This window comes from Bufo bufo, chromosome 3 (genome assembly GCF_905171765.1).
Source record: "Bufo bufo chromosome 3, aBufBuf1.1, whole genome shotgun sequence".
Lineage (NCBI taxonomy): Eukaryota > Metazoa > Chordata > Amphibia > Anura > Bufonidae > Bufo > Bufo bufo.
The window spans coordinates 232519096-232584494 of record NC_053391.1 but is presented as its reverse complement, the minus strand read 5'-3'; the positions used below and the strand labels follow the sequence as shown (position 1 = coordinate 232584494).

Here is a 65399-nt window from a genome sequence, read left to right as displayed (position 1 = left end):
GGGCCCCACCAAATATCGCTGTAAATTCTGGCTGCTACTGGGACCTGAGGTAGTTGGTTCACTAGGACGTGTGGCTGTGGCAGAACGGCCACGTCCTCTCCCAGCACCAGAGGGTCCACTAACCCCACTACGACCATGTCCGCGTCCCTTACTAGATGTTTTCCTCATTGTTACCGTTCACCACAATAAGAAAAAAATTATTTGGCCCAATGTATTGAATTCAAATTCAGGCCTCTTTTTACAGGCACCTAACACTATCTGGCTATCTATTTAGGTACCGTATTACACTAATACAGGCACAGCAATAACGACATTTAATTTAGCTGAATATAAATTATAGGCCTAGTATTTAGGCCCTGGATGACAGGTATCCCTTTTACAAACAGAATTCGACTTGGAAATGCACGGTAGCGTGTGAAGTTATTTTTATGATTTTCCTATTAATGTTAATGGGAAAATTGATTTGGTTCTGATCCAGACTTCTCAGAGGTCAAAAAGAACCCAGAAGAACCATTTACACAGCATAAAGGTCCTACCTTGCTCTTTAATATCTGCAAGTTTTAGATTTTTAGGACCTTTGGCTAGGGAGATATGAGTGCTTAAGTGGGGCATAATTTTTATTATTTTTCTATTATTGTCAATGGGAAAAGTGCTCCGGTTCTGATCCAAATATCTCACAACTTAAAGGCAACTTAGTAAAACCCTTTACAATGCTTGAAGGTTATACCTAGCCCTCTAAGACCTGCAAGTTATAGATTTTTTCAACTTTTTGTTTGTGAGATATATGTGTTTTAGTGGGGCCTATGCTTTAACATGGGAAATCAGTAAGAAATTGCTTTTATCAGAGGTGCATTTCAAAATGTGCATTTCAAAATGCTTTATAGATAGAAGTCTGAATTTTTTCATGCTAGTACTTTACAATATGTTGAACAACTGTGATTAATTTCAAGCCTCTACGCCGCAGCGTTTTTGAGAAAAAAAATAGCCATTATCCTCAAAATTGCCTATAAGGCGAAAAAGCAAGATTCAATAGGGGGCTGCGTAAAAACTATAGAGCGTAGGATGACAAAACTTGGCATAAATGTACTTCAGGGTGTCCTAAATCTGTGGGAAAAGATCTCACATGTCTGTGGTTTATAGTTTTTGAAAAATACTAAACATAAAGCGGATAAAATCATATGTAGTTAAAAATGAGGCTTCATGTAAAAATTCCTGCGCGGTCCCCTTTTGTCCACATTTCACGGAAATTGGAATGGAAGTTTGAGCTTGTGTCTTCTGTGTCTGTGTGAAATTTCATGTGTCTAAGAAGCATAGTTTTTTAGTTATTGGCCCTAAAACACAAGTAGGTTTTGGAAAACGCGGCTTTGAGTCGGCTAAATTTGCATATTGCGCAGGGGCCCTTTAAGGCAACGGAGTGAGTCAAGTGTCAAAACGCTCGACTTCGAAGGCCCTCGAAACTTCACCTTCAGATTAAAAAAAAAAAAAATTCTCAACTGGTTGCCAAATTTGGCAAAATGTGAAAAACGGTCACCGTCTGTGCGATTGTTTGCAAAACGGAAACTTAAGCTAAGGGTTGCGCGAAGTTTCCACTCCACATCGACTCACAAAAATCTGAGCAATTTTGGCCGAGTTAGTCTTTGGGGGTTTGCGCCATATATGGCACAGATTACCGACTTCAGGTCACCCCGAAATCCCATACAAAACTTTATAGTCCAGAATGATCAGGGGGTCCCAAAACATGCTCCCCTGCGAAAAAACCATTTTTGAGAAATCACGCGATAACCCTGTAAGTTAGCCTGTTGAGGATGACCCTATCTGCACCTTCAATGTAATATACTCTTTTATGGATAGATTTAAACTTGGCCTGATACAGCAGAAACCACTGATTTAGGGAATTGCTAAGTTGGGAATTGTATTTCAACCCAGAACAAAAACTGTGCTTCGGCAGACAGCAGACAGTATTACAATTGGCTAGCCACAGCTGAAACACCAGATTTAGGGTACTGCTATTTTGGCAATTGTATTTTACCCCTCAATAAAATAGCAAGCACAGCCAAGCCCCTGATGTAGGATATAGCAAAAAAAAACAACACACTATTGATGGTTAAAAATGGACTTGGTGGCAGCTTGTGCTGGCGCATCACAAGACACAAAATGGCCGCCGATCACCCCAGAAAAAAGTGACTGAAAAGTGACTGGGCAGCCTAAAAACAGTGAGCAATTGAATAGCTGAGGTTGTATGATACACAGCTGTATATCGATCACTTCAGTAAATAAATCCCTGCCTAATCTCGCCCTAACAGCAGCAGCTGCATCCTATCCCTACCCTGATCAGAGCAGAGTGACGTGCGGCGCTACGTGACTCCAGCTTAAATAGAGGCTGGGTCACATGCTGCACTGGCCAATCACAGCCATGCCAATAGTAGTCATGGCTGTGATGGCCTCTTGGGGCAAGTAGTATGACGCTTGTTGATTGGCTGCTTTGCAGCCTTTCAAAAAGCGCCAAGAAAGCACCGAACCCGAACTTTTACGAAAATGTACAGTTCGGGTTCGCTCATCCCTACTCATAACATCTAGCAGTAATAATAAAGGAATGGTATATCAAAGAGTAATAAGAATAGATGCTCCAGAATTGTTATCCATGGGGAATGCCCATTTATGAGCATCTGAGCAATCCTACTTTACTGAAAAATGCACTTAGAAAATACAATTGTGCAAAATTGTGTATAATTACAAAAAAAGTTTCAATTTAGCTACTGTTTCTAATTAAGCATTTTAGTGCATTTCAGTGCATCAATATACCAGTTTCATTCAATGCATTATATTGTGTCAATATACCATGCAGTTTTACTAAATGCATTATACTGCCATAACTGCATTAATATAACAGTTTAATTCCATGTATTGTACTGTGCAGTTTTACTGAATGCATTATACTGCCATAACTGCATTAACCCTTTCAACCAATGGTGGTTGAGGGAATGTATGGATCCGGCAGGCGGAGAGACCGCTCCATATGCATCGGGTTCCGGCTGCATCATAAAGCAGACGTCCGGCTGCAATGACAGGGAACGGTGATTGTGCCGAACCCTGTCATTTAACCCCCCAGATGCTGTGACGAGACCAATCTCGCCACATTGCATTGGAGAAGCCTGGTTGCCCGCCTGCTCTCTTTAGACTATGACTCCATGTTGATACGCTTGATTTTCCCCTGCAAAGACATCAAAGCCGGGTCATTTGGTACTTGCCCTATTTGAACAGTAATACCCCAGATAGCTATGCCATGGAGCCCATTCGGATAACGAAAGACTATGTGAAAGAAATTGGCTCCATGGCGATTCTACTGTATTTGTGTAGTCTGAGTGCCATTCACCTAATAAAATGCACTCAGACCTGAGCTATCTGGAGATATGTTAAATGTCTGTGTTTACTGTAAGGGTTGTGACATTGTATATTTGAATAGTGATTTCTGTCCTGTTGTCCCCATGTGTACAATGGTGATGTCCCTTTGTCCTGAGAGATAATTGAATTACTCCTCGGGTGTCTCCAGGGCAGAGAGGAGGAAACCAGGATGCATTGTGGGGATGTATTGTCTCTGTGTATCCTGAATTGCTGATTATCTGTCTTGTGTCACAGTCTTCCATCTGGTCCCCCTAGGGGAGTGTCCAACAGATGGGGACCTGCATAAATACGGGCGGGTAGCCCTCAGTAAAGGGAGATTCTGATTTACCCTCAACACAGAGCTTGGTCTCGTTCTTGTGGGGATTTATTGTATGTTGTTCCAGTTCGACTGCTAGGAGTGTAAACCTTTCATATGGTTTTTCCTATTCGGCTGTATGCAGCATTCATATGGTTTCTAGTTCGGGAGATTGGCTTCTTTAGTAGCTGCCTTTGCATCTGGAAAGGGAATATCTCTTAAACAGCTTTTACCCCCTTTTATGCCCAGGGTGCCGTTACAGATACCATGATCAACACTGATCATGGTATCTGTGGAGTTAGGCAGAGGGATGCGGCTCCCTTTGCCTTCCATTGAGCCCACACAGTGAAATCGTGGAGCTCTGATCGGTTACTATCGTAACCTGAACACTTCTGAAGCTTCCCATGCCTGCCATAGTGAGTTCCCTGCCAAGCACAGCTTAGCAGGAAGGCCGTCTGAATCCCATTTACCCCAATAGATCTCTATTAGTGTGAATAGGACAAGGGATCAAAATATCCCGGGTTCTAGCCCCCTAAGGGGGTTAAAAGTTATTACTAAAAAAATAATACAATATACATATAAAAATATATTAATAAAAAAGGAAACATATCAGGTATCGTCCAAAAATGTCTGAACTTTTAAAATATTTTTCAAAATTTCCGTGTGGTGAATCCCGTAGTGGAAAAAAAATGAAAACCACATGATTGGCCATTTTTATGTTACCTTTTCCTCCCCCAAAAATTGAATAACAGTGATTGTGACGGTCTGAATATGAGTTACCATCTGTCATTCCCTTATTGCCATGAAATAATATCGCCAAGAATCCACAGAGTAAAATATCGCTGGTGTCGCATAATAATCCACACAGGAGCCAAAGCTTACTGCTGGAACAAAACACGTTTAATGGAAAGCAAGGGGATTCAATTTAAACAGCATCAAACTCCTCCTCTGAGCCAGCGAGACAATGGAGTTTTGGAAACTCAATTTACAAAACAGGGGCTTGGTCACATGGCTTACAAGCAATCACTAAGTCTTTTCCAAGAGAATGGCCAAAAGTTTTATCTTGTGAATTTTAATTAAAGGGAACCTGTCATGTGGATATTTGATTATAATCTAACTAATTATATACAATCATTAACTACTAAAAAGTACCTTAGATGTATTCACTTACTGGTGTGACAGATGGTTATCTCATAATATACACACAAAGATGCCGCATGCTAATGAGCTGATTGGAGTCCGGCGTGATGTCATTGAGTCCAGCGTATATTTAATTCAGAGCTATAGCCACTCCCCTGCCCACCTGCTGCTGATTCCTATGGAAACAAACTGTCACTCAGCAGCAGGTGGGCGGGGAGAGTCAGGAGCTCATGAATATTCATGACTCATCATTATCAGCTGGAGCTTTTCAATACAAGATGTTGGCAGATTGACTGGGTCAATTAAAGAAAGTGACCCAGCATTGTGCTAAGAGAATCAATCACTTATTTATGTTGCCCTTAGTTAGGACACCATAAAATTGGTGACAGGTTCCCTTTAAGTAGATCAGTCTTGTGGTTAGAAACAGACTGAATGTCTCGGAAGTGTGTGTACACATGTCCTTGATACACATAGATGTCTACGTCCATTGTTAGGAGTAGGTATCCACGGGGATTAAGTAGCAGGAAGGTAAATTAAAGGAACGGTTACTGGGGAGTTCTTCACAGTGATCAAAAAGTCATACCTTGCACAAAAAGGATACCAATAAAAACTACAGTTCATTCCACAAAATGATAAGCCCTCATACAGCTCTGTGGATGGAAATATAAAAAATGTATGACTGTCAGAAAATAGCGATTCAAAGAAAAACATTTCTTAAAAGGTTTTTATTTTTTTAAAGTAGTAAAACAAAAAAAAGACTAAAAGTATACAAGTTTGGTATTGCCATATTCATATTGAGCCACAGAATAATGATGTCACCTCATTTTTAGCTTGCAGTGAAAGCCGTGATGTCAAAACCCCAAAAACCTTGGCAGAATTGATTAATAGAGTTGAGCGAACCCGAACTGTAAAGTTTGGGTTCGTACCGAACTTTAGGTTTTTCGGCACCCCGACCCGAACATTTACGTAAAAGTTCGGGTTCGGGGTTCGGCGCTTTCTTGGCGCTTTTTGAAAGGCTGCACAGCAGCCAATCAACAAGTGTCATACTACTTGCCCCAAATGGCCATCACAGCCATGCCTACTATTGGCATGGCTGTGATTGGCCAACTGCAGCATGTGACCCAACCTTTATTTAAGCTGGAGTCACGTAGCGCCGCCCGTCACTCTGCTCGGATTAGTGTAGGGAGAGGATGCAGCTGCTGTGAGGGAGAGATCAGGGAGAAATCTTATCAAGAACTGCCTTTTTACTTAGCGATCTACATCAAATGTGTTTTGTGGGTGCAGTGCACAATTTTTTTAAGCCTGTACTGAGCCAACTACTATTGAAAACGATTTTTTTTTTTTATTCAGTTTGTCAATATCAATACATAATCGGCAGTCATTTTATGCAACGATAGTGCACCAGCACAGGCTATCTGCATGTCTGCTAGTCCAGAAATACAGCGTTTTGCTTACTGTGCTTAAAAAAACTTTTTTTTTCATATAGTGCATAAGTGACTGTCACATTTAGGCCACAAATAAGGCTTTTAGGATACTGTGGTGAAAAATCCCTCTGATATACTGCACATTTGGGATTACACTTGCATAGGTGACTGTCACAGGGACCGAGCACACCAAAGGCAGCTTCAAGGAGTTCCCTGGCATGGCACTTCTTCACACAATGTGCTGACGACAAGACCAGAGTGGTTTGCACGCTGTGCCATCAGAGCCTGAAGCGAGGCATTAACGTTCTGAACCTTAGCACAACCTGCATGACCAGGCATCTACATGCGAGGCACGGGCTGCAGTGGAGTAAGCACCTTCAAAACCAAGAAAGCGTAAATTCCCACCTAGCCACCCTCGATCCCTGGCCCTGAATGCCAGCATTTCTAAACTACTGGCCTTTGAAATGCTGTCATTCATGCTGGTGGAGACGGACAGCTTCAAACAGCTCATGTCGCTTGCTGTCCCACAGTATGTTGTTCCCAGCCGGCACTACTTCTCCAAGAGAGCTGTGCCTTCCTGCACAACAAAGTATCGGATAAAATCAAGTGTGCACTGCACAACGCCATCTGTGGCAAGGTCCATCTAACCACAGATACGTGGACCAGTAAGCTTGGCCAGGGACGCTATATCTCCCTAACTGCACACTGGGTAAATTAAGTGGCGGCTGGGCCCCAGACGGAGAGCTATTTGGCGCACGTCCTTCCGCCGCCAAGGATCACAGGGCTTCATTCTTTGCCTCCTGTTGCCTCCTCTTCCTACTCTGCTTCCTCCTCCTCTTCTACCACCTCCTCATCCGGTCAGCGACAGACCTTCACCATCAACTTCAGCACAGCCAGGAGTAAACGTCAGCAGGCTGTTCTGAAACTGATGTGTTTGGGGGACAGGCCCCACACCACGCAGGAGTTGTGGCGGGGTATAGAACAACAGACCAATGAGTGGTTGCTGCCAGTGAGCCTCAAGCCCGGCCTGGTGGTGTGCGATAATGGGCGAAATCTCGTTGCAGCTCTGGGACTAGCCGGTTTGACGCACATCCCTTGCCTGGCGCATGTGCTGAATTTAGTGGTGCAGAAACTCATTCACAACTACCCCGACATGTCAGAGCTGCTGCGTAAAGTGCGGGCCGTCTGTACGTGCTTCCGGCGTTCTCATCCTGCCGCCGCTCGGCTGTCTGCTCTACAGCGTAACTTCGGCCTTCCCGCTCACCGCCTCATATGTGACGTGCCCACCAGGTGGAACTCCACCTTCTACATGCTGGAGAGACTGTGCGAGCAGCAGCAGCAGGCCATAGTGGAGTTTCAGCTGCAGCACGCACTGGTCAGTCGCACTGCGGAACAGCACCACTTCACCACCAATGACTGGGCCTCCATGCAAGACCTGTGTGCCCTGTTGCGCTGTTTCGAGTACTCCACCAACATGTCCAGTGGCGATGACGCCGTTATCAGCGTTACAATACCACTTCTATGTCTCCTTGAGAAAACACTTAGGGCGATGATGGAAGAGGATGTGGCCCAGAACGAGGATCAGGAAGAGGGGTCATCTCTAACACTTTCAGGCCAGTCTTTTAGAAGTGGCTTAGAGGGAGGTTTGTTGCAACACCAGAGGCCAGGTACAAATTTGGCCAGCCAGGGCCCACTACTGGAGGAGGAGGAGGATGAGGAGTAGGAGGAGGTGGAGGAGGATGAGGATGAAGCATGTTCACAGCGGGGTGGCACCCAACGCAGCTCGGGCCCAATACTGGTGCGTGGCTGGGGGGATATGGAGGACGCAGATGATACGCCTCCCACAGAGGACAGCTTGTCCTTACCTCTGGGCAGCCTGGCACACATGAGCGACTACATGCTGCAGTGCCTGTGCAACGACAACAGAGTTGCCCACATTTTAACATGTGCTGACTACTGGGTGCCACCCTGCTGGATCCCCGTTACAAAGACAATGTGCCGTCCTTAATTCCCTCACTGGAGCGTGATCGGAAGATGCGCGACTACAGGCGCACGCTGGTAGACGCGATCCTGAGAGCATTCCCGACTGACGCCGGGGGACAAGTGAAAGCACAAGGCGAAGGCAGGGGAGGAGGAAGAGGTTGCCAACACAGCTGTGTCAGCGCCAGCACCTCAGAAGGCAGGGTTAGCAAGGCCGACATGTGGAAAAGCTTTGTCACCTCGCCACAACAACCGGCCCCAACTGCTGATAGAGCATGTTAGCAGGAGGCAGCATTTGAACAACATGGTGGAACAGTACCTGTGCACACAACTACACGTCATGACTGATGGTTCTGCCCCATTCAACTTCTGGGTCTCCAAATTGTCCACATGGCCAGAGCTTGCCCTGTATGCATTGGAGGTGCTGGCCCGCCCTGCAGCCAGTGTACTCTCTGAACGTGTATTTAGCACGGCAGGAGGCGTCATTACAGACAGATGCAGCCGCCTGTCCACAGCCAACGTGGACAAGATCACGTTCATTAAAATGAACCAGGCTTGGATCCCACAAGACTTGTCTGTACCTTTTGCAGAATAGACATTTATACCACCATCAAACATACATTCTTGTACTCAAGTCAAGTGCAATGAGTCTTTGTTTTCTTTTTTTTTTTATTTGTCCCAATATTTTGGGGGCTACCTACCCCAATAATAAATAAAAAAACATTGTTGGCTATCTCCTCCTCCTCCATTGCTGCCTCCACCTACAACACCACATTCACCGCCTCCTCAACCTCCGACTCCATATCCACCTCCTTCTCTGAGTTGCAGGTTAATAATTTGTAATTTTTAGTTATTTTATTTTAAGTTATTTCCCTATCCACATTTGTTTGCAGAGCAGTTGCCATGCTCTTAAGCACTTTTTTCTGCCTTTTACATCCCTCTAGCCTTTTCAAGGACTATTTTAGAGCCATTTTAATGCAAAAAAGTGCCAATTTTAGTGCCCTAAATTGAAAAAAATCTTATTTTCAATTGTCGGGTGACATTTTAGGCTGTTAGTAGGAGCTCCCAGAAACAGGGATCCCAAGACAGGATCAAGTCTCGGTTGAGGCCAAGATCACTCTTCCCAGCCTGAGCCATCAGCCTCAGCTGGTTGACAAGAAAAGCAGCCATCTCCAGCCTCCAGGAAGAAGCATTCCCTGTGAGCCAAGCTGTGAGTACAGATCCAGAGACCAGGAGAAGCCAAATTCCTCCTCAGCTAGTCAGGCCCACACCAAGCAGAAGACAGACAGAGCAGAAGATAAATACCTGCCAGATTCTCCAGGCATATAGTATAGGAGCAGAAGAGGCATTAACCCCTGCCATACATTGCCAATACCTGCTGGGACCTAAAGACTATTGCTGTACTCATATGGATTTATGCTGCACCCATTAAGTAAAGACAAGTTGGATTATATCACCAGTCTGGATCTCATTTACTATTACCCAAGTTCCTCAGTTGCTCCTACTGACAACGCAAATTTTATTGCATGTGAGCCAAGATCCAGGAGTCCAGCCGTACCAAGGTAGGAGACACCGTTGACATTACATAGAGACATTATCCCCCTCTGGCATTCCTCACCTGGTACGTGAGCTATTACATCTTAAAGGGCCCTGTTACAGTACCTGCGCAAGCTGCAATTGGCGTCACGAACTAAAAACGATTAATATTGCGCCAGTGTGCATCTGTCCCAATCCGGCTTACTGCACAAGCACCCGAGAAGGCAGGGTTAGCATGGCCAAAATGTGGAAAAGCTTTGTCAGCCTTGGAGGTGCTGACCTGCCCTGCAGCCAGTGTATAGTGTGAACATGTGTTTAGCACGGCAGAGAGCATTATCACAGGCCACAGCCAATGTGGACAAGCTTACGTTTATTAAAATGAACCAGGCATGGATCCCACAGGACTTGCCCGTACCTTGTGCAGAATAGACATTTATACCAGCCTCAACCATCCATTCTTGTACTCAAGTGCACTTATTCTTTGTTTTATTTTGTTATATGTCCCAATATTTTGGGGGATACCCCAATTTAAAAATAAAATAACACAAATCAGTGTTGGCTACCTATTCCTCCTTCACCGCCGCTTCCACCTACACAGCCACGTCAACCTACACCGCCACATCCACCCATCCACCGCCTCCTCAACCTCCTACTCCTAGATCCAGATTTATTTATTTATTTTTTCTGTATTTTATGTTATTTTAAGTCATTTCCCTATCCACATATTTGCAGCCCTCTAGCCCTTTCCAGGACTATTTTAGAGCCTTTTTAGTGGCCAAAAGTTCGAGTCCCCATTGACTTCAATGGGGTTTGGGTTCGGGGTCAGGTTCGGGTCAAGTTTGGGTCAAGTTCGAGTCCCGAACCCGAACTTTTTTTTCAAGTTCGGCCGCTCAACTCTATTGTTTAACCCTACAAATATTTTTTTTCCCCATTTTCCATTGATTGACACGGTAAATTAAATGGTACCTTTAAAATACAACTTATCCCAAAAAATAAGCTCTCATATGGCTATATGGACCGAAAATTTGAAAAGTTATGACTATTGGTAAAAATGAAAATGCTAAACTAAAAATGGGCCTCGTACTTAAGGGGTTAATATAGCAGTTTCATTCCATTGTATTGTATTGTGTCAAGCATTGTATTGTGTCAAGATGCTATGCAGTTTTAGTGAATGCATTGTACTACTATAACTGCATTCATATACCAGTTTTAGTAAACACATTGAATGAGATTTATCAAACTGGTGTAAAGTAGAACTGGCTTAGTTGCAATCAACTAATCAATCTTTTTCAGTTCCTTTGAAAAATGAAAGGTGGAACAAAGAGTGCGGCTCTCCATCAGCACACTGTCCAGAGAGCACCTGTGCGTGGACTGCCACTATAAGTTCTACTTCCACCTTCAGTGCCACTACCACCACTCCTGTCCTCTACCCTACTCCTTTCCTGGGCTCACTGCACGTTAAAACTGTAGCCGCCATCTTTTCTGGGCCAAAACTCATTTAAAATCGACAGTGGCAAAATCTAAAAATGTTCTGTGGTCAGATGAATCAAAATGTAAAATTATTTTTGGAAACAAAGGACGGTTCAGTAGACACAAGAGGAGAGTACCCACCCAGCTTGTTATCGGCACACAGTTCAAAAGCCAGCATCTCTGATGGTATGCGGTGGCATTAGTGCCTATGGCAGTGATGGCGAACCTATGGCACGGGTGCCAGAGGCGGCACTCAGAGCCCTCTCTGTGGGCACCCGCACTGTGAAAAAAGTCTATGGTGTACCAATATGCCTTAGACTTTTCCTGCCATTCATCAGCGCAGGGCGCACTATGAACAGCACAGGCAGGGCACTGAATGTAGGCAGGCTTTAATAGCTAAATGATAAAGTACATGGTACTATATTGAACTATAGTATTCAGGTTAAATTGCCGTGTTGGCACTTTGCGATAAATAAGTGGGTTTTGGGTTGCAGTTTGGGCACTCTGCCTCTAAAAGGTTCGACATCACTGGCCTATGGTGTGGGCAGCTTACACATGTGGGAAGGCACTATCAATGCTGAACAATATATAGAGGTTTTAGAACAACTTATGCTCCGATGGAAGGACTTTTACATTTCAGGAAGACAATGCTAAATCAGCATGGCTACACAGAAGAAGAGTCCAGGCGCTGAATTGGCCTACCTGATTAAATAAAAAATCTGGCAAAGTATACCCAGGAATGCTGAACAGTTAAAATTCTACATCAGACAAGAATGGGACAACACTTCAGCAATTGGTCTCCTCATTTTACAGACTATTTAATAGTCTATGTTCTGTTGCACCTTAACGGCCATCACTGTAACGCAGAGAACAGCGTGCCGGATCTTTCTGGATCTGACATTGCCAGAAGCTACATGAATGCCATCCGGCCCTATGAACTATAATAGGGACAGGTGGACATCCATTAGCAACCCGCAAAATATTATGAAAATTGGCTGGATAAATACTTCTGTGTGCAGCGGTATTTGTCCGGCCAATTTGCGTCATATTTGATGGGTTGCAGCCAGATCTCTGCCGATCCCCATTTTAGTTTATGGGGCCGGACGGCATTCATGTAGCTTCTGGCAATGTAAGATCCAGAGAGATCCGGCAGGCTGTTCCCTGCTAGAACAGCCTGCCGGATCTCCCCAACGCTAGTGTGAAACTAGCGTTAGGACCATATAAAAGGGCTTTACTATGTTTCAGGATTATGGGAGCTTGAGCATTAATACCAGCTTTAGAGATAAACAACATCTCCTAAACTTCTCATTGGATCAATAATGATAATGAGATAAGGAGGATCGAGGAATTGACCTCTTATTATATATGAAGAACTACTTAAGATATGGTCCCAGTGGAAAAAAAATCCAAAATACTACTAGTTATAAACACATTTTTGTGATGTAATGGAGTAGTGGAGCATCTTCTTGAGGGTTTTTATTATTATTATTTTTTTACTATTCTTTCACAATTGTTATTTTGAGGTAAGGATTGGTATTGTTCTACCTTCTTTAAAAGTAAAAAAAAAAAAAAAAAAGCAGAAGCACTTTATCTATAGTCTTCTAGCTGACACATCCCCAGAATGCCATGTCATCATCTTGTCAAGGAAGCTTATCTTACACCACTGTAGCTGTGAACGTTTTCTCAGCTATCATAAGGTTTTTGGTTTTCTAAACAACACAGAATATTCTACCCAAGGAGTAATTATAATTATTGTATAAACTATACATGTTGCAGTAGATGGTAATTTATAATGTGCATCTGAAGTGGATGGCCGACCGCACCAGCATAGCAAGCTGACAACATGAACTGGTAAGATCACTTTTCTCTAAAGCTCTTATTCCTTTATTTGTTCATCATCTTGTAAATTATTTTGATATTATATGTGAATGACTGTACATTGTTTTATAGTTTTCTATCAAGTGATTCTGCTGGCTAATATACTCAAAATATCACGCACAGATGATCTTGAGAACTACAGTTATGTGCAAAATAATAGCAGTGTGGTTAAGACAACTGAGAAAAAGCTCATTCATCATAATAGCATTTATTTCCGTATACACAAAGGCACTGGGAGCACGGCACATTCAATTCCAAATGAAGTCATGATCAAAATATCAATTTTTAAACTGAAAATGAAGAAAAAGGAATAATAGGCTGTTCAAACAAATAGCAGTGTTTGCATTTTCAGTTACAAACTGGAATATTTCCACTATAATCAAAAATGTGCTTATAGGTTTAGCTTTTCTGTTAATCACTGAACTGATATTTAGTTGTATACCCTTTTTATTTTTAACTGCTTTACATCTGTGTGGCATGGAGTCAGGGGCGGATTATGTGGCCCAAAGGCCAGGGGCTGTTCCTCAAGCTTGGGCCCCATGAGAAAAAAAAAAATTGTATGCTACCCAGTATACCCCCCTTCCCAAGCCATAGTGCTAAAGACATATTTAGATGGGCATTAAATTACACATGGTCACCCATAGAGGATAACACAGCACCAAATACATATTACATTCAGTGATGTCTCCTCTCATGTAGATGTTCATTTTCCTCATCTTCTCCACTGGAAGCAGACCACCATGTTATTTTAGCCTCGTCTGGTCTCTGCAGAGTTTACCACACAGACATCTTACTTTCCTCAGTTTTCCATCATCCACCCCTAAAGTACCCTCAGCAGTTATAATGCCCCCCTATAGAAACCCCAGTAGTTACACTGCTCCCGATGACGCCTCCAATAGTGCTCCCAGTAGTTTTATGTCCCCCAATAGTGCTTATTGTCCCATATGTCCCCCAATAGTGCTTATTGTCCCATATGTCCCCCAATAGTGCTTCTTGCCCTACATAGACATATGAAGGCTTGTTTGTTGTGGGGCGTGTTGCACTTTCTAATGGCACCATTTAATGTGGCATACAATGTAGGGGAAAACTGGAAAACAAATTTAAATGGGATGAAGATATAAAAAAAAAATAATAATTGATTGCGCCATAGTTGTATGGGTTTCGTTTCTAAAGCGTTCCCTATGCAGTAAAACTGACCTGTTACCATCATTCTCCAGGTCAGTCTCCAGGTCAGCCTTTTTTGTTTAATTTTAATACTGGAAAAAAATAAAAGCTTTGGAAAAAAAATAATTTTCTTTGTACCACCATATTGTGACCCCCATAACTTTTTTTTTTATAGTTGTGTGTGAGGGCTCATTTTTGTGGGGTGATCTGTAACTTTTATTGATATAATTTAATATCAATTTGGTGTGTATGGCATTTTTATTCATTTTTTTGTAGAAGAAATACTCCAGCAATGTGTTTGCAAAGTCATGAAAGGTTTAGTGAGAGTGGGGGAGCCGAGGAGAAGGCAGGCGCAGTTTATCAGCGCTTCTGCCTTCTCCTCAAGTAGCACTCTGCAGCAGTGACGTACTAAGGAGGGGGGGGGGGGTCTGTCCCGGGTGCAGGGTCCTGTCACTCACCGCTCAGTTCCCTGCGCTCCTCCCCTCCTTCAGGCCAGCGGCGCTCTGAATGATAGAGCAGGAAGACTTCTCCCCGCTCCACCATTCAGCCTGCAGGCACAGATCGCGCTGCCAACATGTGTGGGTCTAGACTGCAGCCTGGGAATATTCATTAGCTCCGCCCACACAGTGCTGCAAAGAGATCTGTGCCTGCATGAGAGAGAGGACTGTGAGCTTCAGGAATGGGACAAGGGGAGTAGTTACTGTGTTTTTTTTGCTTTTTGTTTAACACAGAGAGAGCACAATGGTCATTGCTAATGTGAAGGGGGCACAATGGGCATTTCTACTCTGGAGGGGGCACAAAGGGCATTGCTAATGTGAAGGGGGCACAATGTGCATTTCTACTCTGGAGGGGCACAATGCGCATTTCTACTCTGGAGGGGGCACAATGCGCATTTCTACTCTGGAGGGGGCACAATGGGCATTTCTTCTCTGGAGGGGGCACAATGGACATTGCTAATGTGAAGGGGGCACAATGGGCATATCTACTATGGAGGGGGCACAATAGGCATTTCTACTCTGGAGGGGCACAGAGGGCATTGCTAATGTGAAGGGGACACAATGGGCATTTCTACTATGGAGGGGGCACAGTGCACAGAGGGCATAACTACTCTGAAGGGGGCACAGAGGGCATTATTACTGTGAAGGGGGCACAATGGGCATTACTAGCATAGAGGGCATTACTACTATTAAGGGGGCACGATGGGGATTTCTACTATGGAGGGGACACAGAGGGCATTATTACTGTGAAGGGGGCACAATGGGCATTATTACTGTGAAGGGAGAACAATGGGCATTATTACTATTAAGGGGGCACAATGGGAAATTGCGGACAAGAATAGGACATGTTCTATTTTTTTCCAGAGCTACGGACCGGAAGATTGTAAGCGCACTCTGGAAATGCGGATGCAAACAGCACACTGTGTGCTGTCAGCATCCATTCCTGCCCCATAGAGAATTAATGGGTCCGCACCCGTAGATGTGGACACATTCTACGGACGTGTGAATGGACCCTTACACAAAGAATCTGTTTCAATAGGAGCGCTCTGGCTCACACTCGTTTCTGGAACGAGGTTTGACAAGCTCCGGCTCCTGCTTCTCTCAGAACGAGGCTTGACACGCTCACCCTGCTAGCGCGCACGCGCAGCCTCCTCCCACGTCCCGCGCGCACATTCAAGAGTGCGCTGTACCATAACAGGTGGCGCATCTCCTATAGTGCTGTTGCACATCTCTATACTGCGCACGCTTTCTGTGATCCCTATCTACTGCGGCACAAGGTAATTAAAAGCAGGGACTCTTTGCTAAGTATGGTATTTGCTGATATTACTGCATGTAATTTTGTTACCTACTTTCATTGTGGGGCTCACTCTCTCTCTCCCCCTTTTTTTTTTACCATGAGCAAAATACAGGTGAAACTCGAAAAATTTGAATATCGTCCAAAGTTCATTTATTTCAATAATGCGTGAAACTAATATATGAGATAGACTCTTTACACGCAAAGCGAGATATTTTAAGCCGTTATTTGTTATAATTTGGATGATTATGGCTTATAGCTTATGAAACCCCAAAGTCACAATTTTGAGGTACCCTTTGCTCAGGGGGTATGGATTAATTAGCTGACTAGAGTGTGACACTTTGAGCCTAGAATATTGAGCCTTTTCACAAAATTCTAAATTTAAGCTGCATTAATGCAATTCCTTTTCATTTACATTACTGAAATAGACTTTTGCACAATATTCTTATTATTCGAGTTTCACCTGTATGTAGAAAATTAACATGTATGTAAAATCCCAATATGTAGAACATCAACATCCTAAGCTTAGACTATTTTCCTGATTATTCTCTCCACTCATGGATTCATCCTATGGATTCTGCAATTGAACACAGCTTTACCTGACTTGAAGTATCCATGGGGGATCAGACTTTAAAACACCAAGATAAAATTGACTATTACTATTTTCTCTATTATTTTTTTCCATAATTTTTTTTAAACATTTGTGCATGCATGTAACCATTTCACCTGTTGTATCCTTATTCACTTACTGTATGTGTGATATATTCAATTTTTTGCTGTAGTTTGATAAAGGCCAAGTGAGGCCGAAACATCACGTTGTATACAGCTGCTCCTTCAATACATTTTCACGACTTTGGCAACACATTGCTAGAGTATTTGTCACGATCAATGTGGGGGAAAAACTCCACACTAAACACAGGAGGGAAGGGGAACAGTAACTGGGCCTGGAAACTAGGGAAGGAACAGGTCACCTCCTAAACAACCCAAATCTAGGCTCTAACTACCTATCAATATGAATAGACCTTGAAGGTAGGAATATTCATATGCAGGATACCTAGGCCCTTATTTCCCTATACGCCCTGGAATAAGGTTAGGACCAGAGACAACCCATTCCTCCCAGATGGATGAATAGAAGTCTCTGTCTCAGGCCCAGATACAACAGCAGGGAATATAACAAACACAAAACAATAAGAAAAGACAAGACTTATCTGAAAGTAGAAAATTGGCAACTCCAGAAGCACCACACAGTACAACCGACCAGCTAGTTAGAAGGCAGGAAGAAAATCTATAAACCGCACCTCCAATAGTGAAAAGCGTCTACTTATGGGAAAGGTAAATTACCAACAAGCAACACCTGAAGCAAGGGGTGTAGCATTCACCAAAACACAAACAATAAGATCCACAGTGAACTTGTCAATTTAACCCACAAGTTGCCAGTCTCTCCGATCTCCTGGTACCTGCCATGGGAACGTCCGTGACAGTATTTCTTCTACTCTAAATGGGCTGGGAACCCGACTCCTAGCATTACCAAGCAAAGTGCCATGAAGAAATTTTGGAAGACTTACATTTTTTTTAGGCAGATGAAGAGATGAAAAAACAGCAAATTGGCCAGGTGTCTGCTGTTTTTAAAGACAATGTCGCCGCCATATAGAGTAGTACAGTGGTAGGGTAGTGGATAATTAGTCTATTTAAGGGTTACTATTAGGATGATTAAACATCACTTCAAATAAGCGACATTGTCATTATCATTTTGTAGAAAATTTTGCATGACAATCCACAATTACATAAAAAGTAAATTTTGTGGCCATTTTGCATTGCCACTTATCTGCCTCCCAAGAAACTGCATAGCCAACAGGAAAGAAGACCAGAAGTGCCTTTAAAGGGGTTTTCTCATCTCAGACAATGGGGCATATTGCTGGGATATGCCCCCATTGTCTTATAGGTGCGGGTCCCACCACTGGTACCCACACCTTTATCGAAAACGGAGCCCTGAAAGTGAAGGAGAGCTCACTGCGCATGCGCAGCCGCCCTCCATTAATTTCTATGGGGGATGCTGAAAATAGCCAATCGCTGGCTCGTTATTGCCGTCTGCCCCATAGAAATGAATGGGAGCATGGGCCGCTCCCATTCACTTCTATGGGAGAGGCGGGAAATAGCGCTTGGTGTTGGACGGACCCTGGGAAATCTGGGGTCCTCCAGACACATCGCTCCCCGCTCCGTTCTCGATATAGGTGTGGGTCCCAGTCCCACCTATCAGACAATGGGGGCATATCCTAGCGATATGCCCCATTGTCTAAGATGGGAATACCCCTTTAATCCCTTTGGTCATGCGGTTTCTTGAAAAGTCACTAAATTCAGTGGTTATGTAACTGCAGAAATACACATACAGTATGGCTGTATGGCTGACTGGCATTCAAAATGTCCCCTCAGCCACAGGGTTAACTCCCAACCCCACATTGCTCACACTTCAAGCTGCAGCCTCCAGGGAGCACTCATGATCTGCAAGCTAGAAGCTGCACTTGTGTCAGGACAGTGCCTGCCTGCTGAAGTTGCCCAGGGAGCGATCCACGTTCCGTGCCGCGCTCCGAACACTGTGCTCACCCTCAAAAAAGCCGTCACCCATCACCTCCATCTTCTCTTCTTGCCGTGAGGCTCCTGTGCTTTCAGCCTATAAGGAGGTGGTGCTGACAAAGTCCTGTGCAGAACATCCTGACTCAAGCGTCAGGACGTTATCACTCTGGGCCTCTCTGCGAACAGATATGCCAGGCCAAGCTGACTACATTCCACAGTACTTCTGCATTCTTGGGTTTGGCATCACAAACAGCATTTTTGATGTCACTTCACAGATTCTCAACCGGATTGAGATCTGGGGATTGGGCTGGGCCACTTCCTCAGAGCAATCTTGTTGGTCTGGAACCAGGATGTTTCCCACTTGCTGGTGTGTTTGGGGTTGTTGTCCTGCTGAAACACAAATTTCAAGGGCATTTATTCTTCAGGATAAGGCAACATGACGTCTTCCAGTATTTTGATATATTCAAACTGGTCAATGGTGCCTGGTATGCAATAAATGGGCTCGACTCCACAGTATGACACACATCTTCAAACCATTATGATTGCACCTCCATGTTTTACAGTCTTCTTAGTGTACTGTGGCTTGAATTCAGTGTTCATGGGTCATCTCACAAACTGTCTGCAGCCTTTAGACCCAATAAAAACAATCTTGCTCTCATCTGTCCATAAACAGTCAGTGTGTTCTTTGACAAACCAACCTTTTCAACACATCTTTTTCTCAGCAATGGTACTTTACAAAAGGGCAGGTGAGGCGATCCCCAGCACCAGGTAGGGGCAAAAGAGGGGCAGCCAAAGGGCCATGGGCAGAAGGGAAGTTTCAGTTTTTGCCTCAGGCAGCAGAAAGGCTAGGTGCACCCCTGCTTTTCTGCCAAAAACAGTAATTAAACACATTGGTGATGTTAGACTGCTATTATTTTGCACATAACTGTAAGTCTGCTCCATAACACAAATATTTATATTTGCTCTCTATCAGACTTTCCTTAGCTGGGATTAAAGGATACCAAATGCTTTGGGGGAGATTTAACAAAATTGGTGCAAAGGAAAACAGGCTTAGTTGCCCATAGCAACCAATCAGATTCCATCTTTCATGTTCCATAGGAACTCTGAAAAATGAAAGGTGAAGCCAGTTTTCCTTTGCACCAGTTTTTATAAATCTCCCCCTTGGTGTCTGTATTCACATCCAAGTCGATTGCGGAATCTACACAAAGTACATTATAATGTCAGTGAATGAGGTTTTAACAAACCCTATTAAAACTAAGCGTGAAAATTTGCACAAGATTTAGCATGGTGTGGATTTGTGCAGATTTTATCCATTGCAATTTTTGAATTTTATTTTTAAACTTATATAGCGCTAACATATTTCACAGCGCTTTACAGACAGTAGCATCACTCACCGTCCCTATAGGGCTCACAATCTAAGTTCCTTATAAGTATGTTTTTGGAGTGTGGGAGAAAACCAGAGAATGGGAAGAACCCATGTGAGCACGGGGAGAACATACAAACTCCATGCAGATGCTGTCCTTGGTCTGTTTCGAACCTAAGACCCCAGTCAGGGCTGTCTTTAATATTGATTGGACCCTGGGCAAGAATTTACCTGGGCCCCCTGGATCCCACCTTCCCACACCCTAGCATGCAATCACACCTTCCACCACAACACACACACAAAAAAATAAAATCCACACACCTCGTGGAGTAGTAAACTGTAATAATGTAATGAGGTGTTGCTTGGCAGTAATGTAAATACTGCTTTTTTTCTGGAAAAGGCAGTATTTACATTAAAAAGCTTGCAGAGACATGCTATAGACACCAGAACTACTACGTTTAGCTGTTGTGGTTCTGGTGACTATAGTGTCCCTTAATATAGAGGGGGGAAAAAGAATCAGCACAAAAGTATCAAATAAAATGGCTGTATCATTATTCTAAAAAAAAAAAAAAGCACAACTTCTGACACATATATATAGTATTTTGCAGATTACTTTTTTTTACAATGTGCAGATAGTACTACTAACCCCTACATCCACCCCTACATACAGGGTACTACAGCGCCACATACCTCTTACATCCAGTGACGTCTCTGTGATGTAGATGTTCTCTTTCCTAATCTTCTCCTTTCAGACCTTCAGACCAGACCACCATTTTTCAGCCATTTCTCGTCTCTGCAATTTGCCAAACAAAATCTTAGTTTACTACTTTTCCATCATCCTCCCATCTTCTGGACAAATCATCCTACCACCCCCAATACTATGCCGCTGTGCTCCCCAATACTATACTGCAGAAACAGATAAACCCCCTGATAGTAGTACCATGCAGATAATGCCCTTCAATAATTATTGGCACCCAGTGCCCTAAAATAACTGTGCTCAGCAAATAGTGCCCCTGACACTAATAGAGCAAACATAACGTCCCCCAAAAATAATTGTGGTACCTGATACTGTGCCAAGGTGCCCCCCCCCCCACAGTAATAGTGCTCCCAAAAGTCCCACCAAAAGGAATAATTCTCTGCTAGAGCACACATGGTAGTAATAGTGCTCCTACAGTGCCCCCAACATGTCCCCACTGTGCCCCAGAAGTAATAATGCTCCCATAGTGCCCATACTAGTAATCATGTTCCCCTTAGACCCCCAGTAGTAATAAAGCCCATCATAATGCCCCCCAGTAGTAATAATTCTCCTTATAATGTGCCAGTGCAAAAACTACCCCCTTTTAATGCCCCATAGTGGCCCCTTAATGTGCCAGTATAAAATACCCCTATATAGTGCCCCCAGTAAATGCCCCATAGTGCTCCTCTCCCCCTTCTTCCTAGTGCCGCTATAATGTACCAGTATAAAATGCCCTATATAGTGCCCCAGTAGATGCCCTCAGTGTCCCCCATAATTTGCAAGTATAAAATACCCCTTCTTAGTGCCCCCATAGATGAGCCCATAGTACTCCTCTCTCCCCTTCCCCATAGTACCCACCATAATGTGCCCCAGTATAAAATTCCCCTATACAGAGCCCCCCACATAAAATACCCCTTCTTTGTGGCCTCAGTAGAAGCCCCCATAGTGTTCCTCTCCCCCTACCCCCATATAAAATACCCCTACTTTGTTGCCTCAGTAGATACCCCCATAGTGCCCCCAATAATGTGCCAGTAAGAAGTGCCCCCATAGAGCCACTCAATAACGTGCCAGTAAAAAGTGCCACATATGTGCCAGTAAGAAGTGCCCCCATAGATGCCCCCAGTGTCCCCCAATAATGTTCAAGATGTGCCCCCATAGATGCCCCCAATAATTTACCAGTAACAAGTGCCCCCATAGATGCCCCCCAATCATATGCCAGTAACAAGTACCCCCATAGATGCCTCCGCAATCATGTGCCCATAACAAGTACCCCCATAGATGCCCCCAATCATGTGCCAATAACAAGTGCCCCCATAGATGCCCCCCAATTATGTGCCAGTAACAAGTGCCCCCATAGATGCCCCCCAATCATGTGCCGGTAACAAGTGCCCCCAGAGATGACCCCCAATCATGTGCCAGTAACAGGTGCCCCCATAGATTCCCCCAATCATGTGCCAGTAACAAGTACCCACATAGATGCCCCCAATCATGTGCCAGTACCAAGTTCCCACATAGATGCCCCCTAATCATTTGCCAGTTACAGGTGCCCCCATAGATGCCCCCCAATCATGTGCCAGTAACAAGTGCCACCATAGATGCCCCCCAATCATGTGCCAGTAAGTAGTACCATATAAAAAAAATAAACACTTATACTTACCTCCATCAGGCTGCCAGAGATGCGATGCAGGCCTCTTCTAGCCTGTGTCCTGCGCTATACGGCGCTATGCCACTGGCCAGCGGGGCTGAAGAGGAAGGTGCCTTGGGCCCCCCCAGGAGCAACTGGGCCCGGGGCACTGGCGCTTTTGCCCCGCGTTAAAGACGGCCCTGACCCCAGTGCTGCAAGGTACCAGTGCTAACCACTGAGCCACCGTGCTTCATGCACTCCACTAAACAACCAATTTATGTCCAATATATTGTAGACATAACCTATAATCAGCTCAGTGCATGCCACAAGATGTCCTTTTTTTTTAAGAATCCAACTACGAATGGATCACATACGCAAAAAAAAAAAATTATATTAATTGGAGCCAGTTGCATGTTAGGGCTATATGTTTCTGTACTTGTCAGAAGACTATATGCAGAACCGTGTGTGAACCATAACAGTATTAATGTAGAACTTAAATAAGGGGATCGGTCATTACGCAGTCTAAACGAAAAAACTAGTTGCTAAGAATAAATTGTGATGTTTCTGCAAATATTACTCTCTCTTCTACAAATTGCAGTCAGCAAGGATTTTTCCACTTTATGGCACATTAATGTATGCCATTCAAGGGTAATTTTGCTTTCCTCTGGATCATCAGGGGTTTTGTAAGTATAATTGGTTGAATGTGATAGCTTTATGTCTCTTATCAGCCCATTACTATATGACATTTTCCACATTGGTGAACTTAGTGTTCACATTCAGGACTGAAAATTAATTTCAATTCATTATTCATCAGAATAATATGGTCTGAGATACTGATATCATAGTTTGGATATGAAGTTATGCATTGTGACATAGTTTCTAGTATTTGCTCTCTTCCTGGAATTAGTGCTTGTGGTCAGAAAGGCTAAATGCTTGAGGGAGGATACAGGCAGTCACCATGCTACTCATAGCCTCACTTCAAGTAGATAAGGTGACTTACAAGAAAATAGATTATCCTGTAGTAACTCGTTATATAGCCTTTTCCCTACATCAGATGTCTTGTAATTACATCCAATAACTGAGCAGACTAGGTTCCAAGATGAACAAATAGACAAGGAAAACATGTCAATAGCTACAAGGCAAGGCAGTGTTCATTTTACACAAATGGCCAAAGGCAAGCAGTGGACGTCAACCTTAAATGGGCACTTCTATCAGAAATAGGTGGGGGAGATTTATCATAACATGAAATTTTAAAGTCAGTTTTGCAGAAATCTGCTTTGCCGCAACGGAGCAAAATGTATCAAATGTTGACAATGTTAGATAAATTTAGTGCATCAGAACTAAAAGCTCTGTCTTCAGATGTTATTCCTCTTTCTACACGGCCCCTTTACTGGAGTAAGGTTACTGAATAAATCTGTCTTAATTCAACTTGACAGGGTAAACTTGCACACTTTCCCACCCACTTTTCAAATCTGGAGTAAGTGGCGTAAAAATGCAAAATGTCGCAAAATGTTTGCACAAATAAGCCCCAAAACTCTCAAACAAGACCTATTCTATAAGATCAGGGCTTGATTAATGACTCCCAATTTAAATAAACAGCTACTTTTTAATTTTAATTTTTGAATGTTTGGCTGTTGTCTTTTTCATTTCGTAAGTACTATGCCATTTAAAATTAAATTAAAAATTTTGAAGGAGAGCTGGTGAGAGCTTTTTGTTCTGACCTCTAATGTCCTCTATATTAGTGTTGAGTGAGCACCAAAGCGCTCGTGTGCTCGAGTAGAACACTACGCGATGCTCGGGTGTTCTACCGAGCACAATGGAAGTCAATGGGAGAACCCCAGGCGCCCCCTTCTCTGAAGAGGGGAGGGTGTTGGGACTCTAGTTTGGCTTAGGAGTCCCTGCTCTGACTCCATATATAGCTATATCCATATATGGAGTCAGTACTTGGCGACACCCCAGTGTATTTAAATCTAATTTCTGAAAAGTTTCTGCCGGGAGCCCAACGTTGCACATTAGAGGCAAGGACCTTATCCACTCAGCTATAAATCTGAATGCTAAACTGTGTCAGAAAAACCGCATAGTAGTTTCTGATTTAGTGAGTATTCCTATTCAGCAGAAGACTTATTTTATATTTCTGTGGAGGTTTACATATAGCTGTATAGTGTAGTGGTTAACGTCCTTGCCTCTAATGTACAAGCTTAGAATATTTATATATATATATATATATATATATATATACACACAGTACAGACCACAAGTTTGAACACACCTTCTCATTCAAAGAGTTTTCTTTATTTTTATGACTATGAAAATTGTAGATTCACACTGAATCAAGAGAATGCCAAGAGTGTGCAAAGCAGTAATCAAAGCAAATGGTAGCTACTTTGAAGAACATAGAATATGACATATTTTCAGTTGTTTCACACTTGTTTGTTATGTATATAATTCCACATGTGTTAATTCATAGTTTTGATGCCTTCATAGTCATGAAAATAAATAAAACTCTTTGAATGAGAAGGTGTGTCCAAACCTTTGGTCTGTACTAATATATATATATATATATATATATATATATATATATATATATTACAGATAGTGTAGCTGATAGGTTCTGCTGTCCATACATACATACATGCTATAGACATAGGGCCAGATTTATCATTACAGTTGCATCCTACTCCACTTTTACATATGTCCAAAGTCACTTTTGGCTAAGTCAGATTTATTAATGGTCCTTTAATACTGTGATAAATGTGGTTTGACGGTAGCAGTATGGTTTGTATCTGGTTTGACGGTATCCTTCAGTAAGTGGCTTTAAAAAAAGTTGCATGTCTTCCTGAAAAAGTCGCACGTTTATTGGTTTCTGACAGAAAAGTCGCAAGATTTACTTCATTATCAGTTGTGCCTGGGAGAACATGGCAAACATGGACCCATCTTTGATGACAGATCTTTTTGATGATGAAAAAAAAGGAAAAAGAAAAATTTTACAGAAAGAAGAAAAAAATAGTTGAAAAAATAAAAAAGTAATCAGGAAAAGAAAATGTAATAAGTGTGTATAGTGTAATATTTGAATGTACAGTGCATTTTTTTAGTCTTTTTTTTATGTGTGTCCCTTTTTAACATCCATTGTGTCGCATGCAGATTTAGGACCCATTGACTTTAAATGTGGATGTGATACCCATCCGACTGTCCACATTTATAGAAAACAATTTTTAAAATTTTTTGAAAAAAACTGTGCAAAACCAAAAATAATATTTTGGAATATATTCTTATGAAACTAAAAAGACTTGCTTTTAAAAACAAAACAAAAAAAAAACCAACTACATGTTATACTTTACAGTATATTTAACCAAATATACATTAATAAAACATTATTAATTCTTGTAAAATAATGAAAACATTTATTTTGATGAACATTTTTACATTTAACATTCAACATTTTTAAAGGTTAAAAGATAAAAAAGGTAAAAACAGTATTCTGTTTGATGCCAATGTTATAAGCGGAGGACATATATCAAATGTTCCCAACATAAGCATGGTCCTTACTGGAGTGAAATTGCACAATTCTTTACGACTTTTATTTTATTGTCGCAATAGTAAATCTGTCTACAGATTGATTTACATAAGAAAACACGCCCACTTTCAGAAAACTGGCGAGCATAGCGCAGAGCCAGAAAAAGTCTAAATTTTTTGCGCAGTTTTACCGATCACGAATTCGAATATTGCCCCTGCCGTTTATCACTATTCATACACTGCTTTGTCTAAATCTGTGTCTCTTAAACCTGTCCATATTTACCCTGTCCTGAAGGCACCCGGGAGTAAACACTTTGATCAGTTTACACATAAATACGTGTGGTCTGAGATATACAGTATGGGTGATGGCCACGACCACACGGACTGTATTCTCCTAACCACACGCGCTTATGTGAACTGGTCTTTCTGTAATAAAATATGCACGCAGCTCTTGATCACAGCCCTGGGCGGCGCAGTCTTTTTTGGTTTAGTTCAGTTTCAGGGTGACTTCACATGATGCGGATTTTGTTGCAGAAATTTCCACAGTGTTTTCTACTGCAGAATCAGTTTACCATTGAATTGAATGTAGAGGTTCTCATACAGGAAATCCACAACAAAGTCCACACCAAAAAAGCTGCAGCTTTGTAAAAGAAAATCCCAGGTCACTTTTACAATTATGCGGTTTGGGAATATGAGTTTTTAATACCTTGCTCCATGACAGAGCAGGGGGTGGAGGTTTGGGTAAGGAGGTAATCCTGAAATATTTCCTGGAGTATTTCATAAAAAAAGGAAGTGCCACATCTTGGTTTCTAGACAAAACCTCAAAGGATATACCATCTGGGCCTAGTGCTTTATTAATGGGGGAATTAACCAAGGTTTCTTTAAAGATAATCTGTCATCAAAAATTTTACCTGAGCTGTTCTTAACAGCATTTAGAGAGAGAAATTGCTTTATGGCAGCCACATGGGCCATAGACACAAGGGACAGGAGAGTTTTGTAGGCATCCTCTGTGACCTGTGCAGAGGTCATTGTACAAGGAAAGAATAGATAAGATCTGAATATCACCTACTGTGAATTGTGGATCCTGTCTTAGGTTATCTTGTGATGACACATTCCCTTCAAGTTTAATACAGTAATCAGCACAACTAAATACCTAACCTGCTCTACAGATAGAGTTGGAACATTAATGCTATCCAAAAAGGTATCAAGATCCAACACCTCAACCTTAATAGGGTAGAGTGATAACTAGTGGCGAAAAAGTCTTTCAATATATGACTAGTGTTCCTTGAATCACTTTTTTTCCCCTCCCCCACCCCTAATAAAGGCAATTCAGTTCATTTCTTATATTGATATCTTGCCCCCCCCCCCCTTAACATAAGCTTTCATTTATTCCCATACCGAATTTTGCTGACAGAAAGATAAAATGTAATTATTGGCCACTTCTGTTGATAGCCACTCTGGATCTATTTTAAAAACATTCATGCCATATCCTCCTATGGTCAAGCTGACGTAGACGGACACCAGGGAATGATCTGATAAACACCTCAACCCATATTTAACATTAGCAATTAAAGGGATCATAAACTCATGGTCAACACCAAATCTATCTTAAAAGTAGAATTATATAAAGAAAAAAAAAAAAAAAACATTTTGAAATTAGTTTCCTCCAAATGTCTGCCCAGGCCAGCTCAACCAGTAAACTTCCAAAGCCTGATGTTGAATGACTCCCATCCTTCACCTCTCTTATTTTATATAAATGTCAATCTATGAAGTTATTAAAGTCACCAATTAGTAAAACAGGACCTGGTTTAGTACAGAGGAGGAAAATGGAGGTGGAATATACCGTATATTGCCATTTGTGTAATTTTTAATTCTTAAAAAGTTCCATGGATTCTTATAAATCTTCCCAATTCTGCCTATTTAATCAGGCAAACATCTACACTTAAGGATCTAATGATTAAGATATTTACTCCTTGAGAAAAAGAAGAATAAGTTGAATGATATGACTTGCCTATCCAAGGTTTATGTAAAAGATTAACCATTTCTGGTGTTAACGGAGTTTCAGACAAGTAAATTACTGCAAGATTATAATTATTTAATACATTAAAAACTGCTAAACTCTATAATTTACGTTTAACACAGCATACATTCCAAAAAAACTACAACAACCTCATTCTCCTCCACTATCTGAGAAAAAATAAAATACATTTTCTTTTTTTCCTTCAATAAAAACCTTAAAGGGGTTGTCCGAGTTATGAAAAAAATAATAATATAGCACTGAAAATCTGATATATAACTGAGCTAAGCAAGTTTTATGCAAAATATATATATATATATATATATATATATATTTCCTCATTTTCCTGGTTCTTTTCTGTCCCTTTGTTTACATGCAATAAAAACAATCTCTGCCCCTCCCCCTGCTCTGCTAAGGGAGTGAATACAAGAGCTGCCCTGAGTGACATGTCTGACTGCTGGGAGACTCAGCAGCATGTTGTATGTGTAGGACTACAAGTCCCAGCTGTACAATGACACTGCTAAGGGAGTGAATACAAGAGCTGCCCTGAGTGACATGTCTGCCTGCTGGGAGACTCTGCAGCATGTTGTATGTGTAGGACTACAAGTCCCAGCTGTATAATGACACTGCTAAGGGAGTGGCTACAAGTGCTGCCCTGAGTGACATGTCTGCCTGCTGGGAGACTCAGCAGCATGTTGTATGTGTAGGACTACAGGTCCCAGCTGTATAATGACACTGCTAAGGGAGTGAATACAAGAGCTGCCCTGAGTGACATGTCTGCCTGCTGGGAGACTCAGCAGCATGTTGTATGTGTAGGACTACAAGTCCCAGCTGTATAATGACACTGCTAAGGGAGTGAATACAAGAGCTGCCCTGAGTGACATGTCTGCCTGCTGGGAGACTCTGCAGCATGTTGTATGTGTAGGACTACAAGTCCCAGCTGTATAATGACACTGCTAAGGGAGTGGCTACAAGAGCTGCCCTGAGTGACATGTCTGCCTGCTGGGAGACTCAGCAGCATGTTGTATGTGTAGGACTACAAGTCCCAGCTGTATAATGACACTGCTAAGGGAGTGAATACAAGAGCTGCCCTGAGTGACATGTCTGCCTGCTGGGAGACTCTGCAGCATGTTGTATGTGTAGAACTACAAGTCCCAGCTGTATAATGAGACTGCTAAGAGAGCGAATACAAGTGCTGCCCATATGACATGTCTGCCTGCTGGGAGACTCAGCAGCATGTTGTATGTGTAGAACTACAAGTCCCAGCTGTATAATGACACTGCTAAGAGAGTGACTACAAGTGCTGCCCTGAGTGACATGTCTGCCTGCTGGGAGACTCTGCAGCATGTTGTATATGTAGAACTACAAGTCCCAGCTGTATAATGGCACTGCTAAGGGAGTGACTACAAGTGCTGCCCTGAGTGACATGTCTGCCTGCTGGGAGACTCAGCAGCATGTTGTATGTGTAGAACACTAAGTCCCAGCTGTATAATGACACTGCTAAGGGAGTGAATACAAGAGCTGCCCTGAGTGACGTCTGCCTGCTGGGAGATTCTGCAGCATGTTGTATGTGTAGGACTACAGGTCCCAGCTGTATAATGACACTGCTAAGGGAGTGAATACAAGAGCTGCCCTGAGTGACATGTCTGCCTGCTGGGAGACTCTGCAGCATGTTGTATGTGTAGGACTACAGGTCCCAGCTGTATAATGACACTGCTAAGGGAGTGAATACAAGAGCTGCCCTGAGTGACATGTCTGCCTGCTGGGAGACTCTGCAGCATGTTGTACGTGTAGGACTACAAGTCCCAGCTGTATAATGACACTGCTAAGAGAGTGACTACAAGTGCTGCCCTGAGTGACATGTCTGCCTGCTGGGAGACTCTGCAGCATGTTGTATATGTAGAACTACAAGTCCCAGCTGTATAATGGCACTGCTAAGGGAGTGACTACAAGTGCTGCCCTGAGTGACATGTCTGCCTGCTAGGAGACTCAGCAGCATGTTGTATGTGTAGAACTACAAGTCCCAGCTGTATAATGACACTGCTAAGGGAGTGAATACAAGTGCTGCCCTGAGTGACATGTCTGCCTGCTGGGAGACTCAGCAGCATGTTGTATGTGTAGAACACTAAGTCCCAGCTGTATAATGACACTGCTAAGGGAGTGAATACAAGTGCTTCCCTGAGTGACATGTCTGCCTGCTGGGAGATTCTGCAGCATGTTGTATGTGTAGGACTACAAGTCCAAGCTCTATAATGACACTGCTAAGGGAGTGGAATACAAGAGCTGCCCTGAGTGACATGTCTGCCTGCTGGGAGACTCTGCAGCATGTTGTATGTGTAGGACTACAAGTCCCAGCTGTATAATGACACTGCTAAGGGAGTGGATACAAGAGCTGCCCTGAGTGACATGTCTGAGAGCTGGGAGACTCAGCAGCATGTTGTATGTGTAGAACACTAAGTCCCAGCTGTATAATGACACTGCTAAGGGAGTGAATACAAGAGCTGCCCTGAGTGACATGTCTGCCTGCTGGGAGACTCTGCAGCATGTTGTATGTGTAGGACTACAAGTCCCAGCTGTACAATGACACTGCTAAGGGAGTGAATACAAGAGCTGCCCTGAGTGACATGTCTGCCTGCTGGGAGACTTATCAGCATGTTGTATGTGTAGGACTACAAGTCCCAGCTGTATAATGACACTGCTAAGGGAGTGAATACAAGAGCTGCCCTGAGTGACATGTCTGCCTGCTGGGAGACTCAGCAGCATGTTGTATGTGTAGGACTACAAGTCCCAGCTGTACAATGACACTGCTAAGGGAGTGAATACAAGAGCTGCCCTGAGTGACATGTCTGCCTGCTGGGAGACTCTGCAGCATGTTGTATGTGTAGGACTACAAGTCCCAGCTGTATAATGACACTGCTAAGGGAGTGAATACAAGAGTTGCCCTGAGTGACATGTCTGCCTGCTGGGAGACTCTGCAGCATGTTGTATGTGTAGGACTACAAGTCCCAGCTGTATAATGACACTGCTAAGGGAGTGAATACAAGAGCTGCCCTGAGTGACATGTCTGCCCTGAGTGCTGGGAGACTCAGCAGCATGTTGTATGTGTAGGACTACAAGTCCTAGCTGTACAATGACACTGCTAAGGGAGTGAATACAAGAGCTGCCCTGAGTGACATGTCTGCCTGCTGGGAGACTCTGCAGCATGTTGTATGTATAGAACTACAAGTCCCAGCTGTATAATGACACTGTTAAGGGAGTGAATACAAGAGCTGCCCTGAGTGACATGTCTGCCTGCTGGGAGACTCAGCAGCATGTTGTATGTGTAGGACTACAAGTCCAAGCTGTATAATGGCACTGCTAATGGAGTGGATACAAGAGCTGCCCTGAGTGCTGGGAGAATCAACAGCAACTTAGTGTAGAACTAAAAGTCCCACCTGTATAATGACACTGCTAATACATAGGATCTTCCCCTACCTTCTTGTGCAATGCTCTCTCTAGTATGTCAGCTCCAGTGCCCAGCATTGTCTCCTCACTGCCTGCAGAGCTGTGCAGCTGAAGGGGTTAAGAATCCTAGCAGAGAGTAGACGGCAGTGAAGGGGGCGTGGCCAGAACAGTGATGTCTCGTTTACAGGCTTGTAAACGACCTTTATCAGAGCAGGGAGAGAAGCTGACATCACAGGTCATGTGACCCTCAGTGAAATCCGAGAAACCAGCCACTGCAGATAAAGTGAGTTAATTGGAAAGCTGTTACATTTGCTTAGTTAGGAACATAGAAAGAACAAAAAAATAACTCGGATAACCCCTTTAACTGCATTATAAATTCTCTTTGAGTGATGTCCATTGATTTATGTAATTTGGATGATATTGTTGATCCTTGATAGTGGACACCAGAGGGACAAGCACCAACCTTCTCACATTTACATCCATAGGATGTGCAACTTGTAATAACTAATTATCAGGAATAAACACTTGTTCTAGATAATTGATTCTTTTAAATGTGCCGCCAACTGCCTGACAACCAACCTCAACGCTCATTTATTAGGTGATCTATCATTTTTGTGGTACATAAGATCATAATTTGTCAGTAGCACAACAGATTGTACAACCAATCGTTCATCCCCATAGAGGGTGGATAATTGTTACATTCCTGATCATTACCCTGAGTATTAGCCCATGTAACTGAGCCCTGATAATACAACTACTACACATTCACTACAGCTTGAAGATGAAGAGGCAATGACTATAATTGAATTTGATCACTGCAAGCTCTCTCATTAGACCAGTCAGACAAGCTGAGTATCAGTTTCTTTTGTTGACAGCCAACACCTTATTAGTGTGAAGCATGTGCCAAACAAATGTCACTAGACACAAGAGGTTGTTCTATTAGTTAAAGCAGCAGTCCTCAATATGAAGGGGTACGTTATATGCTCTTCTTTATGTTCTGCAGGCCTGGTCAGGCAGAAAAGATTATGCGTTGCTGCTCTCCAGAGGGGTTGGTAAGGCATGGTGCACCCAATAGAAAATAAATCCAGAAGCCAGGGTCTGCTGTAAACCGGCTTGCTTCCTTACTGGAGGAACTCAAAGGCAAGACAATACAGGCAAGGCACTGAACTTACTTTTCCAGTCTTCTCCCTGGCTGAAGAAGGTTTTGTGCCGATGAAAGGCCTGAGCTAGCTGTCCCTCTTTCTCAGGGGCAGACTGGGAACTAAAAGTGGACCTGGAAAAAAGGTAAAAAGTGACCCCATGTTGCACGTGAGTCCAAATTGACAGAATGTGGGGCAACATAATTAGACAGGGCTAACATATGTAAGTAGGGCCAGAAATACCGTAGTGCAGAGCAATATAGCACTCCAACTGAACCAAATACCACAGTACAGAAGAAAATAATGCCACACCACAATATTCAACTGTATCACTGTCCTGAGGACGTCGATATAGTTGAATTCAGGAGGGCACCAGGGGCTGCTTGCCATCTGCGTAAGAGAGAATCAGATCATTATAAACCTGGCTGACGGCCATGAGGACGGCTTGGTTGGCCCTCCTAGGCATCGGCCTACCAGGAAATTTCCCTGTAATGTCTATGGCCAATCCACCCCTGCTCTTTCTCAGAAGGCTGGTAGCCTGGCCAAAAGGCCCATGGCCCTGTGTCTGTTGTGGCTCAGTCATCTGGCTAGCTCCTGGGTAAAAGGGCTAGTGACCCAGGGTCTGTGACAGAGTATTCCTGTCTCAGCATCTTCTTCTGATCATCTTCTTCTGGTCACTCAGTCTCTCCTACTAAGCACATTGTTCCTATCTGACAACTAGGGACTATGACTGCTCTCCTTTCATACAGTTTCTAACTGAACTAGAACCTTCTAGTGGGAGGGGTGGAGTGGAGAATCACAGCCTAAACAGAAATGTTGCAATCTTAGTCTGCAATAGACTTATATTGAGCTTCAATACCAGTCAATAGGGATAACCAAACAGTTTTCAGATGTAAATAACAGTCTAAACAGAGTTTATTTAGTAGCAGGATCTGAATTTTCACTCTGTTCCGTCAGGCAGCTTAGCTGACTAGCTCCTTATCTCTGACATTATAAACACTCATTGTAGCTCAGTTCTTATCTTACTGATAAGAATGTGGCTTAAAGGGAACCTGTCACCAGTTTTATGGTGTCCTAACTTATTGCAACATAAATAAGTGATTGATTCTCTTAGCACAATGCTGGGTCACTTTCTTTAATTGACCCAGTCAATCTGCCAACATCTTGTATTGAAAAGCTCCAGCTGATAATGATGAGTCATGAATATTCATGAGCTCCTGACTCTCCCCGCCCACCTGCTGCTGAATGACAGTTTGTTTCCATATGAATCAGCAGCAGGTGGGCAGGGGAGTGGCTATAGCCCTGAATTAAATATACGCTGGACTCAATGACATCACGCCGCACTCCAATCAGTTCATTGGCATGCGGCATCTTTGTGTGTATATTATGAGATAACCATCTGTCACACCAGTAAGTGAATACATCTAAGGCACTTTTTAGTAGTTAATGATTGTATATAATTAGTTAGATTATAATCAAATATCCACATGACAGGTTCCCTTTAAATAAGTGTTTATGACCCTTTAGTAATTTAGAGATAGCTTTTATTAAATTACTAGCACTTAGTGAAAGTAAAAAGTACAATTCACATAGCAAGAAAAACTGTTAATCTTTTGACAGAATGGCTCAAATTTTTTTTTTAATAAACACCAGTTGAAAAAAAGATTTTTAGCCCAAAATGAGTGAAATGCAATCATAAAATTGCCCCCGAAGGTGTACATAGCCTTTAAATCTGCATATTCTCTTATAGTGACTGTGGAAAATTACTACCGTATTTTCACCCTATAAGACGCACCGGCCCATAAGACGCACCTAGGTTTAAGAGGAGGAAAAAAAGAAAATATATATTTTTAACCAAAAGGTGGGCTTTTGGTGGGTTTTGAACTAATGGTGGTCTGTGCATGACACTACTATGGGCGATCTGTGGGTGGCACTGTTATGGGGGGATCTGTGGGTGGCACTGTTATGGGGGGATCTGTGGGTGGCACTGTTATGGGGGGATCTGTGGGTGGCACTGTTATGGGGGGGATCTGTGGGTGGCACTGTTATGGGGGGATCTGTGGGTGGCACTGTTATGGGGGGATCTGTGGGTGGCACTGTTATGGGGGGATCTGTGGGTGGCACTGTTATGGGGGGATCTGTGGGTGGCACTGTTATGGGGGGATCTGTGGGTGGCACTGTTATGGGGGGATCTGTGGGTGGCACTGTTATGGGGGATCTGTGGGTGGCACTGTTATGGGGGGATCTGTGGGTGGCACTGTTATGGGGGGATCTGTGGATGGCACTGTTATGGGGGGATCTGTGGATGGCACTGTTATGGGGGGATCTGTGGATGGCACTGTTATGGGGGGATCTGTGGATGGCACTGTTATGGGGGGATCTGTGGATGGCACTGTTATGGGGGGATCTGTGGATGGCACTGTTATGGGGGATCTGTGGATGGCACTGTTATGGGGGGATCTGAGGGGGGCACTGTTATGGGGGGATCTGTGAATGGCACTGTTATGGGGGGTGATCTGTGGATGGCACTGTTATGGCGGGGGTGATCTGTGGATGGCACTGTTATGGGGGAGGAGATCTGTGGATGGCACTGTTATGGGGGGAGGAGATCTGTGGATGGCACTGTTATGGGGGGGATCTGCGGGTGGCACTGTTATAGGGGAATCTGCGGGTGGCACTGTTATGGGGCACTGTTATGGGGGGATCTGTGGATGGCACTGTTATGGGGGGGGATCTGTGGATGGCACTGTTATGGGGGGATCTGTGGATGGCACTGTTATGGGGGGGATCTGTGGATGGCACTGTTATGGGGGGATCTGTGGATGGCACTGTTATGGGGGTGATCTGTGGATGGCACTGTTATGGGGGTGGTGATCTGTGGATGGCACTGTTATGGGGGGAGGAGATCTGTGAATGCACTGTTATGGGGGGTGATCTGTGGATGGCACTGTTATGGGGGGGTGATCTGTGGATGGCACTGTTATGGGGGGGTGATCTGTGGATGGCACTGTTATGGGGGGTGGATCTGTGGATGGCACTGCTATATATGTGTCACCCACAGATCCCCCACCCCATAACAGTGCCATCCACATATCCCCCACCCCATAATAGTGGCATCCAAAGATGCCCTAATATACTGGAGCTAAACCTGTTGGAGGGGCCGAAGTCATGCAAATGCGGCAGGGCCGGTGTGGTCACTGTACTCCGGCCCCGCCGCTCACTCATTTCCTTAATGTCTAAACCTTTTATAATTATAACTTTAATTTAAGTTCCGATCCCCAGCCCCATCTGTACTACTTACTAAGTGTCCTGTAGCAGACAGAGCATGGCAGGCGGCCTACCGTAACTCACTGATGTCACGTGCCTGCGCCGCCTACTTTATGAATGAAGTAGGCGGCGCAGGCACGTGACATCAGTGAGTTCCGGCCGGCCGCCCACCCTGCTCTGCCTGCTACAGGACATTTAGTAAGTAGTACAGATGGGGCTGGGGATCGGAACTTCAATTAAAGTTATTATTATAAAAGGTTTAGGCATTAAGGAAGTGAGTGAGCGGCGGGGCCGGAGTACAGTGACCACACCGGCCCTGCCGCATTTGCATGACACCGGCCCCTCCTACCTCCCCCCTCCAGCTGATACATCTCAGACTGCGATGTAAAATGGCAGCATTCGCCCCATAAGATGCAGGGGCATTTTCCCCCACTTTTGGGGGAAAAAAGAGCGTCTTATGGGGCGAAAAATACGGTAATATCTCAGTCCAGTCAATAGGTCTCTCAGTATTAGCTGTCTTTGTCCATTTCTACAGCACAATGCAAATATTGTGCAATAACAGTACAAATGAAAATAAACATATACAGTCAGGTCCATATATATTGGGACATCGACACAATTCTAACATTTTTGGCTCTATACTCCACCACAATGGATTTGAAATGAAACAAACAAGATGTGCTTTAACTGCAGACTGTCAGCTTTAATTTGAGGGTATTTACATCTAAATCTGATTAACGGTGTAGGAATTACAACAGTTTGCATATGTGCCTCCCACTTGTTAAGGGATCAAAAGTGATCGGACAATTGGCTTCTCGGCTGTTCCATGGCCAGGTCTGTGTTATTCCCTCATTATCCCAATTACAATGAGCAGATAAAAGGTCCAGAGTTCATTTCAAGTGTGCTATTTGCATTTAGAATCTGTTGCTGTCAACTCTCAAGATGAGATCCAAAGAGCTGTCACTATCAGTGAAGCAAGCCATCATTAGGCTGAAAAAACAAAACTAACCCAACAGAGAGATAGCAAAATTAGGCGTGGCCAAAACAACTGTTTGGAACATTCTTAAAAAGAAGGAAACCATCGGTGAGCTCAGCAACATCAAAAGACCCTGAAGACCACAGAAACTACGGTAACTGTGGTGGATGACCTAAGAATTCTTTCCCTGGTGAAGAAAACACCCTTAAAAGAGTTGGCCAGATCAAGAACACTCTCCAGGAGGTAGGTGTATGTGTGTCAAAGTCAACAATCAAGAGAAGACTTCACCAGAGTGAATACAGAGGTTTCACCACAAGATGTAAACCATTGGTGAGCCTCAAAAACAGGAAGGCCAGATTAGAGTTTGCCAAACAACATCTAAAAAAGCCTTCACAGTTCTGGAACAACATCCTATGGACAGATGAGACCAATATGAACTTGTAACAGAGTGATGGGAAGAGAAGAGTATGGAGAAGGAAAGGAACTGCTCATGATCCTAAGCATACCACCTCATCAGTGAAGCATGGTAGTGGTAGTGTCATGGCGTGGGGATGTATGGCTGCCAATGGAACTGGTTCTCTTATATTTATTGATGATGTGACTGCTGACAAAAGCAGCAGGATGAATTCTGAAGTGTTTCGGACGATATTATCTGCTCATATTCAGCCAAATGCTTCAGAACTCATTGGACCGCGCTTCACAGTGCAGATAGACAATGACCCAAAGCATACTGCAAAAGCAACCAAAGAGTTTTTTAAGGGAAAGAAGTGGAATGTTATGCAATGGCCAAGTCAATCACCTGCGCTGAATCCGATTGAGCATGCATTTCACTTGCTGAAGACAAAACTGAAGGGAAAATGCCCCAAGAACAAGCAAGAACTGAAGACAGTTGCAGTAGAGGACTGGCAGAGCATCACCAGGGATGAAACATCCCCACGCCATGACACTACCACTACCATGCTTCACTGATGAGGTGGTATGCTTAGGATCATGAGCAGTTCCTTTCCTTCTCCATACTCTTCTCTTCCCATCACTCTGTTACAAGTTCATATTGGTCTCATCTGTCCATAGGATGTTGTTCCAGAACTGTGAAGGCTTTTTTAGATGTTGTTTGGCAAACTCTAATCTGGCCTTCCTGTTTTTGAGGCTCACCAATGGTTTACATCTTGTGGTGAAACCTCTGTATTCACTCTGGTGAAGTCTTCTCTTGATTGTTGACTTTGACACACATACACCTACCTCCTGGAGAGTGTTCTTGATCTGGCCAACTCTTTTAAGGGTGTTTTCTTCACCAGGGAAAGAATTCTTAGGTCATCCACCACAGTTACCGTAGTTTCTGTGGTCTTCAGGGTCTTTTGATGTTGCTGAGCTCACCGATGGTTTCCTTCTTTTTAAGAATGTTCCAAACAGTTGTTTTGGCCACGCCTAATTTTGCTATCTCTCTGTTGGGTTAGTTTTGTTTTTTCAGCCTAATGATGGCTTGCTTCACTGATAGTGACAGCTCTTTGGATCTCATCTTGAGAGTTGACAGCAACAGATTCTAAATGCAAATAGCACACTTGAAATGAACTCTGGACCTTTTATCTGCTCATTGTAATTGGGATAATGAGGGAATAACACAGACCTGGCCATGGAACAGCCGAGAAGCCAATTGTCCGATCACTTTTGATCCCTTAACAAGTGGGAGGCACATATGCAAACTGTTGTAATTCCTACACCGTTAATCAGATTTAGATGTAAATACCCTCAAATTAAAGCTGACAGTCTGCAGTTAAAGCACATCTTGTTTGTTTCATTTCAAATCCATTGTGGTGGAGTATAGAGCCAAAAATGTTAGAATTGTGTCGATGTCCCAATATATATGGACCTGACTGTATATGTTTATTTTCATTTGTACTGTTATTGCACAATATTTGCATTGTGCTGTAGAAATGGACAAAGACAGCTAATACTGAGAGACCTATTGACTGGACTGAGATATTACCGTATTTTTCGCCCCATAAGACGCTCTTTTTTCCCCCAAAAGTGGGGGAAAATGCCCCTGCATCTTATGGGGCGAATGCTGCCATTTTACATCGCAGTCTGAGATGTATCAGCTGGAGGGGGGAGGTAGGAGGGGCCGGTGTCATGCAAATGCGGCAGGGCCGGTGTGGTCACTGTACTCCGGCCCCGCCGCTCACTCACTTCCTTAATGCCTAAACCTTTTATAATAATAACTTTAATTGAAGTTCCGATCCCCAGCCCCATCTGTACTACTTACTAAATGTCCTGTAGCAGGCAGAGCAGGGTGGGCGGCCGGCCGGAACTCACTGATGTCACGTGCCTGCGCCGCCTACTTCATTCATAAAGTAGGCGGCGCAGGGGCACGCCATGACACTACCACTACCATGCTTCACTGATGAGGTGGTATGCTTAGGATCATGAGCAGTTCCTTTCCTTCTCCATACTCTTCTCTTCCCATCACTCTGTTACAAGTTCATATTGGTCTCATCTGTCCATAGGATGTTGTTCCAGAACTGTGAAGGCTTTTTTAGATGTTGTTTGGCAAACTCTAATCTGGCCTTCCTGTTTTTGAGGCTCACCAATGGTTTACATCTTGTGGTGAAACCTCTGTATTCACTCTGGTGAAGTCTTCTCTTGATTGTTGACTTTGACACACATACACCTACCTCCTGGAGAGTGTTCTTGATCTGGCCAACTCTTTTAAGGGTGTTTTCTTCACCAGGGAAAGAATTCTTAGGTCATCCACCACAGTTACCGTAGTTTCTGTGGTCTTCAGGGTCTTTTGATGTTGCTGAGCTCACCGATGGTTTCCTTCTTTTTAAGAATGTTCCAAACAGTTGTTTTGGCCACGCCTAATTTTGCTATCTCTCTGTTGGGTTAGTTTTGTTTTTTCAGCCTAATGATGGCTTGCTTCACTGATAGTGACAGCTCTTTGGATCTCATCTTGAGAGTTGACAGCAACAGATTCTAAATGCAAATAGCACACTTGAAATGAACTCTGGACCTTTTATCTGCTCATTGTAATTGGGATAATGAGGGAATAACACAGACCTGGCCATGGAACAGCCGAGAAGCCAATTGTCCGATCACTTTTGATCCCTTAACAAGTGGGAGGCACATATGCAAACTGTTGTAATTCCTACACCGTTAATCAGATTTAGATGTAAATACCCTCAAATTAAAGCTGACAGTCTGCAGTTAAAGCACATCTTGTTTGTTTCATTTCAAATCCATTGTGGTGGAGTATAGAGCCAAAAATGTTAGAATTGTGTCGATGTCCCAATATATATGGACCTGACTGTATATGTTTATTTTCATTTGTACTGTTATTGCACAATATTTGCATTGTGCTGTAGAAATGGACAAAGACAGCTAATACTGAGAGACCTATTGACTGGACTGAGATATTACCGTATTTTTCGCCCCATAAGACGCTCTTTTTTCCCCCAAAAGTGGGGGAAAATGCCCCTGCATCTTATGGGGCGAATGCTGCCATTTTACATCGCAGTCTGAGATGTATCAGCTGGAGGGGGGAGGTAGGAGGGGCCGGTGTCATGCAAATGCGGCAGGGCCGGTGTGGTCACTGTACTCCGGCCCCGCCGCTCACTCACTTCCTTAATGCCTAAACCTTTTATAATAATAACTTTAATTGAAGTTCCGATCCCCAGCCCCATCTGTACTACTTACTAAATGTCCTGTAGCAGGCAGAGCAGGGCGGGCGGCCGGCCGGAACTCACTGATGTCACGTGCCTGCGCCGCCTACTTCATTCATAAAGTAGGCGGCGCAGGCACGTGACATCAGTGAGTTACGGTAGGCCGCCTGCCATGCTCTGTCTGCTACAGGACACTTAGTAAGTAGTACAGATGGGGCTGGGGATCGGAACTTAAATTAAAGTTATAATTATAAAAGGTTTAGACATTAAGGAAATGAGTGAGCGGCGGGGCCGGAGTACAGTGACCACACCGGCCCTGCCGCATTTGCATGACTTCGGCCCCTCCAACAGGTTTAGCTCCAGTATATTAGGGCATCTTTGGTGATGTCTATGCATTCCAGACTTCAGGCTGTAATTGACTGCAAAGGATTTGAAACAAAGTATTAAAAAGTGAAAGTTTGATTTATGATTATTATTCTGTCCCATTACTTTTGGTCCCTTAACAAGTGGGAGGCACATATGCAAACTGTTGTAATTCCTACACCGTTCACCTGATTTGGATGTAAATACCCTCAAATTAAAGGTGACAGTCTGCAGTTAAAGCACATCTTGTTTGTTTCATTTCAAATCCTTTGTGGTGATCTATAGAGCCAAAAATGTTAGAATTGTGTCGATGTCCCAATATTTATGGACCTGACTGTAAAAATCAGTTTATGAATAATCATAGTACAAGTTAACCCTCTAAAGTGTAATAAAGTAGGGAGTTAAAGGCTTTGCATATTAGCAATAGGGGCAAAGTACTCCAAAGTACTGCTTTTCTATGGTACTACGAAAGAAGCCCAAAAGATACAAGTTGTGTCTCTTTATGCAAAGAGGGTTGTGCAGCCTGTTTGTATTGATGACCTTTCCTCAGGATAGATCATCATTATCTGATCAGTGGGGTCCAACACCCATCACCCCCGCCGATCAGCTGTTTGAAGAGGAGACAGCACTCTATGAGAGCACTGCTTCCAGCACTTTTTCCTATTTTGTGCAAGCATCACAGGCCATCACTGATAGATTGGAGGGTGGACATAATCATGGAAATGAGCAGTGCATAATGTGATGGAAAAAATGTATCTAGTCAGCAAAGGAAGCAATATGGACAATCACAATACATTAGTAAGTGCCTTGTATTAACTTTCTGTACATGACAAATGTCACTTGCTGAAGTGAGACAACCCTTTAACCACTTCCCCTCTTGGCCCTTTGCCCCCTTCCTGACCAGGCCAAATTTTGCAAAACTGACATATCTCACTTTATGTGGTAATAACTTTGGAACGCCTTTATTTATCCAAGTCATTCAGAGATTGTTTTCTCGTGACACATTGTACTTCATGATAGTCATAAATTTGAGTCAAAATATTTCACCTTTATTTATGAAAAAATCCCAAATTTACCCAAAAATTTGAAAAATTCGCAATTTTCTAAATTTCAATTTCTCTGCTTTTAAAACAGAAAGTGATACCTCATAAAATATTTATTATTTAACATTCCCCATATGTCTACTTTATGTTGGCATCATTTTGGAAATGTCATTTTATTTTTTTAGGACGTTAGAAGGCTTAGAAGTTTAGAAGGAATTCTTCAAATTTTTAAGAAAATTGCCAAAATCCACTTTATAAGGACCAGTTCAGGTCTGAAGTCACTTTGTGGGGCCTACATAGTGGATACCCCCATAAATGACCCCATTGTAGAAACTACACCCCTCAAGGTATTCAAAACCGATTTTACAAACTTTGTTAACTCTTTAGGCGTTCCACAAGAATTAAAGGAAAATGGAGATCAAATTTTTAAATTTCACTTTTTTGGCAGATTTTCCATTTTAATCAATTTTTTTCTTTAACACATCGATGGTTAACAGCCAAACAAAACTCAATATTTATTACCCAGATTCTGCGGTTTACAGAAACACCCCACATGTGCTGTATGGGCACACGGCAGGGCGCAGAAGAAAAGGAACTCCACATGGTTTTTAGATGCCATGTCCCATTTGAAGCCCCCTGATGCACCCTTACAGTAGAAACTCCCAAGAAGTGACCCCATTTTGGAAACTAGGGGATAAGGTGCCAGTTTTATTAGTACTATTTTTGGGAACATATGATTTTTTGATCATTCATTATAACACTTTATGGGGCAAGGTGACCAAAAAATTGGTTGTTTTAGCACAGTTTCTATTTATTTATTTTTACAGTGTTCACCTGAGGGGTTCAGTCAAGTGACATTTTTATAGAGCAGATTGTTACGGACATGGCGATACCTAATATGTATACTTTTTCTCATTTATTAAAGTTTTACACAATAATAGCATTTTTGAAACAAAAAAATTATGTTTTAATGTGTCCATGTTCTGAGAGCTATAGTTTTTTTATTTTTTGAGAGATTTTCTTATGTAGGGGCTCATTTTTTGCGGGATGAGGTGACTGTTTTATTGGTACTATTTGGTGGGACATACGCGTTTTTGATCACTTGGTGTTGCACCTTTTGTGATGCAAGGTGACAAAAATTGCTTGTTTTGACACAGTTTTTTTTTTTTTTTTTTTTTACGGTGTTCACCAGAGGGGTTAGGTCATGTGATATTTTTATAGAGCTGGTTTATACGGACGCGGCGATACCTAATATGTATACTTTTTTTTATTTTTTCCATTTTTAACTTTTTTTTTTCATTCCTTACTTGGGGACTTTTTTTTTTTTACATGTGAAACATTTTTTTATTTTCAACCTTTTATTTTTATTTTTTTTATTTTACACTTTTCGTCCCCCATAAGGTCATACAAGACCTCTGGGGGACATTTACTTCACTTTTTCATTTTTTTTTCACTGTTGATTTCTCCTGTAACTGGGGCTGACATAGTAGCCCCAGTTACAGGACAAATGCACCCCTATAGAGGCTGTACAGCAGCAATCCTGCGCTGTACAGCCTCACAGCAGGGCTGATTGAGGTCTCTGAGAGACCTCACACAGCTCCTGCACACTCCGGTCACGGCGGTCACATGACCGCCGGGCCGGAACAGGAAGCGCACAGCGCTTCCTGCTCTGCAGACACAGCGCTCGGTGAGCGCTGTGTCTGCAGCGATCGTGAAGGCAGGGACACCTGGGAACTGTCCCTGCCTTGTCTTAGGGTTGCCCTGCTGTCACTGACAGCGGGCAACCCGATCAGCAGCTGCACGATTAGCGTGCAGCTGCTATTTCTGACAGGACGTTTTAAAACGTGCTGTCAGAAATAGACGTCCACCCATAGGACGTTTATAGTCTATGGGCGGACGTGAGGCGGTTAACTAGACAGACAGCCCCCTTCATATACATCATCGACACAGAAAGGGGGAGACATTTCTCTGCCTGTGTCAGAACGAAAGCACAAGCTACATTTCTGGGATCAGCACTGAAACGTGACCAACCTTTCACAATTGAACGATATTAGTCAGTTTTATTAATTGATAAACAACCAAAGTACTTTTTATATCCTCAAACAACTCATTTAACCTGGCTAAATAGTGACATTTTGCCTTGTCATGAAGTTGTTGTTTTTCTATTTTCTTTTTTCCCCACTGATATTAATCATCTTTACGTGACAAAATAAACTGCTACACATTTCATATAAACGGCTCACTGACAGTAGAATGGGATCGCTGCATTATCACTAAGGATTAATCATGACCTATTTACATAGATAGCAGGCTTTGTGCAATGAACAACCAAGAACCACTAATAAAACTGTATGTAATAGAAAAGAGTGATATATTCAAATTCAGTTACACGTTTCCAGTACTATGCGTCACACTAAAGACAAACAATATATTCTGGAAAGATAAATAAACAGCGGACATTCCCTTTCCAGTTGTATGCACTTAAAGAAGATGTCTCACCAATTTTTTTTAGCCAGTTAAAACCATATAGAAACACAATTTTTTTGCTAATCTTTTATTTTCTGATTGCAGATTTACCGTATTTTTCACCTTATAGGTGCAACCCTAGTCTCACCCAAAACCCAATCCATACCTACTTGCACGATCACCCTAATAGTAACTCAACTGGACGACAGTCCCTACGCTGAACAAGTGCAGGGAAAGACACAGACTGTCACAACGGAGGACGAGACAAGAATGGTCAAGCCGGGAAAGAACTAGAAGGATGCAATAATAACAAATCACCAGAGGCAGAATGATGTGAGGAGGAAAGCCAAGGGTCAGATACCAGAGAGTCAAAACCACACCAACTTTAGCAACACACAGGGAGTCAGATAAGCAAAAACTGAGTCAAAACCAGGTACAACAACAGAATGGCAGGCAGAGGAGCCAGCAATCATGAAATTCACAATCACTAGCAAATGTAAGTGCCTGACTTAAGTACCCCGCCAGCTTGGATTGCAAGCTGGCTTCATCGTACCCCACATGACCGGCGTGATGAGCCACAGAGAGCATAGTTTCCCCAGCAACTGAACGCCGCTGTTGCGATGAAGCAGTGGCGGCTGAGGAAACTACAAAAGGGGATCTGATATGGGGGTCTGATCTGAGGTCTGATATGGGGGTCTGATGAAAAATATTTTTTCTTATTCGCCTCCTGCAGTGAATAATATACCTGAAGTGAATAACGCCTATTATATGAATACTACAGTCTTAAGACATTTTAGGAGTTCTATTCTTGTCTTTAATGCAGACAATAGTAGCTAGGTTAAAACATTCGGGGCCTGGGCACCTGATGTTTTGTCCCAGGCCCCGGCTGTAATGCCTGCCAGATAGATCCAACCGTATTGCCATCCTCAGGACGGCAATACAATTGAATCTAATCCCTTGCAAGAACTGAAGGACCTGTGATGACATCACAGTCCATGTGATCAGTTCTAAATGCAGTAGCTGAAAAGGACCTGCGATGTCACCATTATGTGACTAGTGCAGGAAATGAGGGCTCACCAGTGAAGAGAAGTCCTGGGAAGAAGCTGTGGTGAGGTCTGCTACATGAGGAGAGGTAAGTGAAGGGTAGATTACTCAGTGTGAGAGTCAGAGCAATGTTGGGAGTTGTAGTTATTTAACTGGGACTGTATGCTAGGGCTGAAGTTATTTACGTGGGACAGTGTGGTGGAGTGATGTTATTTACATGGGACTGTATGTTGAAGGTGTTTGGGGAGGGGGTGATGTTATTTACGTGGGACCGTATTTTGGAGGAAGCTGTAGATAGAGAGCGATGTTATTTACATGGGACTGTATATTGGAGGGGGCTGGAGAGATGGTGTGATGGTATTTATATGGGACTTTATGTCGGAGGAGGGAAATAATGTTATTTACATGGGACTGTATGGTGGAGGGGCTGAGGAATTATAATTTCTGAGGACAGTAAACTGAGGAATATAACTACGGGGGCACTGCAGGGGGGCATTATAAATACTGGGGGTGCTTTAAGGTGTGCATTATAACACTAGGGGCAATATAAATACTGGGGGCACTGTGTGGGCATTATAACAGTAGGGGGCGATATAAATACTGGGGCACTTCAGGGAGAGCATTATAACAGTAGAGGGTATTATAAATACTGGGGGCACTGTGAAGACATTTTAAATCCAGGGTACATTAAGCGTTCTTATTACTACTGGGGGCTCTATAGGAGGGACTTCTAGATCCACATTATTTCTGAGGGGTCTGTAGAGAGCTTTATTACCACTGGGATAACAATAGGGGGGCCTTATTTCTACTAGGGGCTCTGTAAGGACATTATTAATACTGGAGGGCTTTTCTAATAATGGAGGCACTCTTGGGGAGCCTTATCACTATTGGGGGCACTGTAGGAGGCAGTATTACTAATGAGGGTATTCTAGAAGGGAATTACTATTGGTGGGACTATGCGGAGTACTATTACTATGGGAGGCACTCATTTTTCTTCAGGGTAGTATTTGGGGGTAGAGAACAGTGAGGAAGCTAAGATGCCTTTGTTTCACACTCTGCATAGACAAGGCGGCTGAGAGAAGTTGTCCGGACCGAATGGAGAAGTTGATGACAGAGAAGATCTACATCAGAGGAGACGTCACCTGGGAGGCACTGGATGTGAAAGGTATGTACTGCTGTATAGCTGTTTAGCAAGTACAGTAAAATGTCTTCAGTGCTAGTGTTTGCAGGGGGAGGGGTTGGGGGAGGGCTTTGGTTGACTTAGAGAATTGGGCAATATTCATTGGTGCTTGGGCCCCTGATATTTTGAGACCCTAGCAACGCCCCTGATAGCACAAGTTCTGTATTTTTGCATATGCCACAGAACAGACATACAGATGTGGACAGTACACGGTGTGCTGTTTGCATCTTTTGCGACTCCTTCCGACCGAATGGGTCCGCATCTGACCCGCAAAAATTACAAATCAGATGCGGACAAAAAAATACGTTCATGTGCATGAGCCCTAATTGGGAAATGAATATAACACTTACATGGTGCCCTCCTTTTCATCTTTTTAGCTTCAAATCTGCCAATTCCTGGGCTCCTTTCCTGCCATCCAAGATGGCCACACCACTTCCTGTAGCACAATGTGCACTGTTTATGTGAGCATTGTTGGCCAATCCAAGAGCAGGACAGGATAAAAAGAAAGTGTCTTGGGCTGCCAATGCACAGTGTGTATCAGATAGTCTGCCATCAGACTATGAGCCTGAGAATTAGCATTGCTGCCAACTGTCCTGAATTTGCCATAACTGCTACTGATTTTCAGAGACAGTCCTGGCAAATTTGCACTGCATGGCTGAAAAATGGGATGGGCTGATGCAAAGCCTGCCCACAAATGGGTGGGTCTGGGGCATTCCCGGGGGCAAAGGATTATATGCCTCGATTTTACCAACTCAAATGTTGGTATGAATTAGTAGATTTCTTACTAAAAAGACTCCATGTGTTCTGTTTGTTCCTCAGTTAACATGAATACTGTATTTTCCCTTGAATCAGAGGGTCGCTTCAACTCCTTTCCGCTCAGTGATGTACTATTATGTCACAGAGTGGAGGTAATTAATGGTCTGTCCCATAATAGTACATCAAGACAATGGCGTGGGCTCAGGAGCTATGTCTGCGCCATGTTTTGCAGGAGCCAGTGGTATTATACAGCTGGCATCCTGCTCTCACTGCTGGGTTCGGAGATAACTCAGTTCTGGACAGTTTAACCCCCTAGATGCTATGTTTAATAGAGACAGAAACATGTACAGTATTTCATAAAAGTGAGTACACCCCTCACATCTTTTCATGGGACAACGCTGAATATATGACACTTTGATACAATGTTAAGTAGTCAGTGTACGGCTTGTATAACAGTGTAAATTTGGTGTGCCCTGAAAACAACGCCACACCATTAATGTCTAAACCGCTGGCAACGGAGCATGTTCGACCAGCTCAGTGAGACGGACAAAAAAAATATGGAAAACAGCAGATGGCGCTATACAGATACAATTCTTTGAATAGTTCACTGGCTATACTCAAATTTTTATTACATGCAATTACAAAAGTATTCAGATTCAGGTGCTGGTTTGAAAAATGTAGACTATGTTTTATGACACAACGCCTTTAAATAGCATAGTTGCCAACAGCTGCAAATTTACAGGGATTTTCTGCAGTCCCTGAAATTTGCGCTGTCCCAGGCCAAAAGCCATAAAGTCCAAAGTGTGAGGGTGTCTACTTGTCCCTAATTTACCCACTACACATTTCTGCACCTCTTTGATGTCTCAATTCAGATTCGCCGAACCTTACAAAAAAATTTGCTTAGTGACAAAAAACTTCATAAGTAGCGGCTGCAATGACAGGGAGCAGCGATAGCACCGCCCCTTCATTGTACCCCTCAGACACCGTGTTCATACATGAGTGTAAAAACAGTGTGAAATTAAGCAAAAAATTTTTTTTATCAAACTTACAGCCTTCATTTGCTCGTAACAGTCTGGCCTCTTCCCTCTTGCTTGAAGATCAGGAGCGAAATCTCGCGCGAGATTACATCATCATGCCAGCCGGCATGGTGACGTCATATGTCACCACGCACGGGATTTCGTCCGAGATCTTCAATCAAGATGGAGGCTGGCAGACTCATTGCGAGCAAATGGAGGCAGTATGTATATATATATATATATATATATATATATATATATATTATTATTTTTTTTTACACTATTTCCGGTTAAATCGACGAGGAAATTCGGCTTCAAGGCGAATCGAATTTAACCTGAAATTCGGATCAAATTCTATTTCGTGGAATTCTATTCGCTCATCTCTACTTCTGATCACCCCTGCTGATGAATCGGCAGAGAGCTGTAGGAACAGGTAGTCCCTGGTATACTGCGCATCACGTGACAGACAGGTATAGCATATCCACAATATATGCCAGAAATATCTGATAGATGTGGGTCCCATTTCTGGCACCCATACCTGTCTTGGGACTGGTCACTGCAACCAGCCCGTGACTGACAGCCGGGACCTGGGTGGCCAGGATTATGGAAACAGTTGAGTGCACCATGACAGTTAATGTTAAGCGAATCGAAGTATCCGAAATGGACTTTGATCCAAATTTCAGGGAAAATTTGATTCGCCGTGAAGCCGAATTTCCCCATGCTTCGTGGGAACGAATCAACTTTTCTTAAAATTTTTTAATAAAAATCATACTTCATTAATTTGAAGCGCCCATATTTCTTGAAGATCCAGTGTGAAATCTTGTGCGCAGAGACATATGACGTCACCACGCCGGCCAGCGTGATGATGTCATCACGCAGCGTGAAGATTTCTTCAACAAGATGGCCTTGGCAGCCTCTTAGAGCTCAAATGGATAAGGTAAGTACAATTTTATTTATTTGAAATGATTAACCCCTGAAAGGCCTCAATATTGATCTCAGACCAGCGATGAACGCAGCATCTGAGGGGGTCAGATTGTTTTTCCTTCGGACTGAATGGTTTCCTGGAAGCATTAAGGCTTATCGCTGTGTGTGGTGACAAAACAATACTTGTCTAGGTGAAAAGAGCACAATGTAGAGAGCGGGGCCAAACTGGCTTCCTAGAAATGATGCTCTTGTCTAAACAGCTTCTCTCATTTATTACTATCCAGTAAAACAGGTTTCAAGTTATCTTTACAGTTCTAAGGAACTAAGCCAATAGCAATAAGGAAGTGCTAATGAAGGTAGCTCCAAAGGGCTGCCCGTCACGACTGGGAAACCACAGGAGGCCGAGCTTCTACTCTGTGCTCTACCTGCTGATTGGTGGCTTATAAATAGGTAATGAGATCAGCATGAAGTAGTCAGGTTTTACTGTGCAGACAGGAAGCACAAAGCTAGCAGCAGCGAAACCAACACATTCCACGTGTTATGATGGAAGCAGACAGGTAAGTCCCACTGATGGAACAATAGCTTTACATTCAGAATATTTGTTCCTTTCCTTCATATACTGTTAATAAGAGAGAAATGAGAGGGTGTAGTTATAAATTCAGTGTATAGCTGAACACAAAGGGGAACATTTATCAATAATGGCATAATTTGCGGGGAAAAAAATGCCAACATTACAAATCAAAAGTGGAGATTCGTTTCACCTCATATCAAAAGGCGCACGCCACTTTTAAAATGTGACTGTTTAAAATATAAACTTGAAAACCGCCTATTTCTCTCAATTTGCGACATTTTAACGCCAATAGCACTAAAGTGCGACTTTTTTTTAAACAGAAGTGCTCTATTTCAGCCAACCCCTGCCAGACCACACTTGCGACTTTTGAAACATATTTTTGACTTTTGAAGAATATTTGTGACATTTCCACTGTAAATTGCAACTTTTGTCTCAGACTCAGGATGTGTTTTCTTATTGTTTTGTTTTTGTTGGATGTCAATTTACTGACAAAACCCTGCTGTTTAGCTCATTTATATTAGATAAAAATAAATGCATCCTGTTTTTATACTTACCTATCACTTTTTCCCCCAACGAGTTGGTTTTCTTTTTATAAATGCGACTTTTTTTTTTACAAAAACTCGCATCTTTATGCCATAAATGCAAATTTTTACAGAAAACGCCACCACACAAGCTGGCTTAATTGTCCGCAACAATTTGAGCCATTTCTGCTGATAAGAGGATGATAAATGAGACGTAATATGCCCTAATTTGATAGCCCCGCTCGCATTGACATTTATAATTAATTTCTGCCGTGATGCATTCTTTATGGTTAAAATTTGGGAGAAAATAATTGATATATTTGGCGCAAATCAAAACGCCATTGTTTTTGGCGCATTTTACGCCATAATTCTGGTGCAACATGCTTAGTAAATGTCGCCCATTGGCTATTATTTTCAGTACAAATAATATAAGCAATTTTACGTTATAATAATGTATGCCACAAGTATGTGATTAAGGATTGGGGCAACTGGCACCCTCACTGATCATGACAACGAAACGTCATGGCTTCAGCTTTTACTTTTATCATATATAGATAGTGCACCTTTAAATTTTAATTTAAATATAAATGATTATATATGTTTCTTTTATTAAAGGGGTTGTCCGAGATACAGTAAGTAAAAATCTCAAACAACCCCTACAAGTGCTTCAAACAAAAAAACAAGCTACACACACCCCTTTTTCCAGTGCCGTTCATGATTCAGTCAAGTCATGTGAACTGTCTTCCATGTGGATAATATAGCGAGTATGAGCTTTAGTTACAGTGTTGTGTTTTTTAGTTACTAAGCAAGACAAATATAATGGCCATTATGCTGAGCTCGGTGCCCTTACAATAGCTAAAACTTGACATTTCTATGGTGAAAGCTGGCTACACATATGCAGGTTTGTTTGCCTCTGGATTGCTATCCATCTAAAATCCAACGACCCCTCTAAACTGAATATTAATATAACGGCAATAAACACAAGAATTCTTTTTATTAAATACCCGTAAAACAATGATGTAGGATGGTTTATATATTCCCTTTTTTGTTGAAACTTGATTTCTATAAATTTACCAATAATAAAAAATAAATAAATAAAAAATAAACGCTATGGCTCAAAATTTCTATTTGCTTGGTGGTCAATGGTCAAAACCTTTACAAAATACAGTAGCTAAATTCACACAGCTTTGTTAGGTAGACATATAAAAGTGGGTAAACATGCCAAAAGGGTATTTCGGCATATGTTGGACCCGGATATGTTAGGATCCTGTAGTCAACTATGCTTTTTATTACAGTCTAGACTGCAGGATCCTAACATATCCGAGTCCAACATATCCCAAAACACCCTTTTGACATGTTTACTCACTTGTATATGTCTACGCAACAAAGCAATGTGAATGTAATAACTTTATTTTGCATAATTTTGACCATCATACAAGGACATGCATATGCAATTTTATAGGTATACAGCTACATATTCCTAGCTGTACAGTACATTAACAAACAAAAAAACAGATGTGGGGTGAAAATAGCCCTCCTCAGCACCGCCTAACAAAGTCAAAGAAATATATTGAAAATTCATTGAATCATTATCCAAAATGTAAATCGAAAATGGGTTTTCTAGAGTAGTGATTCTCTTAAATGTGTTGTCCCATGATGCCAACGTATCAGCTATCCACAGGATTGGGACAAGTGTCTGATTGTCGGGGGTCTGACTGCTAAGGTCCCTGCCGAACATGAGATTGGAGCCTGTGCCCCCAACTTGGATAGAGCAGCAGACACGTGTGCGTGCTCGCTGCTCCATTCCACACTATGGAACTACTGGAAATAGCCAAGTGCAATCATTCAGCCATCTCTGGTATCCCTATAGAGATAAATGGAGCTGCAGCACACATGCGTGACCAGCGCTTAATCAAATGGGAGAGAACAGGGTCTCATGATCGGTGGTCAGACTTCCACGTATCAGACATCTATACCCTATCCTGTGGATAGAGAATAAGTTGCCTTCATTGGACAATCTATTTAAAGGCTATTGAAAACTTCGCACTGAATTTTTGTATTGTTAATTTGCATCCTAAATGCAATATTAAATAACTTTTTAAATGATCTTAAATAAAAATTTCCTACGATTTTGCTTCTGTAGAGTGTGTGGCAGGACCCTTTTACATAGGTCGAGGAACAGGAAAATCATCATGGACACTTTACATGAAAACACTAATTTCCAATAATTGCTCTGCATAAGATATAAAGGTGCCACAGAAAACCCGACAAATGAGCACAACTCTTGTTTGCCAGGTGACTGCAACTTCATGTACCATGTGGTACCAAAAATTCTTGTTTATTGGCAGTACATTGTACTATATAAAATGGAATGTGCTGCCAACAAACAAGGAAACTGCATGGGGATTAATGATTGCAGAAACGATCACCAATCTTTGTGATATGTAAATGCCGATAACAATTAGGCAACGATTGGGAATTTCCTCATTCCTAGTCAGTGCATGTGTAAAAGGGCCCTAAGTCCTGCAGTCTTGCGGTAATGCTGCCAAATCTGACATAAACAGAGGAGGTTGTACACAGCAGATCCGAGAGTGGAGAAGGAAGAAAGCATCCAAGGAGGATAGCGATAGATAGGACTATAGATAGGTAGGAAAGCAGGGGGAGAATCACATAGGTTGTGCATAAGTGTACAGAGAATGCAATCTACATATCAGCCTTAAAAAATTGACAGTAAATATATAAATTTATGATGAAACTAAAAATCTGTTACAGGAATCAGATCTGGATGAAAGAATAGTCTTCGCAAACAGTAACTTTTCTGTGTAAAGCGACTTTCACACTAGCAGCACGGACCTCCGGCAGGCTGTTCTGTCGGGTGAACAGCCTGTCGGATCCGTCCTGCCGCTAGTGACCATGTGCCACCGGACTGCCGCTCCGTCCCCATTGACTATAATGGGGGACGGGGCGATGTTCCGGCGGAGGCACGGCAGCGCACGGCGAGAGGCTGCCGGAATAAAACTACTATATGTCCAACATTTATTCCGGCAGCCTCTCACCATGCGCTGCCGTGCCTCCACCGGAACTTTGCACCGCCCCCATTATAGTCAATGAGGATGGAGCGGTATTCCGGGGGCACACGGTCACTAGCAGCAGGACAGATCCTGCAGGCTGTTAACCCGACGGAACAGCCTGCCGGAGGTCCGTGCCGTTAGTGTGAAAGTAGCCTTAAGGATAGGCCTAGGTGTTGTGCAGCTATAATGTTAGTGTAGTGTAGACCTATGGCATTGGACAAAAATTTATAGTTACATAGTTACATTGTCTCACTTCAGCAAATAGCATTTATTATGTAGAGAAAGTTAATACAAGACTCTTACTAATGTATTGTGATTATCCATGTTTCTTCATTTGCTGGCTGGTTCATTTTTCCATAATATTATACACTGGTCGTTTCCATGTTTACAGACCACCCTGCAATCCAGCAGCAGTGGTCGTGCTTGCACAATATAGAAGCTTTTTCCTATAGTGCGCAAGCACGACCATCACTGATGGATTGCAGGGTGGTCGTAACCAACAAGCAGTGCATAATGTGATGGAAAAATAAATCCAGCAAGCAAAGGAAGCAATATGGACAATCACAATACATTAGTAAGTGCCTTGTATTAACATCTTCTACATATGCTATATGCTATTTGCTGAAGTGAGACAACTCCTTTAAGGTTAAGGATACTGGGTGGAAACCAAAGCTAGTGAAAGAAACCAAAGTGAATATATAGGATATAAACCTTATGTGAATGTCTAATTTTGCTGCCTAAGTGAGTAAGCAACAATGTTAACCCATTATCAGGAAGCAATTTCCACATTTCCCCTTGATACACATGATGAGTAGTAACATATTTTGGTTTCTTTTTCATACAGGCAAAATAAAGAAGAGGCAGCGAGCAACAGCCCAAAGATGGAGAGAAAACAAAGAGGGAAATTTGTTTCATTAAGCAAGCAGGATGCTAAAATTGTGCTGGAAACATACATAAAACGAAGCTTAAGCAACCGTGAATCAAAAAGCACAGAGTATAAGAAGGAGAGAAAGGTGAACAGGACAGTCAGTGATGTCACCAGGTTCAAAAATAGAGTAAGTAAACTTAAGACCACTGTGGTACCTGAACCTGAAGTACAGGAAGTGGAGAAGAAAGACAGTGAGCCCCAAGCCAAAACAGTAAAAAAACAATCATGGTTCAAGAGTTTTCTAAATCAGCTATTTAAAAAAGAAGAGAACATTTCTGATCAAACTGTATCTGTGGTCAGTAAAGTAGGCCAAGTCTCAGCAACCTCTACTAATGAAGGACATTCAGATCAGACTACAAAAAAAAACAGCTTTGGAAAAGCTAAAATGCGAAAAGCACTTTCTTTTAAGAAGAATAATGTAGATGAAAAGCTGAAAAGACCCACTAATCTTCCATTGAAGCATATCGCTAGACCACTACCACTTCAACCATGTAAGTATTCAAGATACATTATAAATGGACATACTCCTGTCTGATGAGAAAAACATTCGAGGAGTACATACACATAAGAGCAAAGTCCAGCAATTCTTTGTTTTGGCGCGGCCAGCCGACTCTCTTATGCGTATCAGCTTTGCCCTGACAGACGATGATTGAGAAAAGAATGATCTCACATTTTGAACTTCAACACACTGATCCTTTGTCCTCTCTCCTCATTATATACACATGTATTAAAAAATTTTGTATGGGGGAGTGGGGAGAAGTAGCTGTTGGCCAATCACTACTGACTGGGTAGGTCTGCTTTTATAGGGGAAAAATTTATAGGTGGAGCATCCACTGGTCTGAAGACCACCTAGTTCTCTGCTGAAGTATTAACTACCAGCCATCTTGTACCTCAGTTTCTCATCTTCCCATTGTACTTAAATCAGGATTAAGCTCTGTTCATATAACTGTCATGGTATCTGTTCTTAAAAGGTTTTTATGAGATATTAATATTGATGGCCTATCCTCAGGATAGTAACAAATGTTAAGCAGCACTCCAAAACCCAACTTCGGTAAGGTTCATTATATTCCTCTGGGTACCTGATGAAAGTCCACAGAACAAGTGGTGCACACAGATGAGGACCCAGGCTCGAGGGTCCTAGTCAGTAGATTAATAGAAGGATTCCACAGCACCCCTCAATTCCAAAAAAACTTGTGGTTTATGTAGAAAGCAACAAACTTAGCGACGTGATGTCTTTATCAAAAATAAATACTTCAGGTTGAAATGTCGCTATGTTTGTTGCCTTCTAAATAAACCACAAGTGTTTTGGAATTGACGAGTGCTGTGGACCCCTTCTATTAATCTATCAACAGAATAGGTCATCCATATCTGATCGCGGAGGTCAGACTCCTGGTTGTGCTCTGGTGAACGCCGTGGCATCTTCCTAAGACAGTGCTATCCCGGTCATCGGTCACATGGCCTAGGTGTAGTTCAATCCCATACAAGCGAATGGGCCTAGGCCAGGGATCAGCAACCTCCGGCACTCCAGATGTTCTGAAACTACAACTCCCAGAATGCTCTATTAACTTCTATGTGAGTTGTCAGAGCAGCCGACCATGTTTGCATGCTGGGAGTTGTAGTTTCACAGCAGCTGGAGTGCCGAAGGTTGCTGATCCCTGGCCTAGGTTGTAATACCAAGCAAAGCTACTATAGAATGTACAGAGTTGTGCTTGGTAAGCTGTGGGGAGGCCTCAGCACTCACTACAGTGCTGTGACCTCTATAAACAGCTGATCAGTGGGGTTCATTGGTATCAGTCCCCCCACAATCAGATATTGATCACCTATCCTGAAGATAAGCCATCAATATTAAACTCCCAAAAAATCTTTTGAATTGAGCAATGTCAAAGACTTATTTCGGGTCATTTATCAAACTGTAAAGTAGAACTGGCTTAGTTACCAACAGCAACTAATCAGATTCCACCTTTCATTTTCAAATTGAGCTGTCAAGAATGAAAGGTGGAATCTGATTGGTTGCTATGAGTTCTACTTTTCACCAGTTTGATAAATTACCCCAATAGTTTTTACAAAAGATCTCAATAAATCCTGGCTTATCTACCTGACTCGGGCCACTTTCACATGGTCAGTATTTCGCCTCAGTATTTGTAAGCCAAAACCAGGAGTAGAAACTGCAGAAAAAATATAATGGATTCATTTGTGCCTCTTCTATGTTTTGGACCCACTCCTGGTTTTGGCTCACAAATATGGATGTCATATAATGACCAAATACTGACAATGTAAAAGTAGTCTTATGATGGGGTCTGTCAAACTAAGGATTTATTTTTTACAGGAAACTGCAGACTATGCAATGCATATATTTTGGCTGGCTTATCACGTTCAGGTTTTTTGTTGCAGTTTTGAAGCCAGAGCTAGGACTGCATTCACAAAGTGAAAAAGACTTAATAAAAGTGTGCTCAATTTATGATCTATTTCAGACTTTAGTTTCAAAAATTGCATTAAAAAACCTGAACATGGAATTAATAATCTTACAACGTGTTAAAATTAAAACAATCATATGTTCACCCCTTACTCTAGCCCTGTGCTCTGCAGCACTCTTCTGGTACTTTCAGTAAGAGGGGAGTATATGATTTATTTATTTTTAAACACATTTTAGGTGTTGTCCAAGATATATTAATGATCTCTGAGAACTCCTTTAAGGATAGCCATTCTGTTTTTTTTTCCAGTAATATTCTTAAAAAGATGGACTGTATACAGGACAGAGAGAGTTAATGCATTAATATCAGCTCTAAAACCACAAGTCATGTGGAACCGCTGAGAATGTTAGGTATTAGTTCATAGAGGAATCAGGGCAATGGATTTAGTTTTTGGATATTTTTTTTTTATGTTAGTTGAGAGAAAATATATTACAATTATGGGAAAAACATATGCCATATGTTACAGTACACTAGCTAGGGTTTTCAGGAGTCTGAGTGCATTCAAAACTTTAACATGCTGCTTTCATCACAGAGTATCTCAACATGCCAAATATCTCAACATTTACACAACACAATCTGTTTAGGTGAGAAGAATGAAGATAGCTATTATGAACAAGTATCTGAAGAGATTGAGCTACTTGTGAAGGAAACTGAAAACTTGGAACTTGGTGGAAGAAAGCAAAGCTTGATTGGAGATTTAGATACAGACGGTATGTACACATGACCTGGGTAAGATCACCTTAAGGCCTCATGCACACAACCGTTGTGTGCATCCATGGCCGTTGTGCCGTTTTCAGTTTTTTTTTCGCGGACCCATTGACTTTCAATGGGTCCGTGGAAAAATCGGAAAATGCACCGTTTTGCAGCCGAGACCGTGATCCGTGTATCCTGACCATCAAAAAAATATGACCTGTCCTATTTTTTTGACGGACAACGGTTCACGGACCCATTCAAGTCAATGGGTCCGTGAAAGAACACGGATGCACACAAGATTGGCATCCGTGTCCGTGATCCGTGGCCGTAGGTTACTTTAATACAGACGGATCCGAAGATCCGTCTGCATAAAAGCTTTTTCAGAGCTGAGTTTTCACTTCGTGAAAACTCAGATCCGACAGTATATTCTAACACAGAGGCGTTCCCATGGTGATGGGGACGCTTCAGGTTAGAATATACTACGAATTGTGTACATGACTGCCCCCTGCTGCCTGGCAGGTGCTGCCAGGAAGCAGGGGGCAGCCCCCCCCCCTGTAGTTAATACATTGGTGGCCAGTGCGGCCGGAAGCCCCCTCCCTCCCCTGTAGTTAACTCATTGGTGGCCAGCCCCCCCTCCCTCCCCTGTAGTTAACTCATTGGTGGCCAGTGGGCCTCCCCTGTAGTTAACTCGTTGGTGGCCAGTGTGGCCTGCCCCCCTCCCTCCCCTGTAGTTAACTCATTGGTGGCCAGTGCGGCCGGCCCCCCCTCCCTCCCCTGTAGTTAACTCATTGGTGGCCAGTGCGGCCGGCCCCCCCTCCCTCCCCTGTAGTTAACTCATTGGTGGCCAGCGGGCCTCCCCTGTAGTTAACTCATTGGTGGCCAGTGTGGCCTGCCCCCCTCCCTCCCCTGTAGTTAACTCGTTGGTGGCCAGTGGGCCCCCCTCCCTCCCCTGTAGTTAACTCGTTGGTGGCCAGTGGGCCCCCCTCCCTCCCCTGTAGTTAACTCGTTGGTGGCCAGTGTGGCCTGCCCCCATCCCTCCCCTGTAGTTAACTCGTTGGTGGCCAGTGTGGCCTGCCCCCCTCCCTCCCCTGTAGTTAACTCGTTGGTGGCCAGTGGGCCCCCCTCCCTCCCTCCCCTGTAGTTAACTCGTTGGTGGCCAGTGGGCCCCCCTCCCTCCCCTGTAGTTAACTCGTTGGTGGCCAGTGGGCCCCCCTCCCTCCCCTGTAGTTAACTCGTTGGTGGCCAGTGGGCCCCCCTCCCTCCCCTGTAGTTAACTCGTTGGTGGCCAGTGTGGCCTGCCCCCATCCTTCCCCTGTAGTTAACTCATTGGTGGCCAGTGTGGCCTGCCCCCCTCCCTCCCCTGTAGTTAACTCGTTGGTGGCCAGTGGGCCCCCCTCCCTCCCTCCCTCCCCTGTAGTTAACTCATTGGTGGCCAGTGGGCCCCCCTCCCTCCCCTGTAGTTAACTCGTTGGTGGCCAGGGGAGGGGGGGGGCGGCCGCACTGGCCACCAATGTGTTAACTACAGGGGGAAGGGCTGCCCCCTGCTGCCTGGCAGCACCTGCCAGGCAGCAGGGGGCAGTCATGTACACAGTTCTTTTAGTATATTCTAACCTGAAGCGTCCCAATCACCATGGGAACGCCTCTGTGTTAGAATATACTGTCGGATTTCAGTTTCACGATGTAACTCAAATCCGACGGTATATTCTAACATAGAGGCGTTCCCATGGTGATGGGGACGCTTCAAGTTAAAATATACCATCGGATTGGAGAAAACTCAGATCCTATGGTATATTAACTCCTGACTTTACATTGAAAGTCAATGGGGGACGGATCCGTTTGAAATTGCACCATATTGTGTCAACGTCAAACGGATCCGTCCCCATTGACTTGCATTGTAATTCAGGACGCTCCGCACGGCCAGGCGGACACCAAAACAACTTTTTTTTCATGTCCGTGGATCCTCCAAAAATCAAGGAAGACGGACGAAAAAACGGTCACGGATCACGGAAAAACTGAATCCGTTTTTGCGGACCGCAAAAAAATACGGTCGTGTGCATGAGGCCTAAGTAAGAGAAGCTATGATGGAAAAATAATTTCCTTGTATTAGGTCAGTGTATTTTTCACAGGCAAAAGTCTCTTTTAAAAGGTCAGAGCAGTGTTGGCTGGACTACAATACTCATCATGCATACTTCTAGTCTCCCTAATGAGAAAGAGCGCCCCAAGAGTACTCCCAAGGCCACTCTGTTAACCAGGGCAATTTTTTGAAAGGAGAACTGGTTCATATGTCTCATTCAGATAGTACTGAATATAATTGTGTAATACTGAGACACCTCGTACATTTATCCTTTTGGAATGAGAACTGGCTTGCACATCTTTTTTTTCCAGTGGAGTATTACATGTGGCTCCCTCTCTGTGAGAAATGAATCACAAGAAATGTGGGTTTGTTAGAATTAAAATTTGGGGGGGGGGGGGTCGTGATGAATTATAAATACATAGAATTGATTTGCTCATCTAAAACATTTGTGATAAATTTGTATTTATGCCAGTTGTCTAATACATTAACAAATGTGTTCAAGATGAGCACCATATTTATGAAGTGTAGCACCTGTGCCTGTTCCACTTTTTCCGATGGGTGAAGTGGGCAACATTTTTATTACAGTTTGTTAATTAAGATTTGTCTGATTTTTTTTCTTCCTCCAGAAACTATGATTAAGAAGATTGTTGCTATTCTTCAAAAGGAAGGTGATGCCTATGACAGAAAGGTATGGAATAAATATTGTGAAATCTGATGACCATGTCTGTTACCATCTACATATTTTTACCATATGTAATTACTTTTCTATGTTATTTCAGAGACTGGTTAGGATTTTTATAGTAGTCACTTCTAGTATATTTATAGTTTAATAGGTAGAAGTAAAGGAACACATTGTATGATATTCACAAATGTCAGCCTTCGAGTCCTGTGGATCGCACAAAGGCTCCTCTGTTACATATATGACACCTAAATGGCACACAATAGATGGGGGTTTCCAGTTAAAGATTTTGTATATTGACTAGATATCGCATATCGACAAGATCTAAACGCTGGTTGTGACAATTAGGAGTATATAGTTTTCATCTAGAAGAATTACTAAAGCATACCTATATATATTTTATCATCTGCAGATTAAAGAAGACCCTGCCCTGAACAACTTTTTCAAAGATATTTCCTACAATTCATTCAAGCAGCTTGCTGACGTCTATGTAGATCAAGGGATCAAAAGGAGAGAGCCAGATGTAACTCCCGAGGATATGAAATTTGCATTCTCTGTTCACTTTACAAAACAAGTTGTGGGACTCTCTACTCACCCAGCAAACAGGATCATGGGCTTTGGGACCAAATATCTTCAGGACACTCTTACATGGCTTTCATACAGTAGAGAAAATCTGGTAAGTGATCTATATGAAATAATCCCAAGAAGTTGTCTATGGGTACTATCAGAGTAGTGGTTGACGAGTTGGAGTTTTTCCAAACCTGGCCATACACAAGATTAAATAAAAAAAGATTTTGGCTTGATCGACTGTCAGTCTAATGTGTAAGTAAGGGGGGGGGGGGTGCGCTAATTTTACCCAGTGGCAAAGGTATGGAAAATAAAGCTGGAGAATGTTGGGTTTCAATATGCCTGATCTTCCCTCATGTATGCCTGGTCTTCCCTCATGGGTGTTAAACAGTTGCCCAAATTTAAATTTCAGATCAGAACATTTGAGTAAGCTGCTACCAGACACCTTTAATGGTGGGTTAACTCCCTGAGAACAAATGATCGGGGATCAAATTGCCTAACACTACTCTCCCCGACATCTACTGTCAAGGTAGATTTTAGAGGTCTCTGTACACCCAAGATGGTTGGTTAGCCAGCATAAGATGTGTGAAAGCAGTTTATTTCAATAATGAACCTGCAAACTTGGTCACCCTGAGGATGAATGTTTATGGTGAAGTTAAGAAAAACAGCTCTCTCATGTATATAAACCAGGCTTTAATACTACTCCGATTACCATCCATAATTAATTTCAGGAGGTCCATGTGTGCATATGTTGGGAAGGATCTTTCAGTTGAAATAGCCCTTAGTTGTTGAAATATCCTAGGACCATCCAGTGCTAGATATCTGATTAACTTCCAGACCTAATTTCATACTTACCTAATCCCCAGCACTGCGTCCCAGTTGGTTCACTCCCCAGCCTACGCTGCTCGTCTCCGGTCCCTGCGTGTAAACTACAACCAATCACTGGACGCTTTGTGATTGGTGATCTGCTCCCCTTATGTCACGTGACCACTTGACATGATGCAAGAGAAGCAGTGGCCAGTGATTGGCTGCAGCAGCATTAAACAAGAAGTTTACATGGAGGAACCCAAAACAAGCAGTGAAGGCTGGGGAATGAATAAGCCGGGGTCTAGCGCTGGGGACCAGGTATGTATGACCGGTCCCGTATGTGGAAAGATTCATTTAAAGGCGGATGCAAAAAAATAGAACTTACTCTATGTGCATTCTGTGTCTGTATGTCCTCATGGCCGTTTCGCAAAAAATAGAACATATCTTATTACTGTCCGCATTATGGACAAGGATGGGACTGTTCTATTAGGGGCCACTGCTTCTGTTCCGCAAACGGGATGCGCGCGGCCGGTATGCGTGTTTTGCAGATCCGCAATGTACATGAGCCCTAAGCCTGTAACAGGTTCTTATAATAGTTTGCTACAATATTCAATACTGATGCAAAAAGTGATGTTAATTTACTGGTTTTCTTTGTCATAGCTCACTCCTCATGGTCATTATTGTATTAGAGGCTATGCACTAATATGAAGAGCTTCTGTCTTATGCAGTGTAGTTGCCATATGAGCTGAAATTATCACTGAGTCAACCACATACAAATCACACTGCCACTTCTTCCTACATGTTGTAACATGATATTATATACACAACATAAACCTCCAAGTAACGTGAGGTCAGCAAATGTTAAATGGTAATAGGAATAGAATGGCAGAAGAAAATAGGTCAAGGTTATTATTGTAATTAAGATACTGTATCTATGTGTCAGCCTCAATGTAATGATAGACCTATTAATTATGTGATGAAAAATGATCTAAGCAACTCAACTCCGCCTATGAGTAGAAAACAGGGTCTTATCCAAAGATTTACTGAAGCACATGCCGGTTCTACAAGAATCAGCATTGACTTCTAGCAAGTGATAGAGAACTAAGGGCTATAGAACTATAAAAGCCTGCTATACTATACTGTGCATAGCAATTATAATGGCAAATTACTTATGTGCCTGCATTGGCTGATATATTCAGTGTAATAAAATGTCATGTAAGTACAAGCACTTGGCTATCTCCAGCAGCTCTATAGATTTCAATGGACCAGCAGCAGCCCCGCCAATCAGACAGTTAGCCCTTATCCTGTGGATAGGGGATAGAATTTAAAGGGAGACCTGTCACATTGAACATGGTGAGCTGCAGGCAGCATGTTATAAGTAGGAGATACTGAGCAGATTGCTATATCGTTTTGTGGGAAAAGATTCAGTATAAGTTGCATTTTATTCATTTATATTCCTGCTCATTCTGGTCCTTGAAGTCAAGGAGATGGTTCTATCAGTGATCGACAGTTATTGCTGTATACACATTCAAAGAGGGAAGGCTGTCAATCAGTGATAGGACTGCCCCCTGGACTTCAAAGTAAGAATAAGCAGGAATTGAAATCAATGTAATGCAAGTTATACTGAATCTATTTTCAAAAAACTATATATCGATCTACTCAGCTCTTCCTGCTCTATAGCGAGCTGCCTGCAGAATACTTTACATTTTCATGGTGACAGGATTCCTTCAAGCCTCTAATCTTTGGGAGTCCGACTGGTGGGACCTCCAAGGATCATGAAAACCTAGGTTCCATAGTATCCTATGAGAATGAAGTGGGGGTGTGCATGTGTGACCACCGCTCCTTTCACTTCTGAAAAAACGTCAAGTGCTGTATTTGGCAGTCCTATAGATGTGAATGGAGCAGTGGTTACATGTGCATCATCACTCCATTTTCATAAGAGACTCCAGGACCTCCATTTTCATGGACCCTCTGGGTCCCAGCGAAAGGCCCCCATTGATCAGATACAACCCCTATCTAACGTAATGCAGGCAGTAGTTTTACAGCATCCTGGGGTTGGCAAAAGTCCTTCCAGCTACTTATGTACCATCATAAAATTGTCACAAGATAGTCTGTAGTGGGCAGCCATGAGCGTTATTCACGGATAACAGCTCCATGTTTTAAGGTGCTATTTCTCCTTAATGAGAGCACCTAGTAGGCATAAGGAGTCTCATGGGCCAGGCAATGCTCCTTCAGGAAAAAGATATGCAAATTTGCCTTTTTTTAAAAAAAGAAAAAGAAAGCTGAACCTTGGATGCCACCAGATGTAAGCTATCTATCAATGCACCACCTTTTAAACAGGCCTTGAGACATAATTTAGGATTATAACTAAGCCAGTACCTCATCTGCAGACAGCTGTTTCAGGGTCATTGCCTCTCATCAGTGCAGAGCAAAGAGAAAAGGCTGTATATGAGTTACTGACTGATTTGCATTGTACTCCTTTTGAGGTGAAAATCATTTTTTTCAATTGGTTTTATTAAAAATGTTGAGCCATTTCCTGTGTACGACCTTGAGATTCTCTAGTAGCAAGCTGTTTACACTCTGTTCCGTCAGGAAGCTCAGCCGATGGCCCCTTTTCTCTGACCTTATTATAGCTCAATTCTTATCTTAGTGATAAGAATATGGCTTTAATAAGTGTTTATGACCTTTTAGTAATTTAGAGCTAAGGGTTATTAGATGACTGGGACAAAATGAAAGTGAAAGTAGGATTCACACAGCTAGACAAATAATTAACCCTCTGTGACAGAACAGATGAATATTTTTTAATAAAGAGCAATTGTAAAAAATTACTTTTACAAGGTCAACATTGACTTACAGAGGTTCACCTCCTACTTTTTTTTTTTAAAGAGAGCTCATTTGCATATATTATAGTTATTCACTTTATTAAATACTGTATTTTTAAAAAATGTTTTAAATATTTACTTACCTTCTGGTTGTTTTGCCTTTTTCTCCTCAGACTCTCACTGCTGATCCAGAAGAATGTATCAGCCCTGACTGAGAACAGCACTCATTACTAACCGCCCTGATGCTGGCACACGGCGACTTCTTTATATGTGATATAATCATTATATTCTATGTAATACTACTGCTGGATCAGTATAAGGATTTTAGATTGTAAATATTCCAAAATAAACTAAAGTTGTTGGGTATTAAATTATTTTTTTTTGTGGAAGACCTGGCAAATGTTGATATGTTAAGAATTATTACATTCCACTAATTACAAATCCCTTTGCATGTGGAAAACATGTAAAACTGTATGATGTCATTTGTTTTTCAAATTTAAGTGACATCAACAGCCTTTCATATGGAACTTCAACTTCTCCCTTTCCTCTGATTTCACACTGCATGTCTCTTTTGCCATGTTGTGGATCAGCTGACCTACTTCCCATATCTTCCTATGAGCTTGTTCACCTGATATCTTTCCGGCATTAAGGGGTTGTCTGGAATTTTAAGAAATGGCCAATGAGCAGTAAATAGCATTAAAGGCCATCTGTCAGCAGATTTGTACCTATGACACTGGCTGACCTGTTAGATGTGCGCTTAGCAGCAGAAGGCATCTGTGTTGGTCCCATGTTCATATGTGTCCGCATTGCTGAGAAAAATGATGTTTTAATATATGCAAATGAGCCTCTAGAAGCAATGGGGGCGTTACCATTGCAGAGAGAGCTGAGCCCATTGCTCCTAGAGGCTCATTTGCATATATTAAAACATTATTTTTCTCAGCAATGCGGGCACATATGAACATGGGACTAGCACAGATGTCTTCAGCTGCCAAGCGCACATCTAACAGGTCAGCCAGT

The 65399-nt window shown here is 42.7% G+C and overlaps 1 protein-coding gene across 2 annotated transcripts; it reads left to right on the top strand.

Annotated features, from left to right (window-relative positions):
• Nucleotides 1-13013: 13013 nt before the first annotated feature.
• LOC120993333 (apoptosis facilitator Bcl-2-like protein 14) lies at nt 13014-65165 on the top strand. 2 transcript variants are annotated; one of them, XM_040421862.1, is made up of 6 exons: nt 13014-13098; nt 54186-54760; nt 57325-57450; nt 60134-60195; nt 60599-60862; nt 64556-65165. In XM_040421862.1, exons 1-6 carry the CDS (start codon nt 13091-13093, stop codon nt 64595-64597), a joined length of 1077 nt encoding a protein of 358 aa, XP_040277796.1. In that variant the 5' UTR covers nt 13014-13090; the 3' UTR covers nt 64598-65165. The 2 variants fall into 2 exon arrangements, with proteins under 2 accessions (XP_040277796.1, XP_040277795.1); XM_040421861.1 differs by lacking the exon at nt 13014-13098 and adding an exon at nt 49637-49735.
• Nucleotides 65166-65399: the final 234 nt, after the last annotated feature.

What these genes read in the sequence shown, in the direction of transcription:
- LOC120993333 (XM_040421861.1), top strand. An exon ending in ACCACTACCACTTCAACCAT is followed by an intron (nt 54,761 to 57,324) that starts GTAAGTATTCAA and finishes CAATCTGTTTAG; the next exon opens with GTGAGAAGAATGAAGATAGC. An exon ending in CATACAGTAGAGAAAATCTG is followed by an intron (nt 60,863 to 64,555) that starts GTAAGTGATCTA and finishes TTTTCTCCTCAG; the next exon opens with ACTCTCACTGCTGATCCAGA.